Source organism: Phaseolus vulgaris, chromosome 3 (assembly GCF_051622355.1).
Source record: "Phaseolus vulgaris cultivar YP4 chromosome 3, ASM5162235v1, whole genome shotgun sequence".
Classification (NCBI taxonomy): domain Eukaryota; kingdom Viridiplantae; phylum Streptophyta; class Magnoliopsida; order Fabales; family Fabaceae; genus Phaseolus; species Phaseolus vulgaris.
Window position 1 is genome coordinate 36,543,422 of NC_143500.1, and position 72,089 is coordinate 36,615,510.

General features: G+C 35.9%; 3 protein-coding genes across 7 annotated transcripts in view; all 3 read left to right on the plus strand.

Annotated features, from left to right (window-relative positions):
* The first annotated feature begins 13,763 nt into the window (after positions 1 to 13,763).
* On the plus strand, positions 13,764 to 30,663 carry VLN5 (actin filament bundling protein P-115-ABP protein). Of its 5 annotated transcripts, XM_068607906.2 has the most exons (24): positions 13,764 to 14,141; positions 15,925 to 16,051; positions 16,179 to 16,278; positions 17,878 to 17,946; positions 18,054 to 18,290; positions 18,429 to 18,606; positions 18,687 to 18,819; positions 19,156 to 19,318; positions 19,405 to 19,549; positions 19,684 to 19,784; positions 23,660 to 23,815; positions 24,055 to 24,123; positions 24,223 to 24,291; positions 24,394 to 24,531; positions 24,945 to 25,073; positions 25,371 to 25,518; positions 25,646 to 25,656; positions 26,425 to 26,565; positions 26,845 to 26,970; positions 27,055 to 27,120; positions 29,374 to 29,698; positions 29,795 to 29,997; positions 30,141 to 30,262; positions 30,348 to 30,449. In XM_068607906.2, the coding sequence occupies exons 2-23, from the start codon at positions 15,996 to 15,998 to the stop codon at positions 30,252 to 30,254; spliced, it is 2,877 nt and encodes a 958-aa protein (XP_068464007.1). In that variant the 5' UTR covers positions 13,764 to 14,141; positions 15,925 to 15,995; the 3' UTR covers positions 30,255 to 30,262; positions 30,348 to 30,449. The 5 variants fall into 5 exon arrangements, 3 of the variants coding, with proteins under 3 accessions (XP_068464007.1, XP_068464006.1, XP_090156915.1); XR_016519763.1 differs by lacking the exon at positions 25,646 to 25,656 and having other exon boundaries at positions 30,348 to 30,663; XM_068607905.2 differs by having other exon boundaries at positions 30,141 to 30,663.
* Positions 30,664 to 33,757: 3,094 nt separating this feature from the next.
* LOC137807309 (Galactose mutarotase-like superfamily protein) lies at positions 33,758 to 39,290 on the plus strand. The gene is made up of 9 exons (XM_068607904.1): positions 33,758 to 34,365; positions 34,850 to 34,924; positions 35,557 to 35,616; positions 35,906 to 36,066; positions 36,193 to 36,333; positions 36,958 to 37,060; positions 37,706 to 37,805; positions 38,167 to 38,413; positions 38,940 to 39,290. Exons 1-8 carry the CDS (start codon positions 33,973 to 33,975, stop codon positions 38,379 to 38,381), a joined length of 1,248 nt encoding a protein of 415 aa, XP_068464005.1. The 5' UTR covers positions 33,758 to 33,972; the 3' UTR covers positions 38,382 to 38,413; positions 38,940 to 39,290.
* Positions 39,291 to 70,893: 31,603 nt separating this feature from the next.
* The window catches only part of LOC137807314 (peroxidase 45), a 2,227-nt gene continuing 1,031 nt past the window's right edge, over positions 70,894 to 72,089 (plus strand). The window contains exons 1-2 of the mRNA XM_090300790.1: positions 70,894 to 71,374; positions 71,896 to 72,087. Coding sequence (XP_090156916.1) covers positions 71,165 to 71,374; positions 71,896 to 72,087 — 402 coding nt within the window. The 5' untranslated portion in view covers positions 70,894 to 71,164. The remainder of the gene's footprint in view (positions 71,375 to 71,895; positions 72,088 to 72,089) is intronic.

Here is a 72,089-nt window from a genome sequence, read left to right on the forward strand (position 1 = left end):
CTTTTAACAGACTATGAATGTTCTTCTTGATGTTAAGCAATTTTCCAGAAATTAAGAACACTTAATCACAGAACAGCAAGCTTCAACTTTAAGCAATTGTTTAAGGTTCAATTAATGGCATTGACAGTTTCTTGAGCAACCTATCACAGTTAATCTATTCCAGTGGCTTTTAGCAGATTTTATATGTTCTTATCAGATTAAAACAGCTTTTTCAGAAACCAAGAACAGTATGCACTGTGCCCAGAAAGAACAGATTTATTTTCAATTGAACAGATTTATTTCTTTGCTGTTTTATCAATTATGCAGAAACGAAATTGCAGAGTGAGGGAGAGAATGAACACAAACAATTATACTGGTTCACTCAACCTGAGCTACATCCAGTCTTCACCAACAACAGGTGGAATTCACTAACACACAGTACAATCAAGTACACTTCCCACTGTTCTTGAAACCTACAAGAACTTAGGTACTCTTGCTGAAAAAACCTATTTCAGCACTCATACACACACATCAACTCTCCAAGAACACCTATCAAGAAGAGGATTCAACCAAACTTTTACAAGTAATAAGAAGTGAAACGACTACACCTGATTGAGGTAACAAAGATCAGCCTTAAACTAGTAGGCAAGATTGCTAGAACAGTAGCTGCACCTCACACCAAGCTTTTGGAACCAAACCAAGAACAAGCACTTTGTGATTTTTGAAATCTTTGAAGAACAAATTCTAATCCTTGAAAACACTTAACTCTCTGCTGTTAAAACTTGTTTTTTGCAAATGTATAAACTGTTTGAATCGTTATTAAACTCAGAAAATAAGTTTGCATTTTATAGAAAGCCAGCTTATAAAAGAATTTTGAAAAACAGTTAAAGCTGTTATAAAATGAACAGATTGAAAATAAAATGAACAGATTTATTTTCAAAAGCAGTTAGAGAATCTGTTAAGTGAGGAGACTTAGTCAACCATTCTGGTGCTGAGATAAAACTGAAAAACGTTTAAGTATGATGTGGCACCAGAGGCAAAAAAGAATCTATTCATTTACAGATGAACAGATTTATTTTTTCAAAACGAAAACAGAGGAAGTTTAACTATTTGAAACTCAGTCGTTTTGAAAAGAAGAAGACTTAGTCAAAATACCTGATGCACAAAATCCAATTTTTACAAGACTTTAGCCAAGGCATCAGTGAAGAAAATGAATCTGTTTATTTAGAAAAGAACAGATTTATTTTTATGCAGTAAAACGTGTTTTTGTGTAAAACATGTGCAAAACAGTTTTAGAAAACTTATGCTTGTTCTTAACACATGGCCAGTGGTTATGAGGTGAGATACTCAGCAAAAAGCTACTCTTAGACAACCTCTAAGCACTAACTAAGACACACTTAAAGCAAAGCAAAATTACATGAAAAGTACATACAAGTCTTCATCAAACACTACATATAAGTCTTCATCAAACATAATCTTGAAGGGGCAGCAACCATCTTCAACAAACTGTACCGTCCCGTATCCGGGCGTTGACTAAGTCAAGGTCAAAGTCAACGACTGGAGAGTCAAAGTCAACGCAAGGCGTCGCCTAGGTGGAGAAACACCAAGGGCCAGCATCGCCAAGAGGAAGCGTCGCCAAGACAAGGCGTCGCCAGATCAAACAGTGCTAAAGCAAGGCAATCACGGTGTGGTTCCCCGATACCCATGGGTAGGAAAAACCATGGAGGGAGCGACGCCGTGGGAAGGCCTCAGGTCCCGATAGCCCGGGGCAGCGATAAAGAGAAGGAAAAGGTGGCTTCAAGGCCATAGTGATAGCATCAGTGGAGGGTAGCCTGACTCGTGAGGTACCCTTGCCGCCCCAGAGACGCCTTGGGGACAGATACGACTCAAGAGGAAGGTCACGCCTAGGGCAACCGGGTGCAGGGTACGAGAGGAAGGTAGATACGCTCTCAAAGTAAGTGACTAGATAATTGGGGGCATGAGTTGGCACCCAAAAAGTCACCGCTAGCGTAGTAGCACTCCCGAGCAGGAGGACTCACGCGTAGAAACGTCCCCAGCTGGGCAGAAACGCCCCCAGATGGGGTCACGGCGTCGTGAGGACCTCCACGTGTACGACAGCCATGCCAGAATAGAAACACCCTTTAGTCAGGTGCCAGGTAATTAAAGTCATTCAATACAGTTTCCGTTTCGAGCGTTCAGGTACTATGATGGCTCCCGAGCGTTTCAACGTCTTAAATGCGCTACGTTTTCTAATTAAACGCTTTAATGAGTGCGTTACATTTGTGATTAAAAGCGCTTTAAGACGCTTTAAATGCTGGGGTAGTTTAAATAGCGCGGAGAATGTTGGAAACGGGGTTGGTTCGAACTTTTGGCAAATTTACCAGAGAACTCTCTAGTTGCTTGCTCGTGCTTAAGGTTACGTACAAGGGACTTGGGAAAGATTTTTGCCTGAGGGAGAAAAGACACACACATATACACAGTTCTTTTTATCACCTTCAAAGTTTCATATGCGGTGCTCAGAGACGTAGGTGAACAGTTTTGGTGTTTCTTGCTGGCTGACTTGAGCGTCGGAGTGCAAACGGCCGCTAGGGCGCCTCTTTGTCCTTTTTTTTTTTTTTTGCAGGAATCCACAGGTAACCAGTGGGAAGGAGTCCCTAGCTGACGGTTGAGGTCGCGCACGTAGACGTCCCGGTCAACCGGACGGAACATGAACCTTAACTTTCATCATTCAATGAACATTACCCCTTACTGATAGCTTCTTTGCAACTAGTGCCCTCTTTCGCGAACCCGAACTCTCACCTTACCCCATTTCGTTAAGATAATACCATTTAATTCGTAATATATTTAATATTTTAGATACCAAAAATTATTTTTAGTCTCTAAAATAATATTTAATCTAGTTAATATGTTAACTAGTTATTTTTCTTCTTTAAAATTAATTTAGTTTTTATTTAATAATTTTATTGTAGTAAGCTAAACATGAAAGAAAAAAAAATATTTGATTATGACTTCTCTCATATTATCAAAGTTGTACACAAATGTCATGCATAATTAAGATAGAAAATTGTCATTCTGGACCTGCTTCCGCTATCAATCAATATGAATGATTGTTGTCCTCCATACACTATCAAACAATATGAATGGCTCAAGGTTATGTAGAAATGAGATTTAAAAGTATCATGTTGACTCGCTTACATTATCAGACAAAAATGACTCAAAGTTCATACATCAAGCCATATAGAAGAGTGTTCTTATTTTTTTTATCAACAAAAAATTAATTAATTAAAAAAAATACTTTACAATATAGAGAAGATTACATTATCAATATACTATTTTATTTTCTCATCTTATGGTTTAACTGTACATCAATATGTTAAATTGTAGATGAATAATCTAATTTAGATTCACTTTACTTTTAACCTTTTAATTTATCAACTAATAGTAAAAAAATAATAACAATATAAACTGAAATAGCAGTAAAAAAAATAATAAATCTGTACAGATAAAAAATTTAACTAACTAAATCTGAAAAGTAATACCTGTGACATCAAATAGTAATTGAAACTGGAATTGGTACGTGCATATGAAAGAAAATTGTAGCTATAAAGCATGAGGAAATTTTAAGCCAGTGTTCATGCTATGCACAAAGGCACATATGCAGAACAAACTTGCATTTGAGTATAGCATACTTTTCTCTCATGTTATACCTTGAATTTCATGTATCTTAGTGAGCTTATATTTGAAGAATGTAATTATTTGTGGATATTTTAGTTGCATGAATATCATTAGAATGTTCTTATTTGTGGGTATTTTAGTGCCTATTATGTGTTTATTTTAGTTGGTAGAAAGAATGGACCTGGTATTGGTCAAAATATTATCTTTACATGGTGTAGTTGGTTGCAGGAATATCATAAAAGAGTTGTATTTGTACAAAAGTACAAGTTTGATGGTATTTCATAATTGTTTGTATTCAACATGTTTTCTATCTGGTTAATTATAAAATGGTTAAGAAATTTATAGAGACAATAATCGATCCAAACCAACTTGCAAAATATTGGTTTGGATCTGATTTTATATTCAAACATCCAGATCTATTTTTAAGGGTACTGAATGCTTGTACGATGTGATCGTATGATCCATCTAATTTACCAAAAGCTAGTTTGGTAAATATAGGTTTCGGTTAACTATTTCATGTAGTTAACTGATAAATGTCTAATTTCATTAATATTTCATATTAAAATATAGACACTTATGAGTATTAATTGATGATTTACATATAAAATAATTTCTAATTTATGAATTTATACATTTTTACATTTTTTATGATCTTTATATGAACAAAAACATTTTATTCCCAAATTTGGTGTTAATTGCAGGTTTCTAGAAAATATTGAATATTTGGATAAAAAAAGAAATTATTTGAGCTAAAAAGAGAAAGCTGAAAGATCCCAAAATGGAGAAAGTGCCGAAAAAGCCAACTTTGCAACAGGAGATTCTCACTCAAACAAGATATTCTCGCTCAAGCAAGAATGCTCCATGATTGTTTTCGGAAATCAACGTCTTTCTTGCTCAAGCGAGAATTCCTCGCTTGAGCGAGAATGCGTCAGACAGATTGAGCTTTTATTATGTTTTATCACTTAGCCCATCAACGTGACACATGAAACAACCTAACCCTAGAAAATTAGGTTAAATAGGGGGCTAGAGGCTCAACCTAGTGTGCAAGATTGAGAGAAAAACACCATTGAGCGGAACCCAATTCGGAGAATGAAAGGTGATAGAAGTATGCGTGACTGATTCTACCCTTTGGGATTGGGAGTAATCTGCTCAAACTCTTATGTATTGAGGTGATATTTAATATGATATAATATTTTGTTCTATTGATTATTGGTATTGTTGCTTTATTTCTAAATTTCAGTGATAAATTGAGAATCTTAAATCTGACCGAGAGGTATTTTTAGGGTTTTCACCTAATAAAAAATACTTAACATATTTGAGTTTTAGAGATAGACTTGAAATGTTAATTGCCATTAACGTCTGAGTGTGATTCTAAGTTGTTTTTATAAGTATGCGAGACATCGATATTTAGGAAATATTCTTAAGAATTTTATATTCGAGATATCGATATAAATGAATTTTCTATGGTCATCAATTTCAATCAAAGAACTTAATGTTAACATGCTAATCAAAATACATGAGAGTGAAAGAGATGAAACTCAATCCCTATTTTTCCAATTGAAGCAATTACTCTTTGATTTGTTTTCTTGTTAATTCTTGTCATTATAACAATTCTCAACCAACTTTTATTATTCTGTCTCTATATTTAGTGAATACTGTACTTGAATAGTCAATTGTTCCTTGTGGGACGATATTCGTCCTTAGGGACAATTATTACTTCTAACAACGTGGTGCACTTGTCGTAAAAAGTCTTCATTAACACATTTATATAAGTAATTTTTTGTTATGGTGTTTTATTTTGTAGTCATGCCAATTGATAAAAGTTGGATTTCTAAACCACGAAACACCAATATGCAAATGATTTGAATGAATTTTTGGAATTTGCATTTGGACATGCTAATGGTGCTACCATAAAGTGTCTGTGTTCAAATTGTGGTTTCAAAAAGGGGCAAATAAGGGATGTAGTTCAAGAACACTTAACATGTCCTACTTTTCCTCAAAACTACCAAACTTGGTATATGCACGGCGAAGGACCAAGTGGAAATGAGTCTGTGACTGTTACAAGTGCACATGTCATTGAAGATTTCATAGAATCTCATAATTCAATGGAGACATGTTGAATGATGCATTTGGGTTTGTGGAGCACGACGATGATCACATTGATGAGGGTACTCAAGATGATGGTGTATAAGATAATGTTGCATGGTGAAGGAAATACAAACTTTGACGCGTTGTTGAAGGACAATAACGAACCATTGTTTGAAGGTAGTACAAAGTATTCAAAGTTATCATTCATGTTAAAGTTGTATCATATAAAATGCATGTGTAGAATGAGTGATAAAGCAATGACCATGATTCTAGACATGCTAAAGGACGCATTTGAACATGCTAAGTTTCCTAACTCATTTTATGAGGCCAAGAAAGTGATTAACAAACTTGGTCTTTATTATGTCAAAATACCAGATTGTCCAAAAGATTGCATGCTATATTCGGAGTGAAGAAAATGAAAGCTTAGAAGAATGTCAATGGTGCAAAAAGTATAAGTGCAAAGATAAAGATAAGAAACAATATGCAAAACTCTTGCGTTACTTTCCATTAAATGCGAGATTGCAACGGTCGTTTATGAGTTCTAAGACAACTGAATCTATGTCATGGCATGTATAAGACCGAAAATCATGGATTAAAAACCCAAAATAGTGGAGTTTTGTTAACTTCATCAACATCATGTGTTTCAAGTAGAGCTGATCAAAACATTAGGGAAGCAAATTTGGCATATTATGGGAAACTAGAAGTTATAATTGAGCTTAATTACTATCGTCATTTTAAAGTGATATTGTTAAAATGTAAATGGACTGTCACCACAAGGGATAGAGGGTTTAGAAAGGATCTGCGGGGTTTTATTTCTATTAATTTTTCAAGATTAATTCACATGGGAAATCGTGAGGAGCATGATCCATGTATTGAAGCTTCATAGGTTGAAATGGCATATTATGTTATGATGAAGTCAATAAAGATTGGAAAATTGTTGTCCATTTGAAATCACGAGACTTGTATGATATAGGAGAAGGAGATAATGAAGTTTTTGAATTGGAACCATGTCCACAACAAGACTTAAATCAACTTTTCAGTGAGTCTGAACATTTGCCATCTTTTAGGGATGATGAAGATGATGAATTATTAAATGAGGACAACAGTGATCACAAAATCCATGAAAATGAGTTAATGCCAGATTAATAATAAGCTTGGTCCAACTGCACTGTTAATAAAACTACACATGTATGGTTATTGTCAGTTGCACATGTATTTGATTATGTACTTTAATATGCACTGTTATATCTTATTTTTGTTTTTGTACTTTATTCTTTCCTTTTTATGTACAAATATGCACAGGCCTAAGAGGATTAAGAACTTGCTTAAGGAAATTGGTGGAAATAGTTCAGACACATCTGTGTGGAACTATGTTCAACTTAATGACACGTCTCAAAGTACAAGCCAACAAATAATTGAATCTGGTCAACCACATTTTGGATCTCCATTACCACAAGCATCTGCATATACACCACCACAAATCTCAAAATCTTCATAACCTACTTTTGAATCAGCAGCACACCCACAAACTAAGTCTACTGAACCACAAATCTTAAAATCTGCTTAGCTGCATATAAATATGTCTGTACAACCACATACATCTGCATCTGCACAACCACATACATCTGCGTCTGCACAACCACATACATCTATGTCTACAGAACCACATACCCCTCAGCATGCACAACCGCATACATCAGAATTTGAATCTAAGGGTGCCACCAAAAAAAGACAGGCAGTCAAACCACTATTGGTTTATCGATACTATAGATAAAGATATATAATTCTAATGTTGTGTTTTTCTTTTCATTTAATTACTTTTAATGCAGATACCTTAATGTATTGTACTTAATAGAAGAGCATGGAGTTACTAAAAAAAGAAGTTCAAGGTTACGGATGCTCATAACTTGCCCACTAGATTACGTGTGGTTGTCAACTGTGATGACAACTTTCAACCAATTGGAGAAGCATGTGATTTTCTTGTTGGAGTTTGTGGACAACTAGAAGGAAATCATATATTGTTTTCTATAAGTTTTGAAAAGTTGGTCATTGTGCCTGATACTTACAAGAATATTGTATGAGAGAGCACACTTAAGGTAATTAACACTAAACTCAATACAACATTAAATATGTACATTCTTATTTCGTTTTTTGAATATATATATATATATATATATATATATATATATATATGGACTAACTATTGTATTATTTGAAGAATCGTTTTTGCTTCAAGGTACATGAAGATTTCACTAAAATATATGTTATGTTCAAAATTGGCAAACTGTGAAGGGAGTATAGATGCGAGCTTTGGAATGAATTTTATGACCCACTGTTAAGTAGAAATGACCTGATAAAGAATGTTCCAGATGGGCTTAGTATGGAACATTGGGCTATATTTGTTGATTATTGTCTGAAGCCTTCCACAATGGTACATACTTTTCATTTGGTATATTTACACTAAGCTTGATTTTAAATTTTCTAAAACTGATTTCATTTCACTTTGTAGAAATTTTGTAATAGGAATAGAGATATAAAGAAGAAACGGATTATTCCTCACACTGGTGGTGCTATGTCATTGTCAAGAAGAAAGGATAATTTGGTATATTTACTTATCTGTAGCTCTTTCTGTATCGGCACTGGGCGAGGTTGGGACCCACCTGCCTGCCCGATGCCTAGTCAACCTGACCGAGAGACCAAGAGGTCAAGACCTTTGGAGACTTGGCCGAACGACCGAGAGGCCGAGACCTTAGAAGACTTAACTTAGACGGCCGAAGACCACAGGTATTTGGCCGATGACCGACCCTTACCATGGGAATTTGGCCGATGGCCGAACCCCATTACAATTAACGCTCAAACCGAGATCAGTGAAGCTAATCCATCATCAAGAATTAGGTAATGCAACCCTAAGCGGTATCCACCTCGATAAACGGGCCCAACAAGGTAGGTCCACTAGAATAATATAAATAGCACGCATTTCAAGGAGTAAGGTATGTCATTATTACTGTTCACCTACCTGAGAGCTAACCACCCGCTTTACTGACTTGAGCGTCGGAGTGCCTTCGCAGGTACCCCCACCATCCGGTGTTCACCCGACGACCGAGTCCCGAGTGCCGAAGGATAAGCAGGAGGACGAGAAGGATCCCAGTTCATCACCCAGCCACCTGCCCGACCGAAGGAAGGAGAAGAAGACTTCAATAGTTCTCTAGGTCCCATCTCCCTAGTAGGAACACTTTCAATTATAATATATATTTGAATTATAATATAGTATGAATTTTTGTAATTATATTATCCTTTTTGGAACATATAGAAAATTGAGATTGGTGGGAATATTGGGTGAGCTGAATGTGGAAGATCACACACAAGAGGAAGAATGACACTTATGTTAATGATGGAGTTATGGAGATTGGGGTAATTTCTAATTATTATGATCACTTTTGAACCTCTGATTTGCTTGCTTATGTTGAATTGAGTAATTGTTTTAGGTAACCTCTGCCATGGATATATACTGTTTTGGATAATCATAACGTTGTCATGGATATATATGGTCACTGATCAGAAACCAATTATAAATCTGGAACATGAATTATTTTGAGGTTTTAGAGAATTGTTGATTGGTTCTAACTGATTAAATTGTTCATAGGCTTAACAATTTTAGATTTTTGGAGAGTTGCCTTATAGATGTATAATTCCCTGCACATTATCTGCCCCATTTTTTCTCTTCTTTGTTGCTTTATAGATGTATAATTCCTTGCAATTTCCTGCACATTTTTGTGTTCTTTATTGGTTTGAAATATGGAAACTACAACTATTCACATTCATCGCTTGTATAATTCCCTGCACATTCCATGCAATATCAGTTTTGGTTCTAAGTGATTAATTCGTTCATAATTCCCTGCACATTCACTGCACATTCCCTACCATATCAGTTTTGGTTCTAAGTGATTATACATTGTTGATGTTTACACATTGTTTTTGGCTTCAGAATATTGATCATTGCTTCCAATTTTATCTAGGAAAAAGTTGATTAGCTAATGTTGTCTTAATAACTTAAACATATTTTAATTTATTTCAGGAACTGGATGTTGGAAGTGGTGCTTCATCGCCAAACCAAAATATTATAGGATCAAGTGAAGGCAACAAGAAAAATTAGGACTATAGACTTCAGTTGTAATATGTTAAAAAATGAAACAATTGATATTTTGACAATTTAATTTACTTGTTGTTTGGATTAGTTTGACATTATCAACTTTGTTCTCTCAATGAATGAATGAAGTCATATTTTAATTATTGTATTTATCAATTTTAATTTTATTATGAAGTATAATTATATTATGAAATTAGTTTATGTTATAATTTAACTACATTATAAAATTTAATTGTGTGTTGAAATTTAATTACAATATGAAATTAAATAATATTATGAAATTAAATTATAAAACAGAATTGAATAAATTATTAAAAATATTAAAAATAAAATTAAATATTTAATACTTGAATTACAATTGTAATGATTATTCTAAGCGTCATATTATAATGTATTAAGTGACGTTTAAAACTGTCGTTGTATACACTGAAATTGATTTACCCAGTTTCAAAATTACGACATTTATTACTGACATAAATTACACACTTAAAACTGTCACTTTATATAATGTATTATATGACGTATGCTACAACGGTTCTCAACTACGTATCGCCACACACGTATATTGTGGCGGTTATAAACACCACTTTATATGAAAATAACCACCACAACATACATGTTTCTTTGTAGTGTTTTAATCTTGTGTTTTCTTTCCTATTATTAATTATATTTTCTTATCACGTATTACCCCCGAAAATTTTTATTCAATTTTTTTATTACAAATTAGTTCATAATATTAATGTTTTAAATTATCAACATATTACACTGCAAGAAAATTATTAAATAAAAATCAATTTTAGAAATAAAAAATAATTAATCACTATATTAACTAAATTAGGACTAAAAAAATTATTGATATCTAAAGTAATTTTTATTATTAATAAAATTTATAAACTAACCCAAAATCATTAAATAAAAACTTAGTTTAGAGACAAAAAAATAATTAGTTATATTGACTAAATTAGATATATATTATTTTAGAAACTAAAAAAAAATTATAACTAAAACATTGGTAGCTAATTAATTAGATACCAATTTAAAAATTAATTTAGATATTTAAAAATGGTATCGAATTAGATATTAATTTAGATAATAATAATTTTTTTACTCTCTAAAATAGTATCAAATTTAGTGAATATAACAATTAATTTTTTGTGATCTCTAACGATAACTTTTAATTAATGATTTTTTGCAGTGTAGTTTCTAAATTAATATGTAATTCGATACCATTTGATTTAGGTAATTAAATACCAATTTAGAAACTAGTTTATAAATTTTATTAATAATAGAAATTACTTGATATACTAATAATTTTTAGTATTTAAAATAGTATGTATGATGAATTATTTTTTTTATCTAAAATTAATTTTTATTTAATGATTTTTTTAAGTGTTATTAATCTTTTAAATATTGCAAAAATATAAAACTAGTAAATTACTTAAAATACTACCAAATGACTAAATGTGGTAAAAAAAATTATATATTGTATTGGCAACATGACTAATATTTGGGAAATATTTTTGACAATTTTCTAAGAATAAAGTACCAGCAAAAATATATGTTTTAATCATTAAATGTTTTAAACGACTAAAGCCGTAACCAATGTATGCTTTTGGAGGACTATACTGTGGTCATGAACACGCGATATATTTAGAAGTTTAAAATATATAAATTGGCGAATCACCAATTTAATTATTGAAATTGCATTAGTTAGTTAAATTGGTACCTGAAATTAGTAAAATAACCACTACAATGACTTTTGGTGCCAATCGATTAAGTGATTTTGATGCAATCCTAAAAATGATTCAAAGTAAAAGAAAAATCTCTCGAAGGTCCTCAAAGGAAAATTGACCAAGTAAATATTGGCAATTGATAATAAATTAAAAAAAACGCTTTTAGGGGTTAAATTTTTGAATCAAAGAATAAATTTTCTGGCTATAGAAAAAAAATGGCCAGCAAATAATTGTCCGTAAAAATTTATTTTGTTGTAGTGAATTAAAAACATTATTATTATTAATTATCAGTTATTTGTCTTAAAATTGAAATAATAGTTTAATTAAGAAAATATTACATAGTTTTTGAAACTTTAAATGATCAATACATTAATTTAGTTAACGCGTTATTAGTCGTTAAAAGGGTCGGGTCGGATTGATATGTCAAGTGTTTGGTTCTTGAGTGATTAATAACTATACATACGCATATTTTTCTTTTGTAATAAAAACGTTTTATTAACACCATCTTTCATTAACATAGACTTGACATCGTTTGTGTGTGACACTAATTAATGCGGCAGACATGATATTTGGTGAGAATGTGACAGTGACTCTATAATATAATATATGACCTACAATACACGCAAAACTGGTTATTTATGTGTCGGTAAGTGGTTACTTATGTGACGCATGCAAAACTGGTTACTTGTGTGTGTAAGTGGTTACTTATGTGACGTTTATGGTCACCCACTCTTCATGATTATTTTTTTTTAATAAGAACCATATATTACATCGATTAGATGATTTAACCGGTGTAATAACCCTACCAGAACTACTGAGCCACAGGTTCCTCCACATATACTGGCACACACAAAACTAGTTACCCGTGTGTAAGTGATTACTTATGTGACGTTTATGGCCACCCACTCTTCATGAATTTTTTTTTAATAAAAATCATATATTACATCGGTTAGATGACTTAACCGATGTAAAAATCATATATTACATCGGTTAGATGACTTAACCGATGTAATAACCTTACCATAACTGGTTACCTAGCCACAGGTTCCTCCACATATACTTGCACATGCAAAACTAGTTACCCGTATATTTGTAAGTGGTTACCTATGTGACATTTATGACCCACCACTCTTTATGAAAAAAAAATCATTTTTTTAATATGGGTCATATATTATATCGTTTATATGGCTTAACCGATGTAATATGGGTCATTCTGAGTAAAAAAAAAATTACACCGGTTATTTTTAAGAACCGATGTAATATATTCCTTTTTATCCTATTTTAAAATTCGCATTACTCCTTCACGCGCAATCTCACTTTATCACGTCATTACCATGTCTGCATCGTCAAATGTGTGTTACTATAAGAGGATGTCAATATATCATGACTCTTTTTGTAATTTCAGTTCCTCACTTACCTAAAAAAGTAATTGAAATATTGTAAAATTATTATTATTATTATTATTAGTTTTTATCTACCATTGAGAAAATGTTGTTGTAGTAATCCTCTAAAATAATGAAAAATGCATAATTAATTAGAGACTAAACCTTTTTAATTATGTAAGCATGCTTAGGAATCTAGTCTATTCAATATTGTTAGATGATACCGACTAATAATAAAGAACTACTTTAATTTTTTTAGAGATTATTTGTTAATTTTTTTTATTTAATTTGGAAATACTATAACCAATTATCGTAATTTCAAAGACTAATTTAATTGATATTTTACAATTCTAGTAACTATTTTACCAAGCTAATTTATTTTATCATTATACTTTTAAAAATTCAGTCAGGGAAAACTTCTTTCTGAGTAATTACAGGTAAACAAAATAAAATCAGCTTTTAAACAAAATTAACTTATGAGCTACTATGTAGATTATTAATAAAAAATATGACTTTTAATAATTTATAAACAAGTTAATTTTATTTCTTCTTATTTTTTGCTATAAATATTGCTGAAAAAATTTATTTCCTACTGTAGGTACTGATATTATAAATTAAAGTTACAGTAAAATAATTAAGGTTCATATTAACATTGAAAGAATAGAAATATAAAATAGTATTATTATATTACATAATCTAAAATCCTAGTGTAGTATAGTGAAAATGGGAGTTGCATTGCATGAATGAATAAGACAGTAAGTAAGACAATTGGCATGGGAATTGGGTGATGAGAACTCTTGTTTTCCAGGTTTATCTCTTTTCCGCGTCTAATCCTCGCAATGCGGAGGTCAGCTTGCTGCATCACCAGCCATTCACCAGTCTTTCTCGCATCATCCCTTTCCTTTCCTTTCCTTTACCCTATTCTCTCTTCTCCTTAAAATTAAAATTAAATAAAATAAATAAATAACAAAATCATTTTTAAAAAAAAATAAATCTAGAACCTACTCAAGGAAACAGAACTTTGAAATTAAACAAACTAGTTTACATGCATGTTCGCTATTTACCCACTGAAACCAAAGCGGAAGAAGAGAAACGACAGAATGAACTTTCTCGCCTAGGTCATTGCTTGGTTACAAGGTACTTGTGTTCATTGTTTCACCTTTGCCTCGCCCACGCATTTGAATTCCATTTCCTCCTCTCATTATTTTGAAACTGTGTTTCATTTACGACTGCGCAATTCGCAATTGCATTCTATTCAAATTCTCAACTCTCCTCTCGCATTTAATTTAATTAAATATTGATGGCATTTTAAGGCATTGACATTTTGCTCGAACAATAATTGAAGGCCAGAAAATTGTACTTGAAAGAGGCTAAGGACAAGGGACTTTTGTGTCAATGAAATTGAATTCAATTGTTAATTTTTCCTAGTCTTTTTGGTTCCCCTCATATCGAGTTTTGAGTGTTTTTTTTTTCTCCTACTTAGTTTCATGAATTTTTGAAATTCCAGGTATAAAGCCTGGAAATCGGAATGCGATTCATTGTTTGTTTCGCTGCTTTTAGTGTATACTAGTTTTTTTTTTCCTGGATTTTGCTTTTTGTTATTGTTGTTCAAATAGAGGATTTCGAAGTTTGAAAATTGTAAGGATATCTGTTTTAGAGAATGTGCAGTTTTGATTCTGATAAATTTTAATGGCAGAGATAGACTCTTTTTTTTTTTTATTAACTGCGGCCTACAAAACCATCAAAATACACCGTTATCTCCACCACCTCATTGACATTCCTTCTATCCAGCTTGCAGTGGCTCGATTGTAGCACTTATCACAGAATTAATCACTTCAATGCAACATCTTCCATACCTCCTTTTTTGAACTTTGGCTTCCCTGTTTGCTCCTTTTAAGCTCATTTTTATCAGAAACCAACTTCCTACTTCAAGACAGGGATTGACTTAAGTTTCCTAAAATTAAATAATTAGGGCCTACTGTTAATATATAATTTAATAGTGAATAAAAATTGCTAAATTTTAAGAAGTTAATTGAAGAAATCTGGGATAAAAAAAATTTAAGGAGTAAAATTGCACATTGGCGAAACTTTAAGGATAAAACAGGTGAACTTAAGTAAAAAGTTCTTTTATATATTTGTGGAATTGAGCTTGTTATTACTTGTTATGCTTGCATTCATACGAAACCCGTAGATTAATTTATGTATACCCAGACATTTTCTCTCTTTCAATTGATATTATTACTAGCTGACAAATTTCCCGAAACCACTCTTCCTTTAAATGTCATTCTCTCATTAAAACTGTTTGGGTTAGATGTTTCAGGCAAATTCTGTACGTTGTCTTTACTGCATGTGCCTCTGAAGATTTGTGCGTGTGTTCTGTTTTGAATAAACGTGATACAAAATATTTTAAGTCAGTCAGCATTAACGAGGACTTATTATTTGATCACTGAAAATGCACTTTCCAAAGCTAAAGGCATATTCCCCTTGAAAATAATTAGGTAAGGTAATCGATAAGGAAAATGGGATTGGAGCACTTTGGCATTTAACGAGGTTATACCAACTAGATATTAGGATATGACTGTTTTTACCAGCAACAAGCATAAGAGATTTATTTTTATACTCCTTTTTCACTTTAAACAGCTATGAGTGAGTAAGTTGTTGACACGCTTAAGAATGTATTCCTATACATGTGAAAATTTGTGGAACATGAATATATGTAAGTTAATTCTGTGAGTTTTGTGAGTGAATGGTAAATCTAGTGTTGAGCACATTAATTGTAACCACTTGTATCATCAGTAAATCAATTTGTCTTCATAAAGTTATTCTGAGCCAGATTTTCCTAGTTGAAAAAAATTAGTGGAAGCCTTTTCATTTTCTTCTTACACCCACCCTGGATCAATTAGATATTTCCTTTCTACAGGGCTTTCTTTCAGGGTAATTGTTTTCTATATTCAAGCTAGGCTGTGGAAGACCAAATAGTAGAAGAGCAGTATGTCCGTTTCTATGAGAGATTTGGATCCAGCTTTCAAGGGAGCTGGCCAAAAGGCGTATCCTGCACTAGCTAACAATAATTATCTTGCTGTTTAACTATTATCATATTTTCATCTTGACAATTCATTCAAGGTTGCCGCTGCTTCATTAGATTTCTGCATTGTTCTCCTTGACCATATACAGTGGACTTGAAATATGGCGTATTGAGAATTTTAATCCAGTTCCCATCCCTCAGTCATCTTATGGAAAGTTTTTCACTGGGGATTCCTATATGATCTTGAAGGTAAGCAATATTTTCCAAATGATTCTCATTCCTAGCCTCCAGTTGGTAACCCCTGTCGCAAGAAGCTCGTATTTTTTTATTTTATTTCTGTATTATATGGACTTACCTATCGTTCACATGATGCAAATTGTATTGAGATAGAATTTTGGTTGGTTTTAATACCATATTAGAATTTGCGCTTGAAGCATAACTCAATTTAAAAAAATTAGCTTATAATATGAGGACTACCCAAGTCTTATAAGGACTATATTGATTATATATCAATGATGAATCAAAACAATATGCAATACCATATGATAATGACTTTGGTGTTTTTATTTTATTTTTCTTTGTAGAACATTCATCATGTAAACTCTATGCTTTAGGAGATATATAAGGTTGTCTTGGTGGTAAAATTGGAGGGGAGAGACTTGAATCTTCTTGCTAACAAAAACTAACATTTACCGATAAAAAAATGTAAACTCTATGCCTTTAATACCTGCAAATGTAAAAATAGTGTCAGGGTTCATGTGAATAATCAGGTCCTGGGCATGAGGCTCCCACTATTATTAATTTTTTGGTCACTATTATGGGGTCTAGGCAGGGTTATGTATATTATCAAATACTTCTATATTTATTACAACTGTGTGTGTAGCTCTCTTGCTTATAGTAACTAAATTATTTAATTTTTGTATTCTTATTTTACCATTTCACGTTGTAACACCTTAGTTTTAGAAGAAGTATAGTTCTACATGGCTAGAAGAATTAGACAAAGTTTATCATGAACTAGTCAGACTTGAGACGATTGTTGCCTTCTATAAGACATGAAGTGATTGAGAACACTCATCCATCTAATGGTAAATAAGAATGCTAACTGATTCTGTCTCTTGGTTGATGAAGTTCTGGTTATGAAGTTTTTTCTTAGTATGCACACAAATGTTGGTGTACATGAACCACTCCACTCGCAGGACTAAAATGTGAGCATATTTATGTTTGACATCTTTTTCTTCTTCTTCTTGGGATAGTCAACAATTCCAATTTTAGCTAGAGAGACTAGTTACATGCATCGGATGGGAAAACTAGAAGCTTAGAGATTTACATAATCAAATCTTTTGATTAGTAGACATATCTTGACAATAAAGTAATACGATAGAGGTGAAAAGAATGATTACATGCATTTAATTTAAGAAATATATTATTTTTAGTAGAGAATCTGGATAGCTTGGCCAGTCGTTCTTTAGTAGGAACTTCTGTTTGGGAACTTTCGGTACAGAATGGTTTAAAGTATGATTGCATGCGTTTAGGAAATATATTATTTTCTCTCAAATGTATAAGTATGTGGTTTTCTCTAAAAAGAGATTGTTGGCTTCTTTACCATATCAAATTTGTTTTCCTCCCGCCAAAATAAAAATTTGAGATCTTTGGTTCAAGTCTCAATATCTTCCTTGGTATAACTTTTTTGTTGGATTTACGTTATTCTTCATTATTTGATATTTTGCAGATAAATATTAGTCGGGTAGTTTTTACTTTTCTTTAGTTTATTTTGCTTCCTGCATCAGGTATGCATTAATGTTTTTCATGAACATCAAAATTTTCTTTTTGCTTATCCTCTCCATGTAGACAACTGCTTCAAAAAGTGGTGCTCTGCGTTATGATATCCATTATTGGCTTGGTAAAAAGACCAGTCAGGTAAGTTTTGCTGTTTATATATTGCTACCACCTCCAATTATTTTTATTTGATATTATATAGTCTTCCTCGACTCATTTTCTCACTGATAATCACAAATATAAAATAGGATGAAGCTGGTGTTGCAGCCATCAAGACAGTCGAGTTGGATGCAGCCCTGGGAGGACGGGCTGTTCAGTATCGTGAAGTACAAGGCCATGAGACTGAAAAGTTCCTTTCTTATTTCAAACCATGCATCATACCTCAAGAAGGTGGAGTTTCCTCTGGTTTTAAACATGTTGAGGCTGAAGAACATACAATACGGTTGTTTGTATGCAAAGGGAAACATGTGGTACATGTCAAAGAGGCAAGTTTGACCTTATTCTTCTTGCTTTGACTCATTGATGTTTGAGTCTTGTATATTATTATTGTGCATACTGTATACAACACCACATATGTAAACTTTATTTTCTACTTGTTGATTAGCTATTTGTGTTGGTTATAGGTTCCATTTGCTCGATCTTCACTAAACCATGATGATATTTTTATTCTGGATACTGAGTCCAAAATTTTCCAATTTAATGGTTCCAATTCATGTATTCAAGAAAGGGCTAAAGCATTGGAAGTTGTACAGTTTATTAAGGATACCTACCATGATGGGAAATGCGAGATAGCTTCCATTGGTAAGTGTAAGTATATTTTACAGATTCAAGATGATTGCTTAACATCACTAATTGGATATATATGCTTGAATTTCTTGCAGAGGATGGAAAGTTGATGTCTGATTCTGAAACTGGAGAATTTTGGGGTTGCTTTGGGGGCTTTGCTCCTCTTCCACGGAAAACAGTCAGTGATGACGATAAGTCTGCTGATTCTCATCCTCCAAAGCTACTTTGGTAATATGTTTTTCCGTTTTTCCACCTGTTTTTTCATTTATATTTGCAGTCAGTATATTCCTTTCACTTTTTTATCAAACGATACTTGGATGCAGTTTGCTTATGTTTAAATATATATTTTGTTTAATTTTTTACCTATTGTTTTCTTTGCCTTCTGAAAACTTATGGTGTTTATCAACGTAAGACTATTATAAATTTACTATTCTTTCTACCCAAAGTTGTATGTAATTCTGAGACTATGAAAATAATGCTAATTACATATATGAAATTTATTTATTATACTGAAATGGAAAATTCTATGTTGCTCTAGTTATTGTGAAATTATAACTTTTCCAGTGTTGACAAGGGGAAGACAGAACCTGTAGAAACTGATTCTTTGACAAAGGAAATGCTGGAGACAAACAAATGCTATATTATAGATTGTGGATTGGAAGTGTTTGCATGGATGGGAAGAAACACATCTCTTGATGAAAGAAAAAGTGCAAGCGGAGCTGCAGAAGTAACATCTCTTGTTTCTTTCTTAGTATTGTTGAACATATTCTCTGACTTCGAATGACTCTTGAATTTTTGTGGACTAAAAAACAGAAGTTAGTAAGTGGCGCTGGTCGACCAAAGTCCCATATAATTCGTGTAATTGAAGGATTTGAAACAGTAATGTTCAAGTCCAAGTTTGATTCTTGGCCTCAGACAACTCAAGTAATGTCTGAAGAGGGTCGTGGCAAGGTAGCAGGTAGTTTTAATTAAATTTTATGTTTTGTCGTTGAACTGAATATGTTTCTTCACCTTTAAATTGATTTTGTCAGCAACATTTTCCCGGCTTTCATCATGTTCTTGTAATTCTCTCCCTTTTTTGTAACTTTCTAGCACTTCTAAAACGTCAAGGATTGGATGTCAAGGGTCTCCTAAAATCTGAACCTGTAAAAGAAGAACCTCAACCCTACATAGATTGCACAGGAAATTTGCAGGTACTCGACTAATTTGTATACAATAAATAATTCACGAAATTGAAATCTCTTGATGTAACTTTTGTTGGTATTAAGTTTAAATTTTCTGTGGTCTTATATCCCTTATCTAATTGATTTCTTATATTGAAAGAATCTTTTGGAATCACAATCACTGTATCCATAATACTCCACTGGTCTCCCATTCCAAAGATGGTCATCACAATGAGAGGCATACAATGCAACTGAATGCGCTTGAGGTTAAGAGCTGTATTCTATCTCATGATAGGATAATGTGAAACCTAGAGTATTAGACTGGTTTAGATTTGATTTAGAACTAATTCAGTAGATGCTTAACATTTTATGAGAGAAATAAATATAGAATAGGAAAAGGTTTAATGTAGAATAAGCAACATGACACTTCCTCCACAAATTGGACGTAAAATAAAAATCTATGATCCTTTGCGATTTATCTGCTACATATTAATACTTAATCAAATTATTATCATTTTGTTTTATTTGAATGAGATATTTCTTCCAATAGTTTATATTCATTTGTATTTTATCCTACAATCTTATTCTTTGGTATTAAGTCCCTTCATTTTCTTTACTTTGTACCAAGTTTGTATTTAATAAAAATCTAAGAATCTTTAACATTATACAAGAAAACTTTACCTATATCTATACAAGGAAACTTTGTCTGATACATGACTAGTTTACGACTATTCAAATTTGTGCAAATCTATTTGTTCGGACCTCAAGTCCGTGATAGAATCGTTAGGGTTAATCACCGTAAATTATAAAAAAATTATAGGGGAATCAACAAGGAAGAAATAAATTAGGGATTTAGCTAATCCTGTTGACACCCCCACCGCAAATTGATGATGGTGGATCTTGAAGCATCAATCTTCCGCCAAAAACTGATAGCAAGATCGAGATAGAGCCTTAGTAAAGGTATAAGCAATTTGAAGATCGGTGGAGACACGAGGAAGACAAAAGAGGTGGGCATCATAGGATTGATAAATATAGTGATAATCCACCTTGCTACATTCGCTTGCAAGTTGGATAGCATTAGTATTGTTAGCATAACAAGAAGTAGCCTCTTGTTGAGGAAACCCAAGTTCTTCCAATAACCTACAAAGCTAAACAATCTCAAAATAAGTAAAGGACATAGCCAAATATTCAAACTCGGTACAAAATTCAAAAGCTCGAGGTTGTTTCTTATTCTTCCAAGAAATAAGAGAAAGACCAACAACTATACACCAACCAGAAACACAACTAGCCTTGTCAAAATTACTGTAAGCAACCAATTGAATAGGAGACGAATAAGGGAAGTAAAGACCTTAACCAAGACTACCTTGTAGGTATCCAACTATTTGGTGAACAAGCAAATGCCAAAAACGAGGAGATTACATAAATTAACTAACTTGCGGAGCAACACAAGCAAGAATAAGGAAACTAATAGTCAAATGATTGAGGCTACCAACCAATGGACGATATAGAGAAGGATCAACCAACTTGCTTCACATTCACTTCCATAGGAGTTTGGACAAAAGTGGTGTCTTGCAATCCAGCCAAAGTGACTAACTCTTGAGTGTTTTTGTGTTGGTAAAGAGAATACTAGCAAAAATGTTTTGAACTTCCAAACCCAAGAAATATACCTTTGTATGAAAAGAAAAGTAAGATGTTATAGTTGTTGAATCAATACAAGATTTGAACTAGTAATAACAATATCATCAAGGAATTTATCACGTCTGCACTCCACAGATTCAGGAAACCTAAATCTTAGTGCTCAAGAGTCAAAATTTCCTTGGATGAAATTTTCAATCTCCAACTCCAACCGAAAGTGAGGTGCACTATTGTATTGGTTATAGATCAGTTTCAAATATTCCCATATTTCTTTTGTTGTAGAAAATGATGTTAGATTGCCCACCATATGTGGTTCAATTGAATCTGATATTCAGCCGACCATTTTTGAAGTTTCGAGTTGTCTTTGGGAGCTGGATTAGACCCATCAACATGTTGTCACAAGTTCCTGCCATTTCACAAACTTTTTGAACTGGAATTCTCAGCTAAATAATTTTTCCCATTGAATCGTACTATACAACTTTTCTCCAGACATGATTATTTGAGAGGAATAAATTCCCACCAAACAAAATTTTAAGAATTTGAACACTAAACAATAACCCAAGAGAAATCGGGGTTGAAAAGTGCAAACGCGAAAGCTCCTAAGAATGACTGAATGCCTCTCATCACTGAGATAATCCAATTTAATAAGAATTTTGAAGTTATACATGAAAACTTTGCCTATAACTATACAAGGAAACTTTGTCCAATACATAACTAATTTATAGCAATTCAAATTTGTCAATTAATGAAATAAAACTAGTAATTCGGCTGTTCCAATCTATTCAAGTATATACTGTAGAGAAATTATAGGAGAATCAGTAAGGAAGAAATAAATTAGGGATTTAGCTAATCTTGTTGACACTTTGGGTTTTGATACCTGTCGTGAAAGTCAAGGTTCTTATATTTTCCTCTGATTTTAGTTTTGGTCCTATATTTTCTACCCATTAAGCTAGTGGTCCCTATTCTCCATGAAGGATCGGTTCCTCCTATAGTTTCTTTTTACTAAGGTATTGATCCTTGATGGACCAAAAATCAAATAGATAGAATATAGGGACCAAAATCTTATTTAGGCCATTTTTTAATAATTTAATTAGATGATGATCGACTGTAAATGATTTCTTTTTCTCATTTGGTATTTGGTCTAACCTGATTAAGTATGGAAAAAGCAATTCAACATAATATATTTTTGCATAACGAGTACAAGGAATTTCCCACATTCCACTGTTAGGATTTAAGAATTTTATGTAAAAGAATACAGACCAGTAAAGTCCCATTGAGTGAAATATGAGCTATTAGCTACTAAAATCAATGTGAAAACTTACAAGTATATCAGAAACAATGAATGTATAGAATATGGAATGATAAAGGTTATATTGAAAATTGGGTACCTATACTTAACATCATTTTTCGTTTTGGTGCCTATATGAAAAATTCTAAATTTTGATTCCTACATGAAAAAAGTGTTTATGAATAGTTTCCTACTATTTTCTGAAGCCATAATGGTGTAAGATGTTTGCTGACTTGTCAAACTTTTGTCTTGTATGATAGTAGGAATCAATTCAACAAACGTTCGTCAACTCAATAAACATTTAGTGTTGTTATAAACTTTGCAAATGGTAAGGACCGATTTGTAAACATTTTTCCATGTAGGAACCAAAATGTGGAGTTTCTCAATTAAGAACTTGAAAACAATTTCATGAGGAACACATTTTTAATATAACCCTAAGATAAGAGGAAAGCAAAGAGAAATAGCTGTGGAATACAACTTCCTTCCATTCCTTCTCGAAATTTGTCCAAGCTCCCAATTCCTTCTCTCTTCTAATTAATCACAATCACCATATCTGCAGCCTCCTTATGGATCACATTCAAGCTTCCACTTAGCATAATGACCTCTCCCTCTTTCTGTCCTCCATGGTCCATGTGTCTCTATTTTTCAATTTTTGGAATACAGGTTCCATATCTTAGGACCATGGCCTAACTACTGCAGTAATAAGTCCTTTAACAGAGTTTATGAAATTTACATCAAAACTATGGTTGAGATTTAAGGCAAGAAGGTGAAAGTAGTTTCCAGACTTTATGAATGATTGTAGTTGACATGCTGGCCAATATTTTCTTTTGTTTCTTAAACATGTGATATCCTATGTGGGTTTCAAACGATATGTTCTGTACTTCTCCTTATTTGGTTTGACTAATTGTAATTTCAGAGTAGTAAATTTCTCTTGCTTATTTGTTTGTGTTGTTAAGAAGAGCTTTAACATAACTACACACAGGTTTGGCGTGTTAATGGCAAGGATAAGATTCTTCTTCCAGCCACTGATCAGTCAAAATTTTACAATGGAGATTGCTACATCTTTCAATATTCATATCCTGGAGAAGATAAGGAAGAGCATCTTATAGGAACATGGATTGGAAAGGCTAGTGTTGAGGTGAAAAATTTAAAGAGCTTTATTCTACTATTTTCACTTGTGTGTTTATAATGCTATCTTTTATGTAAGCAAAGCAGAAAATCTGACTGCAAAATATTCTACTGGAATTGAAACTGTATTAGTATTTACTTATACATTTCATTACACTGTACTCAACATTGGGAACTCTAGGGACCAGAAAGCCTTGAATAAATGTGTTTGCCTCCATTCCTTACAGAATCTTTCTTTGTTGAAATTAGGAAGAGAGGGCTTCAGCTCTTTCTCTAGCAAGCAAAATGGTTGAGTCAATGAAGTTTCTTCCTTCCCTGGTAATTTTTCTTTGAATGTGTTATATTCAATTTGCTGATAGATTTTTGTCTTGTTTGCTTGTATCCCTATTGATAGTATCCGTGTGTAATTAATTGAAGGTTCGTATCTATGAAGGCAGTGAACCAATTCAATTTCATGCCATCCTGCAAAGCTGTATTGTTTTCAAGGTTTGTGGGATTCTGGTATTGGGTTAACTAAGAAAAAAACTTATTTTTTATGAATATAATTGTTTTGTTTAATACTGGTCATGTATTTTAATTGTCTATCAGGGTGGACTTAGTGATGGATACAAGAATTACATTGCAGAGAAGGAAATTCCAGATGCGACATACAGCGAGGATGGTGTTGCATTATTCCGCATCCAGGGCTTTGGCCCAGACAATATGCAAGCTATACAAGTTGAACCAGTATGTCATTTTGTCTGTTTATAGCAGCTATCTCTATCAACTTTACTTTTATGGGTATTTCAAACTCTCTTCTTTTAAATTATACAGATTTTATTTAAAGTTAAAAATTATTGATTTGAACCCTATAAATAAATTTTATCTTTTGGTCCGTGTACTTAAAACTCGTCCTTTTTCTTATGTATGCTATTTTTTAATCTCTTTTAATTCCTATGACTTTAATTGATAGAAGGAAGACTAAATATAGTATTTATAGAGACTAAAAAGGATTAAAATAATATTTATAGGGACTAAAATTAAATAATTTTTTATTATTGGGCCGAAAAGATAAATATTGTACAACTACACAGACTATACGAGTTGTAAAAATACCATTCTCTTTAAATAATAATTTTCCTATTCCTTTTGTCAACCAGGTTGCTTCCTCCTTGAATTCCACTTATTGTTACATACTTCATAGCGGGTCCACTGTTTTTACTTGGTCTGGAGGTTTAGCAACTTCAGATGATCAAGAGCTTCTTGACAGAATGCTGGATTTGATTAAGGTCCGTTATGTCCTGAAATATGTTTAATGTGGAAAATGTGATATGTCCAAATCAAAGACCAAAAGGTTCTTTGGGCAAACATAGTCTATTTTTGCATGTTGAAAATGGTTAACTATGCTGGTTATTTATAAACTTGCCGTTAGGGCTACCAATAATTCCTCTTAGGTTCAGGTCCTGGGTTTGGTCCAGGCAGGTGTTATCGGCCAAGCCACATTACCCATCCTGCGAACTATGTCTATATAAAAAATATACATCACTGTTTATTAATCAAAACATATGCTTGCCAATTGACTGTAGCCGGATTTACAAAGCAAATCACATAAGGAAGGCGTAGAATCGGAACTGTTTTGGGATTTGTTGGGCGGAAAATCAGAATACCCCGGTCAAAAGATCGCGAGGGATGAAGAAAGTGACCCTCACCTAGTTTCTTGCGACTTCTCAAAAGGTAGGAACTAATTTTTTGTTGGCTGAACAGATTTACCTTCTCCATCCCCAGTTCCTTATCTTCTTAAAGGCAAATGACTGACATGTTTGTGATGGCTTCTTTCCCTGCCTGCCTGACCAATGTGCAGGAAATTTAAAGGTGTGTACACCCGCTGATCTGTTGATATCATGATTTTGGAATATTCCGAGTTATGGTGTGAAGGCATGTTAAAGAAGTTTTTGCCTATCTCAATATTTTATTACGACATTTTAACTTTTAAGTTGCCCCCCCTTGTATTTAAACACTCAATGACAGGGTCCATTTTCAACAGTGATTCCATAGGATTGAAAAAAAAGCTAGGAAAACCAACAAGAATATGGCCAGTGAAAGGTTAAAAAACTTTGGATAATATACTATTTTAGAAGACATTTTTTAGCAACCACACTGCTGTTACTCAAATCTGAGGCTAGAAAGATGCTTTCTTTGGTTTTCATTAAGTTATAATAATTACATTATGTGTCTGAGGACTTAATTAGATGTGACGTGGTATAACACTTGATATCAAAATAGTCAAACTTATATAATGAGTAGTTGACATAATAATGATTGGCAAAAAAGAACGAAACAATCTGATCTGATCCATGTAAAAGCATCATGTTAGGACCTAGGACATAATCTTTCTGCAAAGTGGTTATGGTCATCTTGGCTTCTTTGAAGACTAGCTGTGGATGTGGAATGCTGACTGAAAGACTGGTCAGTGTGTTATTGATCATCTTTGCTAATTTGAGATGGATCTAGATGGTGAATTAAACTGGGGTGTGATTTCATCCCCAATAAAATCTTATTGCTATGTCTTACGCTTTGCTTGTGAAGATGCAAAAATTTGAATTTGTTCTGCAGTGCATTAATCTGAAGTAATGTTTGCAGGTGAAAGAGATATACAACTTTTCCCAGGATGATTTGATGACAGAAGATATTTACATCTTGGATTGTCACTCTGAAATCTTCGTCTGGCTTGGCCAGCAGGTTGACGCAAAGGGTAGAATGCAGGCTCTAACAATTGGTGAGGTATAACTAGTTTTGCTTTTCCTGGAAGCCATAGACATTCTAGATTAATTTAGTGACTAGCAGTCTAATATAGAGTTACATTATAAGTCAAACATCTTACCACTAGGTTAATGTTCTTTTAGGTTTTTTCAATTTTTAATATTGATTTAAGTTTAACTATCACAACACAACTCTTTCTATCATTATTAGAATACTATAAAGCAGTTTCAATGTATTTTACGTTCTAGTATTTCTGAAACCAGGTATGCAATTTTTAACTTATTCTTTGGAATTGTACAGAAATTTCTTGAGCATGATTTTCTTCTAGAAAAATTATCTCGTGAAGCTCCAATATATGTTGTCAAGGAAGGTAACGAGCCACCTTTCTTTACTCGCTTTTTTAAATGGGAGTCTGCAAAATCCACAGTAAGTTTTTCGATGTATACATATGACCTCAAATAGTCCTATACTTTTTGGCTACTATAATAAATAATTCCTTGTTTATGGTAGATGCTGGGAAACTCGTTTCAGAGGAAGCTTGCAATCGTCAAAAGTGGGGGAGCGGCACTTGTACTTGTAAGTAATATTTTCTTTGCTTCCTTTATTACAGAATAACATTTTTACTGAAGAGTGAGGAATGATCGCATTAATCTTTGATAGATGTCACGAGTGAGATAATTCTATCCAACAGAATTCTGTCTATTTATCCCATTGTTCCTTGTTAGCAGGTCCCCCCGTCCCTCTTTTGATATACAAAGACGGTGTCAAAGTTTGAACCAAAAACTTTATGCAAATCCATCTAAATTTCACACCACTAATACACTCTAGTGGGAAAATTTTATATTACAAAATTATCCCATTGATATACAAAAACGGTGTCAAAGTTTGAACCAAAAACTTTATGCAAACCATCTAAATCTCACACTACTAATACAATCTAGTGGGAAAATTTTATATTAAAAAATTATCCCATTGATATAATTTTTCTATTCTAGTTATATTTTCTAACCATTTATCACAAAACTTTCTTAGTCCGTGCTTGTTTTAGCTTAATCTTTGAAAAATAATATATTTTTTTCAAAAGCTGTCTAAAATGAAGATAAAAAAATAATTACTTTTATAAGTTGAACTAAGCACACACTTTACTGTATGATATTCTAATTGTACCCCTTTCTATATGTTTCAATTTTCTGATTTGGTTTCTTTTTGAATCACAGAAATGTAAACCTTTGGATGAGCATGAATTAAAAAATTATTAATCTGGCAAAGTATTTTAAGATTTGGTAATTATTTTGATATTGGTGATCTTGATTTAATTCCATGATTAAAGGTATTAAAAATAAATAAAAGAAATAACTACTTGATTAGAAATATTAAACTTAACAGGGTAAGGTGAACTAACTCGTCATAGTTCTTCAGGTTGGCGTGCTATTCCGATAATTTTTTATTATTATTATAAATACACTTCATTAAATAAATATTTTAAAATCTTTAATTGGTTATTTAATATCTCTAATTAAAGAAATTCAAAGAATTATTATCTTTATATGTAAAATTACTCTTCATATTATAATTAATGATTAATGATTAAAACATAATTTTTAAATGTTAATAATTCAAGTTATGCTATTGTGTATTTATATTTTAAATAATATAATGAAAAAAATATTTAAACATTTTTTTTATTTTAGCTTTTAGTTAAAAATTATAGTTAAACTAAAAGTATCAACCCATCTCGCCAAATTAGTGGTGGGCTAACATATCAACTTGCTTTCCCACCCATAGTATAATTTTTTACTGTTATTCTGTCAAAAGAAAACATGTAATTGTTGTTATTTGTGAAATGGTTTTCTTATAATTAAATTTCATAAGTAAAGTTTAATGTTTGAAGATAAATTGAATAGATTAGTTACTTTATTTATAGATTGAAATGTTAGATTTACTAGCTTATAAATTTTGTCATCAAGTTACTTTACTGTTGAGAAAACTAGAAGAACAGAGTAAATATTGGTGAATGATATTAGATTAGATTAGACATAACGTTTATGTAAGGCCCCATAATTTCTTAATCCAGTTCTACTCCGAGAGGATCAAAGTTCAAACTTGGAGAAGACAAATGTTTGAAGAACCTCCTGTCGTAAAACTAAAATAATACTAAAATAATGATAAAGAAATACTGAAGAGTGCCATAAGGTTTTGAAATGAGTCTACCAAGAGTCATTGCTGGAAATTAATGATCATACTTTTGGTTCTTTATTTAAAAGAAATAAATATTTTCCACCAATGAAAATAAATTAATGAATTTTAATTAATAATGTCATAAACTTAAATTTTATTTTAAAAGTACTCCTTAGATTAAGTAATTGTTATTTAATGGCATTCTCTGTAATTCAATAAAGTAATTTTTTCATCAATGAATGTGATTTACGCTGCTAATAAACTTTACAACAACTTAAGGATATAACAGATGAATAACTAATGCATCTATAAATGAGTTCAGATTTTTTATAATTGAAAAAGAAACAGTAATTTGTTTCTGTTTTCTAGAATTGTGGCCTAATCTCATTTTATTGCTGCAAGCCTTCGAGAAACTTGTAAACACGCGATTTTTTGTAGCTACATTCAATAAAATTAGTTATGAAGTGAACTGGACTTGGTTGACTGAACTATATATTGAATTCTTATTGCTGAATTCAACTATTGAAGGATGTGAAATGGGCGTTGATCCTTCATATGAGTAGGCGTCTGAGTTGGCAATAGATTAAGACATAAGTTATAGATCTAACATGTTATATCTGCTTGGTTATTGAATATCTAATACATTATCAGAAACATAAACGAAGATCATCCGTATCTTATGGGGGAAGGTCTGGTGGTGCGCCAGATTCTCAGCGTTCCCGCAGCATGTCGGTCAGTCCTGATCGTGTTCGTGTGAGGGGCAGATCTCCAGCCTTTAATGCACTAGCAGCTACTTTTGAGAACACAAATACTAGGAACCTTTCAACTCCACCTCCAATGGTTAGAAAACTGTACCCAAAATCTGGGGCACAGGATACAGCAAAACCGGCACCTAAACTTTCAGCCATATCTCATCTTACTTCTAGTTTTGAACAACCATCAGCTCGAGAAAATTTGATTCCTCGATCCCAAAAAGGTATGCAGTAGATGAGTGCATTGATATTTAATGTTAGTGTTTGAATATTTCTGATACAAAATGCCTTTTCCCTTTTTGTATTGTTATGATATGAAGTGAGTTTAGTTACCGCCATATCAAACCCCGAGATAATTGCCGAGGGGGCTTCTATGAGCAGGAGAATAGAATCCCTTACCATAGAGGAGGATGTGAAAGAGGGTGAAGCTGAAGATGATGAAAGTCTCCCAGTTTACCCACATGATCGCATTAACACAGAATCTACAGATCCTGTAACAGATATTGACGTTACTAAACGAGAGGTATAATGAAAACAACTAGATTTAATGTAGCATCATCTTGCGTGTTTCTCATTTCTGTTTTCCCCCTTCATTCTTTGGAAATTGCATCAAATAACCAAGCTTTATTTCATGTTAGTTCTGACTTGGTTGACCTTCATGGACAGGCTTATTTGTCACCTGCGGAGTTCCAAGAGAAATTAGGGATGGCTAAGACGGAATTTTACAAGTTACCAAAATGGAAACAGAACAAACTCAAGATGGCAGTTCAGTTGTTCTGATTTTTAAAGTACACTTCACCGTCTGTCTGCTCCGTGCATTTGACATTCTTATGCGTTTTATATCTCAGGGAGCTTGCTATCTGTTTTTTGCAGTAAGAAATTGAACATATGGAAGTGAAAGGACAGCATGAGTTTTCTTTTAACAAGTGAAAGGTAGAAATTAAATAAAGATATTTAGGTTCTTTCTTTGTTGAAGAGTTGCTTGGTGTTAATTATGTAGGGGTTGATTGCTTGTCTTTGGTGTTTCTTGTTACTCATTTTTTTCATTCAAAATTGTTTTAGGGGAAGAAATTACTTAGGTTGTTTTGATACTTATGATTATGAAGTTTGTACAGTAAAGTGTAAAAGCCACCCAACAAGTTATTTATTTTGGAAATAAAAGTGTGATTCCCCCTCCCCTTTTTATTACTCTCTCCATTTTTGTTTCATGCCAAAAAAATTCTTGGTTGTATATCGAACGTTCAAGCAATTGAGGTAGTAGAAGCGGAGAAAAAGTAGCTATTTTCCAGAAATAAATAAAATTATTGGTTCTGCTCCCTAAGCATTGGCAAACAGATCGTCCAAATTCAGTAGTGAATAATGCAATTTTTTTGAAACTGCAAAATTCAGATTGGTTGGACTCGTTCTAAAATTAACTTGAAAATTTAAATCCAATTCATATTTAATAGATTGTAGACTGAGTTAGATAATAGAAAGAACAGATAGTTAAGTAATTTCAAATAAATTCAATCTTACAGTTACAAAAATATTGTCATACTCGTCTTATTTTTCAATTTTTTAATTTACCATCACAAGTTAAATAAATATAATATAAAATAATAGAACAAAAAAGTTTATAATAATTTGATAAAATCTTATACTTAATTCTCAAATACACTTTTCTTAATATACATTTTTTGTTCATAAAGAAAGTTTAGAAGTACATTTGATCACTTAAATTTTTAAAATTGAGCAATTTCAGTAAAACATAATATACCATCTAATTTTTAGCAACGTACTCTTTCGAATGACAATTTAAAAACTTATAATTAAACGCTACTATTCATATCCCACATAATTAACATTGTAATTATTCACCTTTATAGTTTTTTATAAAAATAAAAATTATATACATTCACAAAACTATAAATAACTAAAGTACATTTAAATCTATATTTAACCAAACATTTTATGAAAGTGTTTAATAAAAATTCAATTCAATTTAACCTGTCTCATCTTTAATCCTTTTAAACTGATAGGTCCAACTTCTTTTAATTCATCTCAACTTCTTTTAATGGATTAAATTGGTTGGCATGTTCGAGTCATTCTGATATTCCTGAGCAAACTCAGTTCTTTTAAAAAAAAGTCATAAAAGTATCATGTTAACTTCTTTTTTCCATTATTTAAGGTACATACTTTTTTTGTGTCTGTCATTTTAGTCTTTAAGAGGAAGGAAAGGAGGTGAATTGGTAGGAAATGTGCTTGTTTGCTTCAGGTAATTAACAACGCAACGTATAGCAAATAAAGGTGTGTTCCTTTTCATATGGTTATATCAACTCTGCATACTATGTTTACTTAAATATCAATATATTTAATGAGATATAATCAATTCTGGTCAATCATAAGTGTGATTTAATAGTACAAATTTTTTCATTTCATTGTTTAAATTAACAATATATATATGATAAAAGGACAATATAGTCATGATTCCATAAAAACATAATTATTATATCTTTCCTTTCAAATCAGGTACATTTATAAATTTTATTCTTATTTCTTCCTTCTTTCATTTAATTAAACAACTTACATAGCACTTTAATTATCTCTTTTTCTTTCCTTTTTCACTCCGTCACTTTCTATTTCGCCATCTAAACAAAGCCTAACCAGAATACATGTATTCTGATAGACACTTTCATAAAATTCAAATAAACTAAGTTTCAATGGTTAAATCTTTTGATTGGATAAACTAATTAAAATTTGTTGAATTTAAGTTTTTTTTTATTTGGATAAAAGTATTTTAATTATCACTTTTTCTAGCAAATAAGAGTGTTTCTCAACTAGTTAATTGATGTCGGTTAAACTCCGATATGATTATTGATCGTATCTTTGCAAGTTTGAAGGAATTCACACTCAAGTCAATAAGAACATAAAATATAATTAATATAATATAAAATATGAGTTGACAGTACTTCTTATATTGTGAGTTATTTTTTTCTCTTATATAGGATAGTGTTGTCTTTCTTCTCCTTGACTTAATTAAGTAATAAATGTTGTCTTCTCTTATTTAAGGTTGATTATCTAAGATCCCTTAATTTGTACTAATACGGTATTAATGTCTTAAATATAAAAAACGACGGACGATCTGTTCGTATGCAATATCGGATCCAGTCCATGATGCTATACCACTAAATACAAAATATTTTTTAATATTAGAAACACAAAATATTTTTTAATATTAGAAATATTAGAGATGATATTTAATCGATATTAGTCAAACTTTTCTAACCGATGTTGGTTAAACAAGTTCATCAAATGGCATTAGTCATGACAATCATATTCAAGACAAAAAGTTTTCTCATTTAACATTAGGAAAATAATCTTGAACAACTTAAAAAAAAATAACATTGTTAACATGAATTGAAAAACAACATTACATATATAAACCTAAAAACCACAAACTAGTTGATATTTGTTGAAAAATAATTTTATTGACACTGGTCATATAAGTCGTGACTAACATTGACTACAAAATAACTTTGGTTTAGATTAGAAAAAAATAATATTAATAATGTTAGTAAAAAAATAACTATTTTCAATGTGTTTTTGAAAAACCTTGACTTATAATGGTAGAAAAAAATTTGTCTCACCATTATCGATAAAAAATTAAAATTAACTAAAAGATAGTTTAATCAATGTTATATAAGAAAATCTTACCAGAATATAACATCAACCAACACAACTTTTATAGACGAATAAACTCAATTGTTAATAAAAAAAAAATTGTGTTTGATATTGTTAATATTCACACCTTAGCTAACATTAATTAAGAAATAGTAATAAACTACAACGACAACAAGATAATATTAATAATGTTGGTTAAAAATAACCACAACTTAAAATAAATATGTTATTTTTAAGAAAAAAAATATTAAGTCAATAATGTTTAAACTTCAACCAAGTCGACAATGTCTCAGAATCAGCTAAAAGGGTAGTGTATGATTTTTTTTATCAAAGGATGGTGTATGATATTATAAAAGAATTAAATTGAATAAAAAAAGATTATGGAAAAATTATAAATTTTTGAAGTAAAATTTGAAATTTTTTAATTTAGAATAATCAAATCGTTTGATTAGTTTTTAGAATTTTATTTTTTAAATTTGAATTTCTTTTAAAATTTCAAAATCTAATCCATATATTTTATCATAAAATTAAGAATTTTCCATAAATTTTTTACTAGAAAAACATATTTTATGGTAAAACATTTTGTAATATTCTATAAATATAATTATGTTCAAAGATTTCTTGTAAGTATCTCATTCCAAAAATAACATCGTCCATGAGAGTAGTATATTGTAGAAAAATGTTAGAATAGCACACCACCTGAAAAACACCCAACACATGTTACGTCATTGAGATTTGGGAAATCTTCAATTTATTTCCCAACGTCCATCACTGATCTTTCTTATAATAGTATTTACGCATTGACAATAAAGAAAATTTAGGAAAAGCTGTTAGATTAATGCAAAAGAAAGAAAGAATATTGTATGAATCTATCGTTACAGAAAGTGATTTAGGAAACTGGAGAGAGAGAGAGAGAAAGACAAATAGAAGAGGTTGCAGTTGCAGAGACGCGTTTGTCAGAGAAAAATTTGGAAGGTTGCGAGTGATGATATATGTATATTATATATACATTTTTTTTGTGGGGGTTGCAATGAGTACGGAAATGATTCCTTCGCCAGCTCCTTCGCCAGCTTCTTCGTCAGCTTCTTCGCCAGCTCCTTCGCCAGCATCTTCGCCAGCTCCTTCTTCAGCTCCTTCTTGTTCAAGTAATTCCAGTAACTACGAGCTGAGGAAGGGATTCAATGGCCTCGACAAGGTTCTTCTTCGCGACGCCCGTGGAAGCTCCGCCGAGGTTGCTTTCCTCCTAATTCTTCCATGCATCTGTATATCTTCCTCTGTTTGGGTAATGTCGGTAATTGTTAGTCATCCTCTGTGATTCGAAGCAGATACTGCTTGATCCACTTCTCGATTTCACGATTTAGCTTGGATTCGTATTCACCTTTAGATTCTGAAGCTTTTAAGTTTCGTTAGTGTGGTTTTGGTTTTGCCACGTCGATTTTTGTCGCCATTGGCGGTTGGAGAGTGCTGATCTCGTTAGCTTTGCCTGAATCGAGATTTGTCACCAACTAGAGAATTTTGATTTGAAAAGACTATTCCTAAGCAGTTTGATTTATCTTGTAGCCTAATTTCCGGTGAAATAAATTCTTCGAGAGGAGCGGCTGCGTTTGGTGTTTGATTTTATTGCTTTTGCATCGTTTTGAAATAGCAAATCGCTTGTGCAGGTTCTGGTTGAGTTGGCTCTGATTAGGTTTCATTTCTCTGTTTGTGATTTTCAGGTGTACTTGTACGGTGGTCAAGTGACTTCTTGGAAGAATGACCAAGCCGAGGAATTACTTTTTCTCAGCAGCAAGGTACAGTATGAAACATAATTGTATTTAAGTTCTCAATGTATTTCTTAGTTGGCTGATTTTCCTCCATTGCATGCCAAGACGAGCGGGAAAATTTGATTAACTTAGATCTCAATGAGGTTGTCAATATCAGTTCCCTCTGAAAGCATTCATAGGTTAAGTGCAAGATTTAACTGAACAACTCCATGGAAAGAAAATGTTTTAACTGACGTATATTTTTCAATCTTAATATGTCAACTGTTTTGAGAAATATTTTTGATAAGTAACACATTTTGATTTTGGAATCATTTATTAATTTGATATTTATTCATTCTTGGTTTATATGTTGGAATGGATCTACTACCCAAAGGATTTGTGTTCCGAGGTTGGCTTGAAATTCATATTTTCTACTTTGTATTTTGCTTACAAATTCAAATATTAAATGTTTGAGTACCTCTTATTAGTCTTCGCTCGATAACAGTTAGTCTTTGCCACTCAAAAGGGTGATTCTTTCTCTGGGATAACTGGAGTTAGTGAAAATTATTTTAATACGCTGTATATATCAATGTGATTATACTTTTTTAAAATTTTAATCTCCAGTTATGAGGTTGATAAGCTCTGATTCATCTTGGTTTATTAATTGTGCACTTTTGCAGGCTATATTTAAGCCTCCAAAAAAGGCAATTCGTGGAGGGATTCCAATATGTTTTCCTCAAGTATGTACTTCTAATGCTAATATTTCTGTTTGCCATAGTTGTTTTCGTTGTGATAATATTGCTCTGGAAGGAAAATAGGTAGAAATTGGAGAAGGAAGAGGAGAGGAAAGAGATTATTTGTTTGCGCCTTGTACATTTACTGCTCACAGAATCTGCAATCAGAGATACTAATAAGGATAAAAATATTATAATCTGAATGTCATTGCAATTTGTGAATCCCTCCTTGCCAAATGTTACTCTAATCAGATCCCAGGTTACTTTTACAAGTATTCTGACTCTCTCTTTGTAGTTTGCAAGCTTTGGTTCTCTTGACACTCACGGATTTGCTAGAAACCGGTTTTGGACCATTGATGATAATCCTCCACCTTTTCCAACAAATACTTTGAGTAAAGCCTTCGTTGATTTGATTCTTAAACCCTCGGAAGATGACATCAAGATTTGGCCTCACAGGTATACATAGGAACATTCTCTTGACTAATACTTTTACTGTGTTTTATTTACCAATTGTTATTTCATAGTTTGAATTGTTCATATTATATTTCTTTCTAATATCATATACCATTCCTTTTGCATTAGTTTTGAGTATCGCCTTAGAGTAGCTCTTGGACCTGGAGGGGAGCTAATGTTGACATCTCGGGTCAGGAACACTAACACTGATGGGAAGCCATTTTCATTCACATTTGCTTATCATACATATTTCTCTGTGTCAGATATAAGGCAAGTGCTTGAAAATTGAAACATCTTTTATCTCACACTTCAATGTGAAATTTTGTATTAGTGTGCATTTCTTTAGTTATAAATTGACATTGTTGTCAAATCATTTAACAAATGAGTAGAACTGTGCAGTCTTATTGTATGGATATAAGCTTGTTTTCCTGACTCAATTTGTGAAATCTATTACTTGTTACTGTTTGCAAATCGTTTTTCATCTGTATGAGAATATGGTGTTGGCTTTTGGACTTATAAAGTCAGCTGTGGATTTGTGCATTTGGTATCTAAAGATGCAAAGCAAGGATACAAAAAATTTCTTACTTTTCCAGCAGAAATAGAAATAACGCAAACATATTTTCTTGAGTTAAACTGCAGGCAAATCCTGTTACATTATCCACACACATTTTTAGGTGCATATTCATAGATAAAATGTGTCTTTGATGTGGTAAAATATTCAGGTTTTGGTAAAATTAATGTTTTGTTGTTTTCATTTTATGTACTTATTTAACTCTTTTATTTTTTATTTTGGCTTATTGTCAGTTCTTATTTATTATTTTATTTTATTGTCAGGGATATACTTTTAGGCTGCAGTTTTAATTGCATTTGACTAGTTTGTTTGTTTGTATTCAGTGAAGTGCGGGTAGAGGGGTTAGAGACATTGGATTATCTTGACAAGTTGCAGGGAAAGAGACGCTTTACTGAACAGGGGGATGCTTTAACATTTGAATCAGAAGTAAGATTGTTACCCTTTCAACTTTGCTTGAGAAAACACACATGTGGGTATACATTAAGTAGGCTGTAAGCCTGTAAGCAATGAAAGATGTTAATTTCTGTGAAATGGAGCCTGGTGCAATAGAGTATCATACCAATTTAATAGATCTTGATTTTTTTTCTTGTGACTCATTTCAAGTAAGGCACAATAAGCACCAATGCCAAAAGAACATTTTCTATTTGATTGTGGCTTTTTCTTTGTGAGCGGATGAAGAGAGGCAGTATCTAACTTTTTTGGAAGTTGCATACTATTCTTTATTCTCAAACAATTGAACAGTTGCTTCCCACACCCCAACAAAAGCCCCATTTTTCTCTTTTTTACCTTTCCTCTAGCACAGGCGGGTGGCACTGGCAACTGCTAACATGTTGGTTCACTATCCATTTCATACATTGGTCTGGATTTGACTACTGCACTTAGCTCATACATGAAACATATTTGCACCAAAAATATAATAAAAAAGAAAACATTCACCTAGTTTGTATCGTTGATCCCAATTTGTAGTAATACGTGACACATCTGGGCACGTATGTAACTGCTCTTGATGTACTGGCTTTCATATGCTTTGATGAGTTGAAACTGACACTTCACTTTTGCTTTGTATTATAGGTTGACAAGATATATCTCAGCACCCCTACAAAGATTGCAATTCTTGATCATGAGAAGAAGAGAACATTTGTCTTACGGAAAGATGGTCTTCCTGATGCAGGTGATCATTATCAAACTCATCTTGTTTGCTTAATCTTACATTGATAAAATGTATTGGTGGCGCTGGGACTATATCATTCAAAGCTACATTAAGAATAAAAAAAATGTTCTTTGTAAATGTGTAAATAAGAATGCAATGAAATAGGGTTAAAAACCAACTTTATCAGTAGAACATAGCTTAAAGTTCTCACCTGTCTTAATTTTTATGTCTTAATTCTTCCTTTTAAATCTTCCTATCCCCTATGTAAGAAACCTTCCGTAGTTGGTATATTTAACGTTTGTGTTGCTTTTGAATTCGACAAGAATCGTTTGCACTGTCCTTTTGTATACACATGTTGCTTTCTCATTTATTATCTATGCAGTGGTGTGGAATCCTTGGGATAAGAAAGCAAAGGCTATGACTGATTTCGGTGACGATGACTATAAGCATATGCTGTGTGTAGAGGCTGCTGCTGTTGAAAAGCCTATTAATTTGAAACCTGGTGAGGAATGGAAGGGAAGACTAGAACTATCAACTGTTCCTTCTAGTTATTATAGTGGACAACTTGATCCCCGAAAAGTTGTTCTTGGAAGCTGAAAGATCATTATTGCGTTTTATGTCATGCACAGGTAATAAAAAGCACGTTGATATATTTGACTTTCAATTGTCTTTTAACATTATCCTACAAAATGAATCACATAATCACTTGAGTTACATTGTTCTACCTCTACCTTGAAATTCTAAATATATTGGAAAATAGAAAGGGCGTGTGCTGTGTACATGGCTTCTACCAGGGTTTGAGGAGAAACAATTCTCCATTTGTGTCATGTGAAATGATTCTTTCTATCTCTTTTTTTTTGTACCATGACACTACGAAGGTTTAACGAATAGAATTTTTACACCTCATGTATTTTTATTTAAGTTTGGAATTGATTAGTTATTTGTACATGGTGATGTCATATTTCTTAATAAATTAAATTTTGGCTTTCATATAGACCAAATTTGTTTCCTGTGTTTGATAATTGAGACCTGATTGATCACATATTGATTAGCCTACTATTAGTTCTTGTATTAGTCAGTTTGCTTAGGTTCCATACATATTACATATTAATCCAGTACAATGTTTCACTAATTATTTAGAAAACACATCCACAGGTAACTTGTTGCCACAGCGATGAACGACGAAAGGAAAGTTTCTCCGAGCAATTTTCCCCCTTCATGTTGGACGAATGAACTATGTATAGAGTTTTGTTAAATAATATTTCGCTGTTTAACGGATGACTAGTTCGGTCATAATTGACGTGTAAGTAGAATAGGCCACAGTTGTTTATGGAAAATCTAAATTACAACTCCCAGTTTTAATGTATTTTTATGTTGAGTTGAATGGCCCAGACCAGAGGGATTACTTTTAACAGGGTCATTTTACATCGTTACAAGTTGGACTGCATGTCACACTTTGTTACCGCAATCTACATATTCAACTAATAAAATAAGTTATTTGTTAAATATAGAATTGTTATTTCAATTATGTAATATATCATATCAGCTTGTGTGCTTGCAATTGCAACTTTCTAGCAATGTAAACATATCCTATCATGTATAACTATATGTAGGTTTGAGAACTGTGGTTCCGTTCAGTCATATGAAATATGCATTGGTTATTCTGTCAAACCGTTATATATATATATATATATATATATATATATATATATATATATATTTTCAGATTTCTGGTATAGATGTTTTTTGCCAGCTGTCCAGACTGTTCATTTTTGTTGATGAAGAGATGAGTTAATATATCTAATGAAATAGACAGGATTGCAGTCAACAATCAAAACACGAATTCTGCTTTTTGGGCATCAAATTGTTTTAAAGCTAAATTTGAAGGTAGAGGCTATATAAAACAGCACTGATTAAACCAACCAAAAGTCATAAGAAATTACACTTATTTAGAACTGAAGGTGGTAAGGTCGGAGGCACGGTGTGGGGCAAAAAACCACTCAAACATGAGTTTATGTCAATTTGGAATAGATCATTGTGTGCTGTCCATGTTGATTGAAATAGAATGATTATGATGGGTGAGAACGCAGCAAGACTCGTCAAATTTGGCTGTAAGATTTGCAAGAAGACAGAGTGCAGCAGAAATAGGCGGAGCTAGAGGAAGAAAAGGAATTGGAGAGTAGCGTGTTGATAAGAATTGGCTATGCTAAGGCTTCACCAGTTAATTAAGTATATTTTGAATTAAAAATTGGCCAGGTTACTCTAGTAAAGTAAATATATATATATATATATATATATATATATATATATATATATCATTAGTGTCCTTAGTCACATTCTAACCATTATTAGAAACAGTTTCTTAATGATAATTTTTTTAATATGTGAGAGTAATTGATATTTAAAGAGTATTAACTTTCTTTCTTTTTCTGACTTTTTTTTTAAATTTTATCTTCACTTCTTATTTTCTCTCTTCATGGATCTAGTTAAGATTTTTTTTAACAATTTTTTAAATTTATTGTATTCTTTAATAAAAACTATATTAATTAATGTTTTATTATCATATAAAATTAAATTTAAAACCAAATTGTTTAAATAATGTAACAATATTAAATTTATAAATTTTTAAATAGATACTTTAAATAAATTTCACTTAAGTAAAATATAAAATTCAAATATTCATTCTTTAATATTCGTCTTGGTTTTCTTTCAAAATTAAAATATATTCTAAAAAAATTATATAAAATAATCTAAGATAAAATGTAAAAAAATGTAGTAATTTAATTCATGATGTAACATCCCTCATTTTACCATTTGTATACAATATCTAATTAACATATAAACCTATACTTTTATCTAATATTTTATTTCAAAATACTCTTCTTGGATATTTTAATATATACACAAGTTTATAACCAAAACATTCAAAATAAAAATATTTGTTCCTCTGATTGAGGAACTCTACCACCTACAACTTCATCTTCTCCCGTGTAAATTAACACGATCATCACAAATTATAGAAAACAAAACATAAAACAAAGCATAGGGTAAGCTAACTATTTTAAAGAATTCTAATATAATTTTGACTTTTAAAAACAAGCATAATCCATCAAATTCTCATAATTTACGCAATGTCATTGTTCCGTCCGGTTGACCGGGACGTCTTCGTGCGCGACCTCAACCGTCAGCTAAGGACTCCTTCCCACTGATTGCCTGTGAATTCCTGCAAAACAGAGGACAAAGAGGCGCCCTAGCGGCCGTTTGCACTCCGACGCTCAAGTCAGCCAGCAAGAAACACCAAAAAGCTGTCCACCCACGTATCTGAGCACCGCGTGTGGCACTCTGAAGGTGGTAAAAGAAATGACTGTGTATATGTGTGTGTATTGACTCCTTTAGGCAAAAATATTCTCCAGTCACTTGTACGTAACCTTAAAGCACGGGCAAGCAACCAAAGAGTTTCTCGTAAGTTTGCCAAAGGTTCCAACCCTTTTTCCGACATTCTCAGCGCTATTTAAACTGCCCCAGCATTTAAAGCGCCTTAAAGCGCTTTTACACTCAAACGTAACGCACTCATTAAAGCGCTTAATTACGAAACGTAACGCATTTAAGACGTTGAAACGCTTGGGAGCCATAATAGTACCTGAATGCTAGAAAGGGAAACTGTATTGAATATCTTTAATTACTTGGCACCTGACTTGAGGGTGTTTCTATTCCGGCATTGCTGTCATACACGTGGAGGGCCTCACGACGCCTTGACCCCATCTGGGGGCGTTTCTGCCCATCTAGGGACGTTTCTGCGTGTGGGTCCTCCTGCTTGGGAGTGCTACTGCGCTAGGGGTGGCTTTTTGGGTGCCAACTCATGCCCCCAAGTATCTAGCCACTTACTCTGAGAGCGTATCTGCCTTCCTCTCACACCCTGCACCCGGTTATCCTGGGCGTGACCTTCCTCTTGGGTCGTATCTGTCCCGAAGGCGTCTCTGGGGCGGCAGGGGTACTTCGCGAGTCAGGCTGCCCTTTACTGGTACTATCACTATGGCCTTGGAGCCACCTTTTTCTTCTCTTTATCACTTTCTCGAGATATCGGGACCTGAGGCTTTCCCACGACGTCGCTCCCTCCATGGTCTTTCCTACCCATGGGTATCGGGGAACCACACCGTGATTGCCTTGCTTTTACACTGTTTAATCTGGCGACGCCCTCACCTGGGCGACGCCTTCACCTAGGCGACGCCTTCGCCTAGGCGACGCCTCCTCTTGGCGTCTCTACATCTGGGCGACACCTCGAGCTGACTTTGACTTTCCAGTCGTTGACCTTGACTTAGTCAACGCCCTGATACGGGACGGTACACAAGCCCCCCAGTCTTAAGCCGAAGACTTGTCTTCAGCGCAAAGACTAAAGCCTTGCCCCCGCCATCCACGTGCCTTCCTGATGACGTGCCATTCTCTGCTGACTCAGCAAATTTTTGAATTACTGACGCGACATTATCTGAACCACAGGGGTATTCTTAATGACCGATTGGACATTCCCTGCAATGGGGATGATTACGCCTTTTGGGCTACCCTTTATCTCGCACCACGTGGCCCATCGCGTGGCCCACCTTTAGAGACCTTTGCGCTTCCCCTGGGCAATCGACCTTCTGACGCGTGGCCCGATCCTGCGGCCCTTAGTTAGCGCTTCTTGGGTTACGAAATGTAACGTTTAAGTTACCCCAAACCCCGCGCTCACTCTACTGTTACATTCATTCACTCTGCAATTCCGCACTGTTCATCGCCTTCAAAACCCCTTTCTCTGCAATCGCGATTCTCTCCTTCCTGCGCTCTCCTACTGCCTCCAAAGGTACGGTTTTTCCCTCCTTGATGATTCTCTTTACTGTATGAACTGCCTGGGACTGTCCATATTACCGCATTTCTCTGGATGTTGCTTGTATGCTTCGTTATTTCCTCTTGTTTCCCTTCGTTCTTTTGCGGGTAGGGCGCTCCTAGGGTTCTTCCATTTTCCCCTTTCCTTCTCTCCAAACCCCTTTTCTCTGAACCCTTTCTTTCTCTTTTGATCTTCAGCATTGGTGTTGATGGCAAAAACCAAGACCACCGCGCCTCCCCCGCTCCCCAAATCTCATTATAAGGGCGAATATGACTGGGCCCCCGACGAACTTCTGGACGAATGTTCCCTTCTGAACTCCGTTGAGGACGTGGAGGCCCACAGGGGGGACCCTGCCCTCTATAACTTCAATGCTTTCCACAAGAGTCATGACTCCCAAGTCCTGGTAAGCCGAGTGCGACCTGGGATACCCGTTTGCGCGGACTCACGGGATACTGGGGGATGCGCTTTCTTCTTCCTCTACCAGATGGTGTTAAAAAGGGTGGGCCTGCGTCTGCCCCTAACTCCCTTCAAAAAAGAGCTATTGACAGAGATAAACACTGCTCCTGCCCAACTCCATCCCAACAGTTGGGCTTTTGTGAGGGGGTTCCAAATTCTCTGCGGCTACCTAGGAGTTCCCTCCTCTGTGGACGTTTTTCTTCACTTCTTCGAGGTAAAGAAACAAGGGAAAAGTCTCTTGATGAGCTTTTCTGGCATCGCCGGGCGCATCATCCTGACACTCTTCCAGAATTCGTTCAAAGGCTGGAAAGGAAAATTTTTCAAGGTACGCGCGACCAAGCGCGATCCTACTATTCTAGAGGGCTTTCCCCTGTACTGGACAGACAAGCCCATAACTATGAAGCCCTTGGCTCTGGACGAACTTGCCCCGCCTGACCGGGATATATTGAAAGCCTTGGCGGGATTGGGAATAGTCTTTGATACCGCCAAGCTCATCGCGAACGAATTCAATGCCCATGGGCTTTCTACATACTTCGGTATCTGTTCTTGGCGATTTATGATGTATTAGTTGCTATGGTTATCTGCATTACCGTTTTTCACTGCACAATGTTACTTGCATTTCACATCTCTTCCTGTATTGTGAATCCACATAACCGCTCCAGTGCTAATCCTTGTTGTTTGGCCTGTCTTGATGTAGGATCGGTGATGGGCACTTCCAAAAGAATAATGTTGGCGAAAGCACTGAAGGAGGCTCTTGCCGCCAAGGCAGGCGCCTCCTCCAGCCCTGCTGCCAATCCGGCTCTCCCACCGGCTCCGTCACCGCCACCTCCCGTCACCGCTGAAGCTTGTTCTAGCCCATCTCCGGCGTCTCCACTTGGCGCCAAAGTGCTCCCGACTCCCAGTTCTCCTCCGCCTATCGCCGCCGTTCCCCTAGCTGCGGCCTCATCACCAGCTCCAACCCCTCTCGACAAAGGAAAAAGGGTTTTGGAGATTCTGTCAGATGATGAGGAATCAGAGGGCGTGGCACCCTTCAGGAGGAGAAAATCCGCGCGGGTTCCTCTTCTGGTAGAGACGCCGCCGCCGGGAGGGAACCCCTTCATGGACAACCCTCCAAGCGCAACCTCACTCCTTCCTATGATTCTTCAAGAGGAAAGGGGTGAAGGTGCCGAATCTTCCCCTCCTCTGCCGCCGCTTCCCCGGCTCCCGACGCTGCCACCCCTGACTTCATTGCCATTCCCCCTCCAATCATGCACCTGATGAGGGGTTTCAGTGGTGGGACTATGCCAGAAGGTACTGATATAAGGGAAGGTATGCCTTTCTATTTGGGGGCCTTCTTGGCGGTGGCTCTTGAATGGCGCTCCCAGGCCAGAAACGCTGTCTTGCAAACTCAAACTCTTCAGGCCTTGGAAACGAAAGCAACCACCCTGGAGGAGGAGATGAAGGCCCTGGGACGCCAGAACGAGGCTTATTGTTCCTCTCTGAAACAAGCACAAGAGTCCAGGGCAGAAGCTGAGAGGAGACTGGCAGAGGCCTTGGAGCTCCAGGCTGACTTCTACGCTCGTGAAGTTGCTCTCCAAGTACAGGTAGCGGGTCTTCAGGAATTGGTCAAAGCAGACGCGGAAACTCAAAAGGACCTGAAGGACCGTTGCTGTGAACAAACTGCCAAGGTGGAACGGATGGAGGAGGAAATGGCCACGCAGGCCAAAGCTATGGACCTTCTCCGAGTTGACTACGACAAACTGCAGGTCGAGGTTAGCCGGCTTCGCAGGTGGTCTCTGGAGACGCCGCCATTGAGGAGCTAGAGAAGGAGAAAAAGTCCCTTATCCAGGAGATGGCGGGCACCTTCGAGGAGGGGTTCCAAGAGGCCCTGTCCCAGGCGTCCTGCGAGAATCCTGGCGTCAACCTTTCAAACTGCGACCCCACACACCACGTAGTCGACGGGAAGGTCGTGCCCATGGATTTGAACGACTGAACTGCTGCCCCTCATCCGCCACCTTCCTCTTCAAGCTTAACTCTTCATTCTTTACCTTCGCTTTTTAATTTCATCTGCCAAAACTTGTAATTCTTTGAACTATCCACACTCTTGTTACTGATTCGGGACATTCGCATGGTTGTCCTTATTTCTTTTTCACATACGATTCCGCCTATGCGATCTCGTTCTCATCTTTTCCCTTCATACGCTTCAATTATTTTATCTGTATTCTGCCCGTTTCTCATACTTCGTTGGGCGGTTTGGTATGATGGGGTAAGGTCGCTCGCCAACCCTTACGCCCATGGAGAGGCTCACTAAGTGGCGCCGTATCGTCCACGGGACGTCTCTGATACCGAAAAGCTCTTTCTTTGATCTTTTAACACTCGGCGCCCACGCCTAAGGAGAGGCCTGCTAACGTAGCACCGTATCGTCCCCGGGTGTCTGAAACGCTGAGTGCTGTGGGGTTTTTGTTCCCTCCATGGTCTTTCCTGCCCATAGGTATCGGGGAACACCCTGCCGGTGACTCGCTGGCGTTTGACGGTCTCGTCTCCCTCCACGGTCTTTCCTACCTGTGGGTATCGGGGAGGCGACGCCTGCAACTAATCTTGGCTTTACTCTGATTTCTTCTCCCTCCTCAGTCTTTCCTACCTGGGGGTATCGGGGAGGTAACGCCAGTCGGTATTTGGGTTGGCGACGCCCGCGACTTCTCGTCTGTCGTCGCCCTTTACGTCTTTCCTGGCAACGCCTCGGGCGTCACCTTTACTTCGTCATCGACCTTAACTCTTGCCTTGGTCAACACTTGATAACAGCGAAGAGCCCAAGGCTTTGTCTGTGCCATCCACGTGGCGCTCCTCGTATAGCTGATGAGACCTTCTGTCATTCGACCTGATCCACGTGGCGCTACTTGTATGGTTTGTGGGACATTTGGTCAGTTCATCAAGACCTGACTCCTGCTATGCCCCTGACTCATTTTCGACGGCGGATCGTACCCTTGGACATTCTGTTGACGGGACATTTTCTGATTTAAACCAGTGGTGCCAGAGTCATCCTTTCATCTTCTGCCACGTGTATCGATCGTGCGGTGCATCCATTCACGTCGTTTGGCGCTCTAACCGCTTTATTTAACTCTTCAAGCTCTGAAACTATCTTCACCATTTTCTCACTCTTCGTAACCTACTTACGTTCTTTCTTCTTGCACCCTTTCTTCTTTGTCGAAGGGCTGTTCTAATTGCTCCCCTCGCTCAACTCTTGCATTTCCAGCCATCTTGATCTTGTTAAAGAATGTCTTCTCACGATGCTTCCTCCAGGGTCCGTCCCCAAGACTTGTACCCTTGGGCCTCGAGCGAACTTCTTGATGAGTTTTCATGCTTGCTCTCCACCAGGGCCGTACGGGAACACAAAGGGGAGTTGTGTTCTTACGACCATCGGGCCTTCGCGAGGAGGCACGATGACGACATCGCTGTGCTCCCTTGCACTCTGGGGAGCCAGTGTGTGGAGACGGACGAGCGAACGACGGGGTCCCTTTCTTTTACTTTTACCAGGTGGTGTTCAAGACCATCGGGGTGCGCTTACCCTTCTCCCGGTTCGAGAAGGAACTGCTGACGGAGATCAACGTGGCTCCAGCCCAGTTATATCCCAACAGCTGGGCCTTTGTCAAAGCCTTCGATGTCCTCTTTGGGTTTCTGGGTTGTGCACCCTCGGTTGACCTCTTTCTTCACTTTTTTGAGGTGAAGAGACAGAGACACAACCTCTGGGTAACTCTCAGCAATGTTCCCGGAAGAGTTCTCTTCACACCCTTCCAAAGCTCGTTCACGGGGTGGAAAGGCCGGTTCTTCAAGATCTGCTGTACTGATCTTGTTCCCGACGCCCTCGATGGGTTTCCGCTGTACTGGGTGAGAGAGGAAAAGGCCCTCAAAGCCAAACCCCTCAAGAGTCTGGCTCCAAGTGATCAAATAGCTTGCCGGATTCTTGCTGAGGCGGGAGGCTTTGACTCTGCTACGGTGATCAGCTTGGAGTCCAACGCTAGGACTCTTGAGAAGTACATAAGTAAGAACCACTGCCTTAGGCGACTTCGGCCTTCGTTCCCTTCTAACTGTGCTTGTCTTCCTTCATGGTGTCTCTAATACATCTGTTCCCTTTGTGCAGGTTCGAAAATAAGCCAAGAAAAGAGGACACGACTTACCCGGGCGCTGCGGGCTGAGAAAGGGGCTTCGCCTTCCTCCAGTGATGACTCTGATGAGCGCTGAGAAGCGGCCTGTTTGTGTTTTTGCATTTTGTACTGAACATTGCTTGTAACAACAATTTTCCAATATCATAATTCTTTACAACGCCACTTTACTTTGCATATGCCTCATATACCGCGCAACTTCCTTTCATCTCGTTCCGCCAATGATGCATGCCTTCCCTTGGGCGGCGTCTTCTTTCCGGGCGACGCCAAGACCTAGGCGACGCCTTCTTCCTTGGCGACGCCATGGCCTAAGCGGCGCATCACATTACTTCTAACAAGGAAAAATAATGGCTGAAAACCAAAACACTTCTTTTTCTCAACTGGTTTTTCCATTTATTAGGGTGACCTCGTTAAAAAACCCCCGAAAGGGAAAAAGAGCGTCCCCTTCAACTAAATTGTTACATGTTGCTTACATAGGTCAACTGAAATAAAATTTTAAGTTGGCCGCATTCCAACTGCGCGGGATAGGGCCTCCATCTAAAGTCTCCAGGTTGTACGAACCGTTGCCCTTAGCCTCAGTAACTCTGAAGGGCCCGGTCCACTTGGGAGACAGCTTATTCTCCAACTCGTATGGGTGAGCTTTCCTCATCACCAGGTCGCCCACCTGAAACTGTCGTGGCTTTACTTTAGAGCTATATTGCCGCTCCACTCTTCTCTTCATCGCTTCAGCTTTTATTCTAGCTTCTTCCCTGGCCTCTTCTAGCAGATCCAGGTTTACCCGCCTCTCCTCATTAGATTCCTCCACCACAAAGCTTTGAAAACGTGGTGAGCTTTCGTGTATTTCTACTGGAATCATCGCGTCCGACCCGTACACCAAACTGAAAGGCGTCTCCATAGTAGAGGATTGGGGCGTGGTGTGGTATGCCCATATAATCCTTGGCACCTCTTCCGCCCACGCCCCTTTGGCTTTCTCTAACCTTCTTTTTAACCCCCTCAGAAGGACTCTATTTGCTGACTCTACTTGCCCATTGGTCTGGGGGTGCTCGACCGACGCGAACACTTGCTTGATTCCCACTTCAGCGCACAGATTTCTCAACTGCTGACTGGCGAACTGGGTTCCGTTGTCAGATATCAGGCGCCTGGGTACGCCAAAGCGACACACGATGTTTCTCCACACAAAATGTTGCACCTTATGCGCAGTGATTTGTGCCACGGGCTCTGCCTCTATCCACTTAGTGAAGTATTCGATGGCGACGACCAGATACTTCATCTGCCTGATTGCTAGTGGGAAAGGGCCCAGGATGTCAATTCCCCATGTGTGGAAAGGCCACGGGCTGTATATGGACCGCAACTCTTCTGGTGGCGCCTTGTGCCAGTCGGCGTGCTTTTGACATTGCTTACACCGCTGGGCGTGCCGTGCGCAGTCCTCTTTCACTGTGGGCCAGAAGAAACCTGCGCGTATTACCTTGGAGGCCAAGGACCTTCCTCCTACATGGCTTCCGCAGATGCCTTCATGCAGCTCCGCCATTATCCTGGTGCACTCATCGCCACTGACGCATGTTAGGATAGGGTGAGTGAAACCGTGTCTGAACAGCACCCCATCCACCAAGGTATATCTTGCGGCGTTCCTTTTGATTTTCTTACCCTCTTCAGGGTCCACTGGAAGGGCCCCATCCGCCAGGTATCGTTTATAGGGCGTCATCCAGGTGTCTCCCGTGGACAGGACACAAACCTGCATCTGCTCTTCCTCAGACGCACCCGCGTATATACTGATGCGGGGCGCCCTCTGCGTATCTTGGGTCAAAGAGGAGTGACTCCTCGGCCTTCCCCTTGATGCATAAATCTGGAGGACATCCACCCTGTTGTCTTCCACGAATCGACGCGGAGCTTTGAGGGTCTCCTGGATCACTGTCCTCTGTCTAACCCCCTTGCCTGAGCTGGCCAGCTTTGCGAGCAGGTCAGCTCTGGCATTCTGCTCCCTCGGGACGTGTATCAACTCAAGAGCGTTGAACGCCCCTCTCAACAACTGGACGTATTTTAGATACGCCGCCATCTGTGGGTCCTTCGCCTGGAACTCACCCGACACCTGCCCCGTAATCAACTGGGAGTCGCTCTTCACTAGGAGATTCTGTGCGCCCATCTCCTTGGCCAAGAGCATTCCTGCAATCAGGGCTTCATATTCTGCTTGATTGTTACTTGCCTTAAAGGCAAAACGCAAGGCCTGCTCGATCAGTATGCCGTCGGGTCCTTCCAGCACTATTCCCGCACCACTCCCTTGTTGGTTTGAGGAGCCATCAACCGAGAGCAGCCACTGTGAACCCGCTTCCACTTCTTGCTCACCTCCGGGCGAAAGTTCTGCTACAAAATCCGCGTACACCTGCCCTTTAATGGATCCTCTAGGCTCGTACTGTATGTCGAATTCTGACAGTTCCACAGCCCAGCGTACCATTCTTCCTGCCACATCGGGCTTCTGCAGCACCTTCTGTATGGGGAGGTTGGTCATTACCACCACCGTGAAACTGTGAAAGTAATGACGGAGCCTCCTAGCCGAGAACACTACCGCCAGCGCCGCCTTCTCCAGTGCCTGGTACCTTGTCTCAGCTCCCTGTAAGGCTTTGCTTACAAAGTAGATGGGCTTCTGACTCTGGTCCTGCTCTTGTACCAACACAGAACTGATGGCCCTATCTGTTACAGTAAAATACAAACGGAGGGGCACGCCCGTTACCGGTTTGCAGAGAACCGGAGGCGTCGCCAGGTAATCCTTCAGTTTAACGAAAGCCGCTTCGCATTCCTCAGTCCATGCAAAGCGACTGTTTCTCTTGAGGTACTGGAAGTACGGGTGCCCCTTTTCTCCTCCGGCGGAGACAAACCTCGAGAGCGCCGCCATCCGTCCTGTCAACTGTTAAACCTCCTTTACCGATGTCGGACTCCGCATGGCGATAATAGTCGCACATTTGTCGGGGTTCGCCTCTATCCCCCTCTCGGTGAGCAGAAAACCCAAGAATTTACCGGCCTCTACCCCAAAAACACACTTCTCGGGGTTCAACTTGAGGCGATATTTGGATATTGTGTTGAACAATTCCTCCAAGTCTGCCATGTGCTGCACCCTGTTCTGCGACGCCACCACCATGTCGTCTACGTAGGCGTATACGTTCCTCCCGAGCATTGGCACCAGGACCTTGTCCATTAACCTCTGGTACGTGGCGCCCGCATTTTTGAGCCCGAAGGGCATCACCTTATAGCAATAACTGCATGTTTCAGTCATGAACGCAGTCTTGCTCTCGTCCCTGGGGTGCATCTTGATTTGGTTATACCCTGAGAAGGCGTCCAGGAAGCTTAACACTTTGCTGCCAGACGCGCTGTCCACTAGGGCGTCGATGCTGGGCAGCGGATAGGAATCCTTTGGGCACGCCTTATTCAAGTCCGTGAAGTCAACGCACATTCTCCATTTTCCGTTTGCCTTCTTCACCAAAACGACGTTGGCGAGCCACTCAGGGTATTGAATCTCCCTAATGTGGCCAGCACTCAGCAGCTTCTGCGTTTCATCTTTCACCACCTGTTGCCGCTCCTCATTGAACTTCCTCCTTCTCTGACGCACGGGGCGGACCGTGGCGTCCATGCTGAGGTGGTGGCACAGGAAATCGGGGTCGATGCCCGGCATGTCCGAGGCGGACCATGCGAAGGCATCCAGGTGGCGCGAAATCACTTCCGCCACCCCTTCCCGTTCTTCTGGACTTAGCGAGCTTCCTAACTTGAAAGCTTTGCCGCCAATCTCCCTCTCTAGGATGTTAGCCGCGGGTTGCTCCCTATTATCATCATCGGCGGGCGTCGTTTCTTCTACGGGCGCCGCCTCTTCCACGTGTGCTTCCTCCATTGGCACATCTGCTTCGGGCATCGCCCTTTCTGCTATGGCCTCTTCGAGCGTTTGCCTAGCGGGCGTCGCCTCGATCATTGTTGCGTCCGCGCTCGGCGGACGTTCGTACACCATGAAAACGCTTCTCTTCGTCTTCAGGCTGTTTTCGTAGCATTTCCTCGCCTCCTCTTGGTCTGATATGATGACTATCACCCGGCCACTGAGGTCCGGTAGCTTCATCTTCATGTGACGAGTGGAGGATATTGCACTCAGACGGTTTAACACCGGTCTGCCCAGCAAAATATTGTAGGCAGAATTAGCGTTCACGACGAGGTACCGAATGCTCTCTGTTCGGGAGGCCTCTCCATCTGTGAACGTAGTCCTCAACTTCAGGTACCCCCGGACCTCTATATGGTTATCCCCGAACCCATACAAACATTCCGTATAGGGACTCAGCAGATCGGGGGACAACCGTAATTTATTAAAGGTTGACAGAAACATGACATCTGCCGAGCTTCCTTGATCAACAAGCACTCTGTGGACCTTCCTTCCAGCCGTGACGACCGAGATGACAACGGGATCGTTGTCATGGGGCACCACATCTTGGAGGTCTCTTCTTGTGAACACAATATCTGACTCTCAGGACTCCCCCGAGAGCCTCTCTTCAATTGAATTCACCCCCCTCGCGTATTTCTTCCGCTGGGAGGCGGTGGGTCCTCCGTCGGAAAAACCTCCAGCAATGGTGTGGACCTCGCCAAGCACCGGCATCTCGTGTACTGGCTCATCCGCCGACGGCGGCAGGGTGGCGGTCGTAGTGGACTCCGCGACATAATCTTTCAAAAACCCAGTTCTCACCAGCTCATCTAGCTGGTAGCCCAACGACAGGCAATTATCAATTTGGTGCCCGAAAGCCTCGTGGAATTCGCACCAAGAGTCTTTACGGGGCCCTAACACCTTGTCGGTCTTCGCCGGTCGCCTCAGCCTCTCGGCTATGTTGGGCACGGCGATCAAATCCTTCAACTCAACCACGAAGTTGTACCTCGCCGGTCTTGCCCTTTCTCTGGCGGGGCGTTCGCCTCCTGTTGGGCCCCGGGGCTGGGGCTTTCTGGCCTCGTAGGGGCGTCTCGCCTCTGGCTTCTTTCTCCCCGTCGTGGTCTCATTGACTCTGACGGGTTGAGCTCGCGCCGGTCCCCTCGGGCGTGAGGGCACGGCACTGGTGCGCTTCACACATACCTCCCCTTCCGAAGCAATATGCTCTACTGCCCTGCGCCGTAATTCAGCGAAAGTCCTAGGGCGATTGCGGATAATGGATTCTCCGAAGGGGCCGGGGCATACGCCTTTCACAAATGCGTACACGATCATAGGCTCCTCTGTTGTGCCAACCTTCACGACCTGGGCCCCGAAGCGATTGATATACTCCTTCAGGGTCTCTCCCTGATACTGCTTCACGTCAAACAGGTCGTAGGAGACCGGCGGCGGGGCCTTGTTGGCTAAGTACTGTTCTCGGAACAATCGCGACAACTGGCAGAAAGATGTGATATGACCTTCAGGGAGGCTAATGAACCAGTCCATAGCCATCCCGGTCAGGGTGCTCATGAAGAGCTTGCACTTGGCAGCATCAGAACCGCCTATCAGGACCATCTGCGTGTGAAATGCCGCGAGGTGCGTCTCTGGGTCCTCCATCCCAGTGAAGATTACCTTGGGTCCCGCGAACGTGTTCGGGATTGCTGCGTCTAGGATCTCCTGTGAGAAAGGAGTGGAAAACTCCCTTGGTGGGGAATGGTTCTCCGTCTCGTCATGCCCAGGCCGCCTCCTATCGTTTCTCAGGCCCTGGCGCAACTCCTCATTCACACGGTGGAGCTCTTCGTTCTGCTCATGCGAGGCGTCAAGGTTTGCCTGCATGCGCTCCTGCTCCATTTTTGAATCCGCCATGTCCTGTTGCAGCCCCCTCATTATTTCCAGGACCTGCTGCATGGATAGGTCTGCTGGGGCTGCGCGCGCTGTTCTTCGTCTGGTGGGGGCCATTGTCACTCCAACCTCCTTCAACGTTACTGTAACTTGGTAAATTTTTCTCGAACTTGTGATGGGACTGATGTTTTATATCGAGCCCCACGGTGGGCGCCAAATGTTCCGTCCGGTTGACCGGGACGTCTTCGTGCGCGACCTCAACCGTCAGCTAAGGACTCCTTCCCACTGATTGCCTGTGAATTCCTGCAAAAAAGAGGACAAAGAGGCGCCCTAGCGGCCGTTTGCACTCCGACGCTCAAGTCAGCCAGCATGAAACACCAAAAAACTGTCCACCCACGTATCTGAGCACCGCGTGTGGCACTCTGAAGGTGGTAAAAGAAATGACTGTGTATATGTGTGTGTATTGACTCCTTTAGGCAAAAATATTCTCCAGTCACTTGTACGTAACCTTAAAGCACGGGCAAGCAACCAAAGAGTTTCTCGTAAGTTTGCCAAAGGTTCCAACCCTTTTTCCGACATTCTCAACGCTATTTAAACTGCCCCAGCATTTAAAGCGCCTTAAAGCGCTTTTACACTCAAACGTAACGCACTCATTAAAGCGCTTAATTACGAAACGTAACGCATTTAAGACGTTGAAACGCTTGGGAGCCATAATAGTACCTGAATGCTAGAAAGGGAAACTGTATTGAATATCTTTAATTACCTGGCACCTGACTTGAGGGTGTTTCTATTCCGGCATTGCTGTCATACACGTGGAGGGCCTCACGACGCCTTGACCCCATCTGGGGGCGTTTCTGCCCATCTAGGGACGTTTCTGCGTGTGGGTCCTCCTGCTTGGGAGTGCTACTGCGCTAGGGGTGGCTTTTTGGGTGCCAACTCATGCCCCCAAGTATCTAGCCACTTACTCTGAGAGCGTATCTGCCTTCCTCTCACACCCTGCACCCGGTTATCCTGGGCGTGACCTTCCTCTTGGGTCGTATCTGTCCCGAAGGCGTCTCTGGGGCGGCAGGGGTACTTCGCGAGTCAGGCTGCCCTTTACTGGTACTATCACTATGGCCTTGGAGCCACCTTTTTCTTCTCTTTATCACTTTCCCGAGATATCGGGACCTGAGGCTTTCCCACGACGTCGCTCCCTCCATGGTCTTTCCTACCCATGGGTATCGGGGAACCACACCGTGATTGCCTTGCTTTTACACTGTTTAATCTGGCGACGCCCTCACCTGGGCGACGCCTTCACCTAGGCGACGCCTTCGCCTAGGCGACGCCTCCTCTTGGCGTCTCTACATCTGGGCGACACCTCGAGCTGACTTTGACTTTCCAGTCGTTGACCTTGACTTAGTCAACGCCCTGATACGGGACGGTACAGTCATCAAGTGTCTATCACATCTATTATCCACATTATTGACTCACATACTCAGACAATTGACTCTAGTTCCGGAAGATTCGCGTATTGAAATTAGCCTTTAGAGACCTGCACTTATCATACTACTCACTGCGAGTCATGCGCATAATCATCTCTCAATATCTCATCATCTCATATGATAGGGTAAATTCATTTTATCTGTTCTGATAAGTTCTTTCAAACCTCAGACTTAGCTAAATGAACCTCCTTCGACTCTCACCAACTGAATAATTTCATCATATGATTTCATTATATTAGTAGAGTCAAGATCATCTCATCCACAAGACACTCACAAATAAATACACCATATTACAATCTTAACACGACATTTCCTTTCCTAAATATACTATGTCTTGATCACACATTCACATCATCTCATACCTCATGTAACACATCAATATACCATTCAATCACATTATGTTTTAAATTTTTCTAAACAATCAAAGTATATCTCAAAATTCATTTAAACACATAACTAAATTCCTTTAATCATATTTTTTAAATAAAATTTAGAATTTTCACTGAAAAACAATAAGCAATAATAAACTAGGCTTTCAAAAGCCTAAATAAAAATTTCAAGTTTTTTTTACAAATAGTCTAGCTTGAGCGAGACAAGCGAAAATTCTCTTGCTTGAGCGAGATTCAATCCAAGAGCAACCAGAATTTCATCCTAGGTCTCGCTTAAGCGAGAGTTATCCTCCCTTAGACGAAAACGAACCCGAGAGCACCTCATTTTTCATTTTATTCTCGCTTGAGCGAGAATTATCCCGCTTGGGCGAGATATGTAGACAAATTTTATTCATTTTATATATATATATGATTTCTAAATCAAAATCATTTAAAATCAAACCACCAATTCTCAATCACAACACTCTCACTTTCAATCAAATTACAATCTACTCAAAACAAGAAATCCTGCACACAAAAATTGGAACTGGTGACCACGCCACCCCCACTTCCAGATCTTTTAATCTAGGGTTCTATTGAAAATTTAAACTAACTTCTCTTACCTTAAGCAGATACTAATTAGGAACTCCAAATCTACCAAAAACTTAAAAATAATTAATCTGCACCACATAGCCCTGATAAAAAATCTAACCATATCACTAGGACTCTGAACTAACAAAGACTACTCCTAAAACTAAAAGAGTCACATGCAAAAACCTAGGTTTGATACAAACCTAACAAATTCAAAATTTGACTCAAAGAGAAGTATTAAAGGATACGGATACCAGAGTTACAGAAGGATCCTAATATTAATTGGGAGTCTTTTCTAATTATCAGTTGTTTCTCTTTATAGAGAAGAATAATTAGGTGTCTTTTCTAATTATCAGTTATTTCTCTTTATAGAAAGGAATAACCTTTATTTTATTTTTGTGTTATGATTGTAGTATTTAATATTGATTATTTCCTTCTTTAGTTAAACCCTAGAATGAGTGTACTACTTGTATATATCCAAACCATTTGTTTTGATTTGAATAATAAGAAAGAAGAGATATTCATTCTCATATCCTTTGTCTTTAGTTTACTCTTTTGTTTATCTCTGTTCCCTTTTGTTCATCTCTGTTCTATTTTGTAATATGGTATCAGAGCTCTGATCATCAGAGCTCTGCTTGCTACATTTATTCATGGGTGAAGTTGATGATTCCTCACAAGATCTTACTTCACCTTACCATGTTAGTTCATCAGATAATCCTTCCTTTCTTATTGTCCCTATTACTCTTGAAGGACCAAATTATCATCATTGGTCTCGTTCGTTTCAAATGAGCCTAATTTCAAAGAACAAAATAGGTTTCATTGATGGAACTATAGAAGCTACCAATCGTACCAAATCATTATTTTCAACATGGAAGAGAGCCAATATGTTGGTTGTTTCGTGGATTCTCAAGGTTGTTTCTCAATCCATCGCGCAGAGCATCATCTGTATGGACAATGCCTTTGACATATGGAATGATTTAAAGGAAAGGTTCTCACAAGGAGACATGATTCGTATTTCTGATATCCAGGAGATGATTTCTTCTTTTAAACAAGGTGAGTTGTCTGTTACAAACTATTTCACTCAGTTAAAAATTCTTTGGGATGAACTTGATCTTTTCCGCCCGCTATCCGCTTCTTCATGTGCCTCTAAATGCAATACTCTTGTGAATGTTTCTAAATATAAAACACAAGACCAGATTATCAAATTTCTAAGGGGGCTAAATGATAATTATTCGACTGTGAGAACTCAAATTCTTTTGATGGACCCTTTGCCATCCTTGAATAAAGTTTGCTCTCTTGTTACACAACAAGAGAGACAAATATTTGGTGATCAATCCAAGGCAATGATTACTACTAGCAAAGGAGGTTATAAAAACAATGCTACAACCTATGACAGAGGTGCTGGATACGGAAGAGGAAGCAATGGAAGAGGATATACTTCTAAAATTTGTAGTCATTGTGGAAGGACAGGGCATACCATTGATACATGCTATAAAAAGCATGACTTTCCACCTCATTTCAAGTTCAAAAATAAGAATCATGATCAGAGTCATACTAATGCAGTTTTTTAGAATACAAATTTCAATAATAATGACCAGAATCATGAAGGTTCAAAGTCAGAAGTAGAGTCTCAACAAATTGGTTTTACTCCTGAGCAGTATCAAACATTGTTAGCTCTTTTACAACAAACCAAATCCAGTGGCAATGCTTCTAATCAAGTCTCTATTATTCCCTCCAATCCCTCCAATCAAACAGGTAACAATTTTATTTCTTCTTTTAGTTCTTGGATTATTGATAGTGGTGCGACTGATCACATTTGTTCATCCTTAACTTATTTCACTTCATATCATCAAATTGATCCTATTTATGTCAAATTACCAAATGGAAATCAAGTCATTGCCAATTATTCTGGAAGTGTTTTTCTCAATCAAAATCATGTCATAGACAATGTTTTGTACATTCCTTGCTTCAATTTTAATCTTCTTTCCGTAGCAAAATTGATTGATAAAGTATCTTGTGTTCTTACCTTTGACTCTAATGGTTGTCACATTCAGAACAAAATAACAATGAAGATGATTGGAATTGCTAAGACGCAAGATAGACTTTATATACTCAAGATCCCATCTTACCAGAAATTTCAAATTAAACCCCTTGAATGTACACACACCATCAATACTGTTAATGTCAGTGCTAGTGATCTAGAAACCCTTTGGCATTTTCGATTAGGCCATATTTCAAATAAATGTATTGATGTTATCAAGAATAAATTTCCTTTTGTTAAATATAACAAATCTTTTGTTTGTGATGTTTGTCATTTTGCAAAGCAAAAAAGATTTTCTTTTCCTATTAGTACATCTAAATCAAAAAAATGTTTTGATTTGATTCATGTAGATGTTTGGGGACCATACTAAATACCATCAATTCATGGTCATAAATATTTCTTGACCATAGTTGATGACTATTCGAGGTACACGTGGATTTTTCTTTTGAAACAAAAATCTGAAGTTGTTAAGGTTTTGGAAAATTTTGTTATTTTTGTTCAAACACAGTTTGAGACAACAATAAAAATAATAAGAAGTGATAATGGAACTGAATTTTTCATGACTAATTTTTTTGTCAGTAAAGGAATAATACATCAAACATCATGTGTCAATACTCCACAACAAAATAGTAGAGTTGAAAGGAAACATGGTCATTTATTAGATGTAGCAAGAGCTCTTATGATACAATCTCATTTACCCAAAATTTATTGGTCATATTCTGTGATACATGCTGCGCATATTATAAACATGCTTCCCACACCTGTTTTAAACTATTCTTCTCCTCATGAAATGCTTTTCAAAACTGATGCAAATTTTAATGGATTAAAAGTGTTTGGTTCTTTATGTTATGCTAGCACCTTGTCAACAAATAGAAGAAAATTTGATCCAAGAGCATCAAAATGTGTTTTTATTGGTTTTCAACGGGGGACAAAAGGATATATTTTGTTGAATATTCAATCAAGAGAAATTTTTGTGTCTAGGGTTGTTGTCTTTTATGAACATGTTTTTCCATACCAAAGGGTTCAAGATACTAGTAATGAAACTAATAGTCCTGATATTGATGATCAAATTTTGTTTGCTGAAGATCAATCTGTCTTAAGTCAGCCATCACAAGTCATTCTTGCACCTTGTGATAATGTTGAAAATAGCAGTGATAATAATTGTGAGTCACAAATTGAGGTTTCAGACGTAGATTGTTCCCATATAGACCAAAACCTCAATGAAAATCATGATATAGAACAAAGTTTTGAATCAGATCCATCTGTCCGAATGAGCACAAGAATAAAAAGATCACCTGAGTATTTAAAGGATTATCATTGTAATCTTAACGTTTCCAGTACATCTTCAAGAGTTAAATATCCTTTGAATTCTGTTTTGTCTTATAGCAATTTATCACCTTCTTACAAATCTTTTGTTATGTCTCTTTCTTCACATGTTGAGCCAAACACTTATTCTGAAGCTGTGAAACATGACTGTTGGAGAAAAGCTATACAATGTGAGATATCTGCTTTAGAGCCAAATCAAACTTAGGAGACTGCTCTTCTGCCTAAGAACAAAGCTGCCATAGGTTGCAAATGGGTATTCAAAATAAAATATAAGGCTGATGGGACAATTGAAAGGTATAAAGCAAGGTTAGTGGCAAAGGGATATACACAAATAGAAGGCATTGACTACCTTGCTACTTTCTCTCCAGTAGCAAAGATGACCACCATAAGGTTGCTTCTTTCTTTAGCTTCTATTTATAATTGGGAATTGAAACAATTAGACATAAACAATGCCTTTTTACATGGAGATTTGAAAGAAGATGTATACATGGTTGTTCCTCCTGGATTGACTTCGATTCCACCAGGAAAAGTTTGTAAATTAAAAAAGGCTTTATATGGTCTTAAGCAAGCTAGCAGAGAATGGTTTGCCAAACTGTCATCATTTTTGCTTTCTATGGGATATACTCAATCTATGAATGATCATTCCTTGTTCATTAATTCTTCTGAAGGATCTTTTACAACATTATTGGTATATGTGGATGATATAATATTGATAGGAAATGATAAAGAAGAGATTGCTCGAATCAAACAAGCCTTGAATCAGACATTCAAGATTAAAGATCTTGGGAATTTAAGATATTTTCTTGGTCTAGAAGTAGCAAGAAGTAAGACAGGAATATATGCAGGTCTTTTAGCCTGCAAACCTGCACCCACTCCTATTGATAATCATGAGAAATTTTCTTCTACTGGAAGTGTTCCTTTCACAGATATTCAAGTCTACAGAAGATTGATTGGAAGACTTATGTATCTCACTAATACCCGACCTGACATAACATTTTCTGTGCAACAACTTTCCCAATTTCTTGCTAAACCTACAATTGTTCACTATAATTCAGCGATTAGAATTCTCAGATATATCAAAGGGGCTCCAAGTCTTGGTCTATTTTTCTCTTCCACTACCTCTGTTCATCTGAAAGCCTTTTGTGATAGTGATTGGGTCACCTGTAGTGATTCAAGACAATCAGTGACTGGTTTTAGTGTGTATCTTGGAAATTCTCTCATATCTTGGAAGTCAAAGAAGCAAGGAATAGTATCAAAGAGTTCTTGTGAAGCTGAATATAGGGCAATGGCCACTGTTACATGTGAAATTCAATGGCTAACTTATCTTCTTCAAGATTTCAAAGTTCCTTTTGAGCAACCATCTCTTTTATACTGTGATAATGATTCAGCAAGATACATTGCAGCAAATCCAGTGTTTCACGAGCGTACAAAACATATAGAAATAGATTGTCACGTGGTCCGGGAAAAATTAAAGAAGGGTCTCATCCATTTGCTTCCCATTTCCACCACAGAGCAACTAGATGATATTTATACCAAAGCTTTAAGTCCTCAATCTTCTAAGAATATTTGTTCCAACCTGGGTCTCATCAATATTTGCTCCCCAGCTTGTGGCGGGATATTAAAGGATACAGATACCAGAGTTATAGAAGGATCCTAATATTAATTGGGTGTCTTTTCTAATTATCAGTTGTTTCTCTTTATAGAGGAGAATAATTTGGTGTCTTTTCTAATTATCAGTTGTTTCTCTTTATAGAGGTGAATAACCTTTATTTTGTCTTGTGTGTTATGATTCTATTATTTAATTATTGATTCTTTTCCTCTTTAGTTAAACCTAGAATGAGTGTACTACTTGTATATATTCAGACCATTTGTTTTGATTTGAATAACAAGAAAGAAGAGATATTCATTCTCATATCCTTTGTCTTCCGCTTACTCTTTTGTTCATCTTTGTTCTCTTTTGTTCATCTCTATTCTATTTTGTGTACCGCCCAGGTAGTCGGAATTGATGACGTGGCAGCAAGCAATAATATAGGCGTGTTGAACGGGACACCTGGCTGGCATAAGGGAAGGAAGTCGGGGGGCTCGTGTGATCGCCAGTCGTTAAGTTGGCGTGCCCCGATCTCTAGCATACCTAAACCGGCGGTCACCAAGTCTGTGTCGTAGTCGCCGGATGTGAACCCAGGCGACAAGGTGATCGGAGATCGCCGAGAGGAGGACATCGCCGAAGGATCAAGAAAGCTTGTTCCAGGATTTCGAAGCAAAGGATGAAGTCGTCAAATGGTCATTCCCTAGCTGGCCAGAGGTTGAGGTCGGGGAGCAGCTTACCCGAGCATGCACAGTGAAGCAGGTAAAGTAGAATATAATGGCGGCCGGCGAGACCACAAGGAAGGTGTGCATGAAGACACCCGTACTCGCCACACAGAAGAGATCGCGCTCCAAGGCAGCTACGCGCTGAGTTGCTTCCTGCATAAGTAACTTAGTCGAACAGCCTGAAGAGTAAGAGGTGACGCTCAAGTCAAGGATGCTCCAGATGGTGACACGTGTACAACTGGATGCGAGCCACGTGTCCAGATGTGTAACTGTCAGGAGAGAGAAAGCGCACAGGTATATAAGGGATCCTAACGAACTTCTGAGGTACGCGCGTTTTAGAATACTTCTTTTACGCTTGCGAGAACTTGAGTACGCTGAGAGAGAACATTGCACAGTTCCTGAAGTTCTTAGTTTTCTCTTAGTATTTTGGTGGTTCAGCCGCTGACTTGGGTGTCGGAGCGCGATCGGCCGCAGCGGCGCCGTTCTGTCTTTTGCAGGTTCTTGAGGTGAATCAAGGTGAAGGACGGAAGCTAGCACGGTGCAAAGTCGATCCAGATTTGACGAGGCAAGGCTCTTGTGTTCTGGTCAACAGGCAGGATCATTTTGTAATATGGTATCAGAGCTCTGATTAGAGCTCTGGTTGCTACATTTATCTATGGGTGAAATTGTTGATCCCTCACAAGATCTTTGTTCACCTTACCATGTTAGTTTATCAGATAATTCATCCTTGAATAGAGTTTACTCTCTCATTACACAACAAGAGAGACAAGTTTTTGGTGATCAGTCTAAGGCAATGATTGCTACTAGCAAAGGAGGTTATAATAACAATGCTATGATCTATGGCATGGGTGGTGGATATGGAAGAGGAAGCTATGGAAGAGGATATACTTCCGAAATTTGCAGTTATTGTGGAAAGACAGGGCATACCATTGATACATGCTATAAAAAGCGTGGTTTTCCACCTTATTTCAAATTTAAAAATCAGAACCATCATCAAAGTCATGCAGCCTTTCACAATACAAATTTTAACAATAATGAGCAGAATCATGAAGGTTCAAAGTCAGAAGTGGAGTCTCAACAAATTGGTTTTACTCCTGAGCAGTATCAAACATTGTTAGCTCTTTTACAATAGGTCAAATCCAGTGACAATGTTTCTAGTCAAGTCTCTGTTATTCCTTCCAACATGACAACACAAACTGGTAATAATTCTATTTCTTCTTCTAGTTCTTGGATTATTGATAGTGGTGCTACAGATCACATTTGTTCATCCTTAACTTACTTCACTTCGTATCGTCAAATTGATCCTATTTATGTCAAATTACCAAATGGAAATCAAGTCATTGCCAATTATTCTGGAAGTGTTTTTCTCAATCAAAATCATGTCATAGACAATGTTTTGTATATTCCTTGCTTCACTTTTAATCTTCTTTCAGTAACAAAATTGGTTGATAGACTATCTTGTGTTCTTACCTTTGATTCTAATGGTTGTCACATTCAAGACAAAAACTCCTTGAAAATAATTGGTTCTGCTAAGATGCAAGATAGACTTTATATACTCAGGATCCCATCTTACCATAAATTTTAAATTAAACCCCTTGAATCTACACACATCATCAATACTGTTAATGTCAGTGCTAGTGATCTAGAAACCCTTTGGCATTTTCGATTAAGTCATATTTCAAATAAATGTATTGATGTTATCAAGAATAAATTTCCTTTTGTTAAATATAACAACTCTTTTGTTTGTGATATTTGTCATTTTGCAAAGCAAAAAAGACTTTCTTTTCCTATTAGTACATCTAAATCGGAAAAATGTTTTGATTTGATTCATGTAGATATTTGGGGACCATACTCAATACCATCAATTCATGGCCATAAATATTTCTTGACCATAGTTGATGACTATTCGAGGTACACATGGATTTTTCTTTTGAAACAAAAATCTGAAGTTGTTAAGGTTTTGGAACATTTTGTTATTTTTGTTCAAACACAGTTTGAGACAACAATAAAAATAATAAGAAGTGATAATGGAACTGAGTTTGTCATGACTAGTTTTTTTGTCAGTAAAGGAATAATACATCAAACATCATGCGTCAATACTCCACAACAAAATAGTATAGTTGAAAGGAAACATGGTATCAGAGCCATAATTGTTTTGATTTGAATAATAAGAAAGAAGAGATATTCATTCTCATATCCTTTGTCTTCAGTTTACTCTTTTGTTTATCTCTGTTTCCTTTTGTTCATCTCTGTTCTATTTTGTAATAAGAAGAACAAAAATGAACCTACCCTATCAGAGATTCTGATCGGGCAGCCTTGTAGTCTTTGCTGCTAGGAGTCTATTGGCGGACTCCGATCGTCAAACTGATGCGAGGAGATCAGAATTTAGAGAGAAGGGAGATGATAGAACCTTACACATAACAATATGACTTGAAAAAAAAAGATCAACTTAATTTTAATTAGATAATTTAAATTAATTGATAAAAAATTCACTATTTCTTTTTATATCATTAAACACCATGGGTGATCCGATAACGGCTTGATAAACCCAACAAATACTCGTTAGGATAAGGTTGATATGGCTCTGATATCATATTAAGAAGTGGGCTTTAAACCTAACTTAACCCCATAAAACCAGCTCAATGAGGTGAGGTTTTCACCCACTTATATACTATGAAAGACTCTAATCTCTAATCGATGTGGGATCTCCAACCGAAAGTGACAACGATAGGAAATAAAAAATTGTCTATATTATTAATTTTATTCTCTTGTTTTTTTATTATAAACTTATACTTATAAATATATTATATGTTTGCCTGGTAGGTTTTATTCACTTGTTTTTTTATATAAAAACTATTAACATTGTTACAAAATTTATATCTCATTTAATTTGTGATCCCAGATTTCAACTATCGTTATCACATGAAAATAATTTATTAAAAAAATAAAAAATACCAAGTATACGGGGACTACACAAGACAGATACTAAAAAAAACTAAATAAAACAAAAACTAGCTAATTTGTACTTATTATGAAAGAACTCTAAAAATAAGCTAAAAGGTAATTTACTGTACAAACGAAAGACCATTTATGAAGGAAGCATAAATTAGGAACATAGGAAAACTTTGATAGAAATTCTATCACAATAGTGAAGACATCTATTTTATCTATTTTTAAAAAATCAAGACACATGATTACTTTTATTTTTCTTTTCATATATTTTTACTATTTTTTGTTGGATAATATATAATACTTAATTTAAATTGATTTAAATCTAATTAAGATTAAACGAAAATATTAAACGAAAAACATAATTCTGCATAATAGTTCAAATGTATTGCAATATTACATAATTCAAGAATGTAATATTTTAGATGTGAACATAAACCTTAAACTACACTTCACTTTTCAATTTTTATATTTCTTTTAAATATTTTAAGTGACAGATTTTCCCATGCAACTTCAATCAATGGTAGAGGTTGTCTCTTAAGTGGAGTCATTCTAGTATTGTCATTGCTCAAATCCATAGTTTGGGATTGAGACTCATTGCATTCATTACCAAACTTGGTCAACAAATTCGGTTTCAATACACACACGTTTAAAATAAATATTTTTTCAACTACTATTATTCTCTATCAGAATTAAACAATATGATGTTCTCACATGAAGCATCAGTCAAAGCCAGTTTTCCTTTGCCATTTTTTCCATCTTGATCATACAATTCCTTCTCAAACAAATGAACATTTAAACAAATCAGTAGTGAACAAATATTTTATATTACAGACATGGTACATGAAAGCATAACTTACCAATTACCTATTCTTGCCACTAATGAAACGTTCAATGATGTCTTCATCCACACAATTTTTTTTAACTCTAAAGGTTTGCTCAAACCTGAAACCTTTATCAGTTTTTGAATCAACCTTGAACAAAACCTTTTTCTCCAATATGTCTGCAAATTCTTTGAGAATATTTCCATTCTAAAATCACAATGAAATTCAAATTAACCAAGATCCTTATATATAGAATTCGCATCTAAAGGTGTGCAAGGATAACCTTATCATGAGTTTCCTAAATTTCAGCACATCATTTACTCATAAGTGAGTTTGCTTCTCTGTCAAAAAGAATGAAGGTGGTAGAATCAGTCTCGTCGATGACACGGAATTGCACTTTATATCTGCCATACAAATTCAATATCAGTATTGAACTGCTATCAATATTGAATAATAAATCAATAACAAATATTTCAAAATGTGTACCTAAGTGTGACCTTCATTATGTGCTTGTTACATTTCTCACAAAAACATTTTGAAGTCGGGGTAAACTGCCTTATTACAGATGCAGGCAGTATACCACCAATCATCATCGTCCACAATGTGTTTTATAGTTGCAAGAACAATGAATGTGTTCACTTGTGTAAATATAATGTGAAAATCAGTGAAAACCAAAGATAGATCAAGAATTTAAAATATGTAATGACATTTATTTCTCTACAATCCTTCAACCTTGCTATGGTGGTTCTGATGGTGGTCTGAAGGAATTCATTTTCAGGAGTTTGCTTTGAAGATTCACATAGTTGGCTTAGCCCCTGTGATGGAGAATCCATACTTCTAACATCCTTTACATTAAAACTACGTTAGAATACATGCAAAAATGTCTTTTCTACACAACAAATAATGATATTTGTAAAGTACCTCTTTTTCAACAGTAAGACTTCTTCAGTCAGTACATTATATTCCACTTTTGTGAAATCAATACAGTTTTGAATATAAATATAGTCTATATAATAAAAAATTAACATGTAAGAAAAATTATAATTCGAACCTAATTATCAAAAGTAGAAATAAAATACTTTGATTGATCCAAAATGATACCTCTGAACAACTTGACTTTGGCAAATTGGATAACTATAACTACATTCTCTACTTCCCAACAGAGAGGAAAGAATTTAACTGATCTACATAATTCTTCAAGAGCGTTCATTGAATCCTAAAACTACTCTAAAAATACAACTATGTTACAACGTCAGTTTAAAAAAGGAAACAATGGTGGAATGAAGTTAGAACATTGCCCATCACAATCTATGGAGATGACATTCATTTTGCTAATTCTTCCTTCCTTTCGAAACTTGCATTTTGTTCCAACTCCAGTAAGAATTCCAATTATATCTACATAAAACATTACTGAAATCAATAATAGTGATCTTTTATTGAAAATGTACCAAAAAACAATATATAATTTAACTAACCAACTAAATAGTCTGTGTCAAAGCCAAGAGCAAAAATCACGGAAAGAGATGTGTGTTGTGGGGTACTTTGTGGTACCACTTCATTAGCCATTAAAGATACCTTCGTCCCATATTGAAAGTTCATCTTATACTGATGTGTTGTTTTGTAAGACCCTAAGGTGGATGCAATACTAAACGATTGTATGGAATACCCATGACCTTTACATATTTGACTCTGGAATTTGTATATAATGTATGTTAGAACTGCGAGTTTTATGAAAAAACGTGAAATCTTGCACACACCATAAACACTCTGACAACCACATTCTATGTCTCCTTTGTTGATCTAATTTCATTAATTATTTTTTTTGGATGGCAAAAAAACGATGCACCATTTTTATTAACAACAAAGCTTCAGTTGCCTACAACAAAAGCTCTCTGCAGCAGAAAGGATTCGAACACAAGTCTTTCTAGTAATCAGGAGAAGCATTGACCACTAGACCAGACAAGTTCTTTGGTCATATTATCATTTTTATTATACTTATACATATTAATATAATTTATACATATTAATATAATTTATAATAATAATAATAAAAAAATAAATTATATTTATATTATTAATATTATTAGTATTATTATTAATATTATTAGTATTATTATTAATATTATTAGTATTAATATTCATATTATTAATATTATATTCATATTATCAATATTATATTCATATTATTAATATTAATTTTGATATAAATATACATTTTAGATATTTATTGTGTGTGTATAGTAGTTTTATTTGACTTGAGTAATATTACTTTTATCCGGATATAGATAGATAGAGAGAAAAAGGAAGAAATTATATAATATTAATATAACTTGAATGCTATAAATACATATATATTGATTAATATTTTTTTTATTTAATCATTAATTTTTTAAAACTCATGGTTAAATTTAAATTTACTTTCATATTATATATATATATATATTAATATAAAATTATTTGATATCTTATTTTCAAATATAGGTTATTATAGGTAGTTGTGAAGTTTTTGTTAGATGGCTATATAGGTGCTTGTATCTTACACTTCTTTTCTGATTTGAGATTCTTGTATAAGGATTGAAATATCCTTAAAATGTTTCCTTTAATTTTTTTTATTCTTTTTCGTTAAAAAAAATCTTATTTTCAAATATTTACTTACATAGATTAAAATTGATATAATGTATAATTTTTAAAATATTTTAAATTATAAATTATTTAATCACTTTGTCATTATGATTTATATATTAGTAGAAAGGGTTATTTAGTAACAACTTTTTACATAGATTTATGGAATAATTAATATAGTTTAAACTATAATGATATGCTAACTAGTAATCTGTATTAGAGATTTAATTAATAGTTAATGTAAAAGTCATCATTCTATGTTAAAAGATAATATTGTTTGTTGACAATATTCTTTACTATAACACACAAGTAAAACCAACTACCTATAATGAACTTAATTAAGTCAATATGATAGTAAAATAATAATTAATATGATAGTTGATTTTAATGTAATAGGTAATATGATGACTATGAGTATGACATATATTAAATGTGATTCATACTAATAGATAATATAATAAATTATGTTTAGATTCAAATAGATTATAGATAAATTAAATGTGATTCATATGTTAATATTGTTAGTATCATTAATATTGTTAGTATTATTATTATTGTTAGTATTATTAATATTATTAATATTGTTAGTATTATTAATATTGTTAGTATTATTAATATTGTTAGTATTGTTAGTATTATTAATATTGTTAGTATTGTTAGTATTATTAATATTGTTAGTATTGTTAGTATTATTAATATTGTTAGTATTGTTAGTATTATTAATATTGTTAGTATTGTTAGTATTATTAATATTGTTAGTATTGTTAGTATTATTAATATTGTTAGTATTGTTAGTATTATTAATATTATTAGTATTGTTAGTATTATTAATATTGTTAGTATTGTTAGTATTATTAATATTGTTAGTATTATTAATATTATTAATATTGTTAGTATTATTAATATTATTAATATTGTTAGTATTATTAATATTATTAATATTGTTAGTATTATTAATATTATTAATATTGTTAGTATTATTAATAATAATAAGTATAATAAAAATCATAATAAAACTAAAGAATTTGCTTGGTGTAGTGGTTAAATTTTCTTTGGTAGCTGAAGGAACTTGACTTCGAATCTCATTCATTGCTAATTTTATTTTATGGCGCCAAAAATTACATACGAATATATCTGTATCTAATTCGCGTTTTTCTTGTAGTGTCACATAAACCATATCTATCTTCAAATTCAAGCACTTTTTGTGATAGTTTCCGCATTCCATTTGGTAGCCTAATTTAAACATCGTTCGGGCAAGGCCAAGCCAGAGGTTTTTACCAATGAAACTCTTTGACCAAACCATCAGCTCAGTTAACTGCATGCTGAGGACAAAACAACAACTAAAGCAAATTTGGTGAAGAGAGGGATATCAGTGAGAATAGCATATTTAGTATATGTGGGGAGGAAGCGGAAACAACATCACATCTTTCCTATACTTGCAGGGTAGCTTGGCTGGTGTGGTCAAAATGCTATGAATGGATGGGTGTGGCATCGACGGTTCATCATGAACCAAAAAAGCACATCGCACAATTCAAGATGATTAAGGAAAGTGAAGTTGTCAATAACATCTAGTTCTGTGTGTGGATAGCAGTCGTAGGAGAATTGTGGAAACAAAGGAATAAGAAGATTTTTAGGAATAGAATTATAGATCATAATGAAATCTTCACGATAGTTCAGCTGAAGGTTTGATCGTGGGTAACTGCAAAGGTTATACTAACATGTTTTTCTTATTCTGATTGATATCTTGAACCACTGGTATGTATGAGGTCCGTTATAAAAAAAAACACAGGTTACTTTTATGATTAATAATGTTCTTGAGAGTTTGTAAGTAATTTGAGTTTCTTATATAAGGATAGAGATATCCTTAAAATACCTCAATTAATTATTTTTTTATGCTGATAAAAAAACTCAACCTTAATTTAATAACACTTTTACTTTCTTTCTTTGACACATAATAATATATAATCTAGCTGGTAGGAGTACTTATTAGTACTAAGTATTTAAATTAATGTTAAAATTAAAAAGTCAGATTATAAAAACGAGGAATTAAATTGTACGTGACAAAAAAAAAACAAATCTTTTAAAGTCGTCTCTTAAGTGGTCAAAATTGAGGTGCATTTTGGGCCTTGGAAAAATTGACTTAAAAAACAAAAATGGTTTTATTAGCTACTATTTTACTTGTTGGTGTTTTTAAAACAGAAATTCAGGCGTTGATATAGGAAACTCACGAAACATGTATGTAATATGATACTAGCGTGGAAGAAAGAAAGAGGGGAAGAAAACTACATACTGAATATTGAATAAGCCCCATAACGTTGAAAAATGAAAACAATAATAGCGCAACTAGAAAATAATATACAAAATTGAAGCCACTTATTTGCATCTTGCAATTAGACATGGCATTCATTTTCCTATGCATACAATAATGACAGAAAGAAAAAAAAAACTACAGTAATTAATTAAGTAATGTGTAATCTCAAATACACTTTTGACGTGTGTTAATTAAATATAATTTATAAGGTGAGATTTTGTATATTATAATGTTTTTATTTTTAGTTAACCTTATCTTTGACATGTTATTAGATTTTTTTTTATGTTGTGAATAATACATTAATAGAAAGAGAGAGAAAAATGATGTTTTGACAATATAATGACGCAGGAAAGAACAAAACTATAATAATAAAGAGATCATATATACTGACAAACAAGTTCAGTATTTTGCAGATATTAACATAAGTAGAGTTATTAAGCTTTTAGTGCACATGGTTGCTTTTTGCAGGGATTGACAAATGTAACTATAGGGATTGGCTGGTTTTAAATAAACAATAGATAAAAGGAAAAGTTTGCTTGGTTTGAACTTTGAAAGAAGGGATCTTTTCCTTAGGAAAAGGGAGTTGTTAGGAAAGATGAGTCTACACGCATATGATCACATGCAATTGAGTTGGCTATGTCCTAATCACAGACAACAAACTAGACATTCTCTTAAACTAAATCAGCATTTAACATCTAAGTCTGATTTCATTTGAAAGACAAGAGATAAAGATAACAAAAACTGCTGCATTGCTTTAAGTATTTAACATCATTTTTCGATTAAAATTAGATTTTCATTTAAGCAGTTTGTGTAATGAAGATTGTTATTGCTGATTAGTAAATAAAACAAAAAATTGTTTGAGGAACTCTTTGACATAACATAAAAGAAAAGGAGAGGTTTTCCATGTCAGTTCATAAACAAAAACTCTTTCTTCCCTAGTAACATGCTTATCCTTGGTCGTGCACACCTACCATTCCTTACTGTCATTATAAAATTGATGATAATAATATATAACAGCCTTAGATGCTTCACGCAACTTATAATTAGACTCCGTTTTTATAGCATTCTCAGAGTCAATGTCGCCTCCATCATCATCCTCTCTTTCACAACAGTATCACAGTTACTTATATCAAATGGCCAGACTGTCCATGAAACAGACATTTGTGTTTCTCTCATCAATCATTCTCCAATTATATATTTATCTTCTTATTTAATTATTTAATGATCAACTACATATTTTTTTGTTGTTCATGCTCAAAGTGGGGTCATGTTGAGTATATATAAGTGGATACATAACAGAAGTTGGAACCAAATCGAAGAAGCAAAATACAAGAGTTAGTAATATGGAAACTCCTAACTTTGTCTTCTTCTCCTTGCTTCTTCTCTTGACTAGTACCACTCTAAGCTCAGCTCAACTCACTCGTAGCTTCTACAAAAACGTATGCCCCAATGTGGAGCAGTTGGTACGCTCTGCTGTTGCACAGAAGTTCCAACAGACTTTTGTGACTGCTCCTGCTACTCTTCGACTCTTCTTCCATGATTGCTTTGTGAGGGTGTGTACACCTTCTTCATCACTTTCATCGTTTTCTTAACTCAGCCTGGTTTGATTTCGCATATAGCTCTAATTCTTAATCATCAGTTTGTTGACTAATAAAACCAAAGTTATGTGTGCATGCATTCAGGAACCTGCACAAAACTGTGGACATGTTTTATACATTTAGTCTATGCTATCAACTTAGGAACATTTTTCTTGTGAAATCAGACTATATATAGTTATTCTGTATCGGTTGTTCTTGGTTTATTAGGCCACATGCAGATATATATACTTATACTGCAAAATTCGTGTCCCAAAATGTTAATTTTCAGTGTGAAGAGAGTGTGTCAAGATCTTACAATATATTAGTGTATGGCCAAAGAAATTTGCATGAACATATAAATAAAAGAAAATTCTAACTTCATGAGCTAGCTTTGGAGTTGAAATCAATAATTATGAAAACTGTAATGGAAACCTTTTTTCACTGTTGTTGACTATTTTGTATGTAAGGTGATAACAAATTTGTTGTTGTGCACACAGGGTTGTGATGGTTCAATCATGCTTGCAAATAGTAACTCGGAAAAGGATCACCCGGATGACATATCTCTAGCAGGGGATGGCTTTGACACAGTGATTAAAGCGAAGGCAGCTGTTGATAAGGACCCCAAGTGCCGAAACAAAGTCTCTTGTGCTGATATACTCGCTCTGGCTACTAGGGATGTTGTAAATTTGGT

Bases quoted from the DNA above. Each gene is read 5' to 3' on its own strand.
- VLN5 (XM_068607905.2), top strand. From the start codon at position 15,996: ATGTCCGTTTCTATGAGAGATTTGGATCCAGCTTTCAAGGGAGCTGGC. The intron at 18,820-19,155 runs GTAATATGTTTT...TAACTTTTCCAG, and splicing joins CATCCTCCAAAGCTACTTTG to TGTTGACAAGGGGAAGACAG. The intron at 23,816-24,054 runs GTGAAAAATTTA...TGTTGAAATTAG, and splicing joins TTGGAAAGGCTAGTGTTGAG to GAAGAGAGGGCTTCAGCTCT.
- LOC137807309 (XM_068607904.1), top strand. From the start codon at position 33,973: ATGCAAAAGAAAGAAAGAATATTGTATGAATCTATCGTTACAGAAAGT. The intron at 36,067-36,192 runs GTATACATAGGA...CTTTTGCATTAG, and splicing joins ATCAAGATTTGGCCTCACAG to TTTTGAGTATCGCCTTAGAG. The intron at 36,334-36,957 runs GCAAGTGCTTGA...GTTTGTATTCAG, and splicing joins TTCTCTGTGTCAGATATAAG to TGAAGTGCGGGTAGAGGGGT.